Source organism: Sebastes fasciatus, chromosome 11, assembly GCF_043250625.1.
Source record: "Sebastes fasciatus isolate fSebFas1 chromosome 11, fSebFas1.pri, whole genome shotgun sequence".
NCBI classification, from domain to species: domain Eukaryota; kingdom Metazoa; phylum Chordata; class Actinopteri; order Perciformes; family Sebastidae; genus Sebastes; species Sebastes fasciatus.
In genome coordinates this window covers 15,130,954-15,201,781 of record NC_133805.1, presented here as the reverse complement: position 1 = coordinate 15,201,781, position 70,828 = coordinate 15,130,954, and the positions used below count along the sequence as shown (strand labels likewise).

Sequence of the window (70,828 nt, the reverse complement as noted above, 5' to 3'; positions counted from 1 at the left end):
TATGTGGAAAAACCTCCTCAGGCTCACAGGAAATTCACAGTAACAGATGTGGCTTGTTTAAAAGACAAAGAGTTGAGTGGCGGCAGCTGTCATGGCTGAGCAAACAAACAAAGACCAGATACGGAAACTCAAACTTTTTCAAAAGAAAAAGGCTTCACAGAGCTGCACCCAAAGTTAATTGATATCTGGGGAATTCAGCATCAAAACACCACAGCTAAATAACACAGTTATCACTGATGTTGCCAAAAGCAAAACGCAAGGAGCCTGCAGATTTTTAATTGAACTATCCACTGATAGATTCTTAATAATTAGCATTTTGCACGGATCACAGAATTACTAGCTGTAAAGAGCCGCTTGCTACAACACAAGTAGTGATTTTTCCAGCATGATCACAAATGTGTTATATCAGGTTATTAAGATGGTAGTACTATAAGAGTATGACGAGAAAAATGCTTGTCTCAATCTCCGATGTTTGTATCCACAGAGGGCCATATGCTCACAACAGCCAAGACATGCACACATGCTTGGTAACAAGTTTCCACAAGCAGGGGTGTCAAACATATGGCCCGAGGGCCAGAACTAGCCCGCCAAAGGGTCCAATCCAGCCCACTGGATGACTTTGCAAAGTGTGAAAATGTAATTAACTCAAAATTTTCAATAAAATGCACTGCTATTCTTATTTGTCCACCGGGGGTTGTGTTGTCCTAATAAGAGTAGCAGGCCCTATGCTTGAAACACTATTATAAATCCCACGTGCTTACGTACAGACTATGACAACACTGTCAAGCCAGCATGTTTCGGCAACACAACTCGTCACATACTGACGCTTTGTCAGACCTCTCGGCGTCACTTTTCGGTCACAGTAAATATGTGCTTAATGTTGTGTATTAAACAAAAACACTTGCTTGGGTTTAGGCGACAAAACCACTTAGTTAGGTTTAGAAAAAAACAACATGGTTGGACTTGAAATTAATAGTTCATATGATGTCAACACGGGACACGAACGAACAGCTGATTGTAACGTGAAAGTGAAACTTAACACACGGGACACGAACAACGTCTCCTGGATGAAAGCTCGGTGTTGTTGGGCCAATCCGCCTCCCCTCCCGCCCGCTCTTAGTGTCACTCCCAGCGCTCTTTCTTGGAGCATTTACTGTTGCTGCAGATGTGTTTACATTGTAAAGGGTGCCTTGTGCGTTGGTATCACACGTGACAAAGCGTCGGTCATTTACGCTCTGGAATCAGAACGGGAATGGTCAAGCGTAGGCTACTGTTCATGCAGGAGCCGCCGGTGGAAATGAAAAGGCCACAGAGTGTCGCATTTTCCAAGAGAAATGGAAATTCCTATTTCTTCACAGAGGTAAATGGGAAGCCAGTGTGCTTGGCGTGTTCACAGCACCTTTCAGTGTGCAAAGAACTTACCAGACTTACACAAGACCTACAAGAATTTGCAAGGACAATGAGAACAGAGAAAATACATACGGACTAATAGAAGATGATGATTCAGTCCAGTCTGGTAGCTAAAGATTGACATATAATGAATAGACATCCCCAGAATGTGAAGATTTTCCAGCACAATCAGAATTTTTTTACATAAACAGTGCAGCTGTGAGCTTTCTTTATCCGATCTGGGGTCAGTTGGAGAGAAAACATGGTCTAGTGCGATAGCCAGCAGCACTAAAGAGCAGCTGAGTCGCTCTGTGTTGCAGCTGGAGGGGGGATTAAGTGGAAGTTGAAGATGCTGTGAAGATGCAACATCTCACAAGAGAGAAGCAGCAGGTTTTTGCCAAAATGGAGCTCAGTTTAGTCCTCCTCCTCCTCCTCTACCTCCAAGCTGTGAAGAATGAGCCCTATCACACAGCCAGGCTTTATCACCAAATGTGTTAATCCATGCCGGCCTCCCCCACGTTGGCTCTTCCTCCCCATCACACCTCCGCAAACAATGCAGAGTGGAAGAGCTTGTAGTTTGATCCACATGTTGGAAGACTCCTCAAAGAAGGAGACATGCAGCAATATCCCCACATAACTCTGTGCGTCAGACCTCTTCGGGTTTATTCATCAGCCTCCCCGGGGTATTTGTAGGACTCCTTGATCTTACCGATGCTGAGCTTCAGATGATTGCACCACTGGACTCTAATATCCAGTGGTGCAATCATCTGGCAAGCATCAGTGATTCATCTCAGAATAGTGGAGTCATCTGAGACTATGGGGAGGTGCAAGGACCCAAAGTTGAATCTGAAATCAGAGAGGTAGAGAGTGGAATACATTTTAATGAGTCTGAGAACAGTTTGAGTGTTTCTACCTTCTGTCAGTTGATTGTGTGCTTACAGGCCTCAAAGTCGCCAAACAAACCTTTGTGCGTACTTTTTAAAATCCTTAATAATCAAATAGGAGCTTTAAATATGTAATAGTGTGCTATGTGAGCTCTGTTGCCAACAAAAGTTTCATGATGAGATTGTCACTCCCAGTGAGTCAGCATTTGTAAGTTATCAAGCCAGCGACGAGCAGAGCGCATCAACGTGGTATCATTATCAGTCTCGGTTCAGCTCCGTCATCGGGCCATAATGGAGCGTGACTCACAGTGACTAGAAGAAACAAGAGCGACAGCAGAAGAAGAAGTGGGTGGATGGGGTGGGGGGGGATATTCACTGGATGACAGAATGGGGTGTGAGATAACACTCAGCAGACGGATATTGGCAAAGAGAAAAACGAAGGGGACACAAAACAAATCATAACACCAAATATGATACCCGTATTTCCTAATTTTATCTATAATTCCCCTCTTTCTCTTTCTGCAGGATGTCTGCGTGTAGCGCTCACAACCTCAAGCTGCAGAGAAAGATCCAGCAGTTGGAGGAGACCAACAAGTGAGTCCTCAAATCAGCCAACAAGGGCTGCAACTAATGATTGTTTTCATTACTGAGGGATCTTTTTGTTACTTTAACTTGTTATTGTTTTTTTTAAAGTAGTGGTAAAATGCCCAACACAATTTTACAAAACCGAAAATGACATCTTCAAATTGAGGTAGACCGATTAATCGGTTTGGGTGATTAATGGCGCCGATAGTACATTTTACAAACTATCATTATCGGCGGAACTGGGCTCTGATAGTGGCCGATGGCTGCACCAGTCACGCGAGGACGTAAATCACCGTTTTGCATGGAGGCTCCATACACAAAGTCAAGGTAGAGGGGGTGATTCATGAACACATATATTGTGGTATCGCCCACCCCTTAATCACAGCCATCCCCAGGTACGGTGGCTATGATCGGACAATCACTGTTAGCGGGAAAGGGTTTAGCAAACAGTCAGATAAGCACTCGAGCCAACTACTGCTGTAAAAAAAACAGTTTCACAAATGCAGCTCAGCTCTTTCAATCGTTGCAATTCCTGTCGTGGACTCCATTGTGGGCACAATCTCAAACACAGGAGATAAACCCACCAAAATACTCTTTGAAGTGGTGCCTTAAATGTGTAGTCTCAGTTTATCTTTTTATTTGCCGTTTCATCTCGCTCTTTGATTTGTTTTCATGTGGCTAAATTGTTTGAATGGGTCATTCACTCTTTTCTGCCTTTGCTGTGCGTTGGAGAACATCTGTCAGTGTCTCATTAATCTTTATTTTGCCCCGGTCCCCTCCCTCCCCAGATACTGACAACGTGGTAAACAAAACTTTTAACCTGTTCAAAAGAATCAGGACTGAGGGGGCTCATCCAATTTCAAAGCCTCACACGGCATTCTCTGACTTTGCTACCTGCCATGCTGTTTTCTTCTTGAGTGCTGCGGTGACTTGAAAGAAAACGTGGGAAGAGGCTGTGCACATGCACTCCTTCCCTGCGTGTAGCTCTTCTTTTTGTTGTTTTATTTGCGAGTGATCACTGAAAAAAATGATACCTATATTTCAAAGAACCTGTGAGCCCTGGTGTGAAAATCTTACACAGTCCCTCCCATTCTGTATTTGCATTGCAGTGATATGCTGGAGCAGCTAAGCCGGCTACAGGCTCTCCTTCCTAACAGCTCCAGCAAAACAACACACAGAGGGACCTGCATCCTGGTGAGATATATATAACATTACCGTGAATTACACCATTGAGAATTTGCTCTGACAGCATAATCTGCTAAAGTAAATAATAGATACAGGTGTAGATGTATAATAGACACTACAGTGCCTGAGCACATCATTAAACCACTCTGTTGACTGTGAATGCCTCTGAGATTTCAGTGTGCATATCTTTTGTGCAAAATGTATGTAAGTTATGCCGAATAACTCCATTTCTACTTTCCCCTGTGCTTTCTGTCATTTCCCTCTGGCCTCTGCCTTCTATGCTTGGCCTGTTTTTGTCCTGATTCATTTATTTATGTGCAGGTTTTGCTCCTCTCCTTCTCCCTGCTCATTTCCTCAAATCTTCAGCCAGATCCCTACAGCCAACAGGGAGAGTACACACAGACCAAAGGTGTGTAGACGTACACACACTCACACTTTCTCTCTCTATAAACACACACAAACACACACTCACTCACTCCTCTCAACCACGTCTCTGCTCCCTCAGTGCCGTCCCGCGCCCTGCAGTCAGTGGTTGAAGTGCGAGACGTCGCTCCTCTTCCTCTCTTCTCCGTCTCAAGGGGCTTTGAGGCACTGTGCAGGCTGATGGAGAAGCTCTGACCCTGGGCAGATCTCCCCGAGGTAGACTTCCCATCCTCCCACAACAAGGGTCACAGGCACCGGGACAACCGCTGATCTCCTCAGGACCCCCCTGAGAGGAAAAACATAGCGAAGGAAAGCAGGCTTGCTTGCAGGCGCAGCATCCAAATGAGCAGTTTTAATTGCTTTTCAACGTGTGTTTCTCACCGCAGAGACTGAGCGAGGTGTTATGGTGTGTTTGCCATCCGCTCCAACACACAAGCAGCTAAAAGATTTAACTGAAATTCACTCACACAGATGGAGATCGGCGTGGAGGTCATCCAAACAGATGTCATATTTCATTTTGCTTTGGAATACGGAGCCTCAGGGACCTGGTGGAGCATGTATAAATATATACTACTGCAAGACGTTTGATCTGTTAAACAACACAAATGTATATTCACTGCTGTATTTTATTATTTACTTTTAATGTATATGTTGATAAAAAGTTCAGCAAATTTGCACTTTCTAACAGTTTAATGCAACGCTGACAGAGCGCAAGAGAATTAAAATGTTTACTCCAGTGAAGTTTGGAAACCGCTGAAGGGATTTGTTCCTCTCAGTAATTCCATGTGTCCAATTTGGAAGATTTACATCCCAGAAATAATGAGGCGATATGTGAACAACAAACATGATTTGACCCCCAAAATAAATTGCTTCATGAGCAAAAGCTGCTGACTTGTCACTTAATTTTAGTGCAAAAGTCTTTGTTGTTATTATATGGAAATTTAATTATCGGCTGGCCATGTCCCTATGTGACGTGTGTTTTCTAGTGGGGTCAAAGAAAAATTATGCAAAACCCGCCTAATGCATTTCAGGGATAATGAAAACACTTCACTCGTTATTATTGTCTCTGGTTTGCTGCTGCAGCGCTTCACATAATGTTCTCATGTCCAGAACACCCAATGTTTTCTACCTCATCTCTGTTCCTGTCCATAACACATCATAATTCAGACAGTTTATCTACTTAGAGGATTGTGTCTTTGCAGCTGTGCATCTACGGAATTTACATCTCAAAACACATAATTTCATCAGCTCGATGCCAACATCAAGGTCACATGTGGATTTCATGAACCGCTGATGTTCGAACTACTGATGTTCAAGCAGCCACTGCTCACTGCAATAAAACATGAACTCAGTTGAGGCCAGTCCCACAAGATGCTCTTTACACACTGCATGTGTTAAAATTTCACTGGAATACAGTTTGCAGACGGCTGTAGCTAACATTGAGGAAAATATGACGTCATGTCCTTCATAATATTTTGGAGGATTTATAGCATGACATGAAGAAGAGTTTATATTCTATGATTACACATGTGTTGGGCTGCCTTTGCTAAGGCAACAGCGGGGTATAGAGCTTCAGAGAGCCGGGGATGAGAGCGGGCGGGTGTCAGCTCCGTGCAAAGCACTGCAACAGAAACGCCGACACATCACCTACAGTATGATAATAATGCACTCTAGTCTGATATTCTGTAGATAAATAGCCTATGGATAAGATATATTTCAATGAAATACAGTTGTAATGACAGATTACAGAAGAGCACAGAGGCCGTTTCCATGCCGTGAGGCAGACACGCGTCTGTCTATTCACAAGAGGAACGCAGTGAGACCCCGCGGATCCAAGCGGGACGTCAGTTGAGTAGGCAGTCCAGGACACATTCACGTACACACTGCTAAAAGAATGTGACCATGTGGCCTGGACCACCTCTGAATGTGGTCTGAAAGAACTGATCTCAATGTGTCCTCAACGCGTCTTGAGTGTGTTCACACCTGTACTTAGAGGTGTCCACTTGTGATCAGATCACTGAGGACGCATGTTAATACGTCTGAACACGGCCTCTGATTGTTATTTGTTCAATCTGTTACAAAAACTGAGGAGATGGACAAAACTTTACAATTTAAAATATGAATGATTTCAACAAACCCAAACTAAAAATGTGAGTACACTATCCACACTGGGAGTGAAAAATTCATTATTGATCAGGGACATATCATGAAAAACTAACTTTTTCAGTGTTTGTATACAGACAATACATTTGGGTGTCTGGAGCACCTACCAACCCACAAACTGTGAAATAAGACAACCCAGTCAGTTTTTTGTGGGCTTGAAAACTACCTTTGCGAAGGTGCACCATATTTTCTCACAAGCCAATTAGAGCAGACTGGGTTTTTTTCAGGAGGGGGTCTTAAAGAGGCAGGCGCTAAAACGGAGCGTTTCAGACGGAGGGTGAATACAGGTATATTCAGACAGACAGCATGACAAAAATAATGTTGTTTTTTTTACATTAAAGCATGTAAACATGTTCCAGTAGAAACCCAAAATACAAGTTTGAACCTGAAAATGAGCATGATACGTCCCCTTTAAGCAGTGACGTTTGCGGTGGTGTGATAGAGAGGTCGCCTATAGATGTGGGAAGAAACTCAGAGTTCAATCATATCAGGGTTGAGCAGAGGTGCTGCTACCTGAAGGTGGAAACAGGTCTCTGGAGGAGAAGATAAGGATATAAGATATATTTTGTCCGTGTCTGGTTTCATGAACGTTTGAGCAATAAGCAGAAAAATATGAAATTGTGCTATCACGAGCGCGCACATTCTGTCTAGGAAAAAACAATGAATTAAAATCATTGTTATTCCTTTTAAAAGGTATAAGCCTACTAGTTACAACTGTGGGTGGATGTATTGGTAAAACTTTTACTGGCTGCTGGATATGTAATGATTCTTTTCTTTCTCTGGGCTGAGAGACTTTCAGTGCTTTGCCCACGCTCGGGTTTCTATTAAGACCTTCGCTTGAATGAAGAGCTTTAATAGAGATGGATTTGTTTGACCCGACATGTCACCTTTCTGAAGCAAGGACACAGGTAGAGATACTGAGTGGCTCTTCGCCTTTCACTGCTACTATATTTCATGCATTGCAGCAATGCGGGGGGAATCATTCAGAGCGTGAAGTCAAATCACTTTGTCTGCTGAGATGCTCCCAAAGAATGACAAGGAGGGAGCTCATTAAATGGCCTTGGTCAGCCAAGAAAACAGAAACTGACTGTAAGTGTTACGGAGCTTACGGTTAAGTGTAGAAATAACAACAATAAAGCACAAAAGCTTTTATCAGGAGCACTCCAGGCCACTCTCACACATAATAATCTCATATAGGCTACATCTTTATCCTCATATGAATAAAATCTGTATTTTTTCCATGACGAACAGATTTGTTTACTTATTCACTCACATGCTTTACCCTCACCTTGACTATAAACGAAAAGAGGCACTCAATGTACTCCTATCCAACTGTTTTTTTAGGTGCCGTAAAAAAAGTTGTGAGAATTAAATTACCTTTTTAAGTGTCTTGGAAAGCTACAGCAGGATGCAAATGAGCAGCTTCACAGAGATCCTCAGGGTCAGACTCCATTTCCATCCATCTCCAACTATTGGTAAAACATTAAAGGGAAACTGTCAACATATTAGAGTTGTTTTCTTTTAAGTTGTTCCTGACATCAGACAAAGAAACAGGACGAGAATAAATTACCTCCAACAATCTTGACTGGACTTTAAATCAGACCCCGATACAACATTTTCAGAGGATCACTTATGATGTCAGACTCCAAGTTGTATTAATACTGACAGTGACCTATAAGAAATGCAAATCAGAAACACACACATCTATATCGCTCGCTCGCTGGCTCCTTCACAAAGACTGAAAGCTGTTTGAAAACTCATTCATCAGTTCCTCTGATGTGCATCGTTTCAGATGCGCATTAACAATCCGAGGAAACCTTTCTGAAAATACCATCCTGTGTTCATTTACATTAATGTCATATGCAGGAATATTAAAGGTGATATTTGGACATAACATCAGAGAGGGGGATTAGCTGGCTCCATCAAAAAGGGGAAAGAAATTACAAAACAATGAATAGCAAGCTCATAGCATACAAATACTCCTACAATTTAAAGTGGCAGTAGGCAGAATATTTTTGGCATTATTGGGCAAAAATTCCATAATAAACTTTAAGCATATTGTAATTCAAGTGTTCTGAGAGAAAACTAGACTTCTGCACCTCCTCATGGCTCTGTTTTCAGGCTTTAAAATATCTAGCATGTGATGGGAAACTTTGGCCAATCACAGGTCATTTCAGAGAGAGAGCGTTCCTATTGGCTGTGCTCCGGCTGGAGGGCGGTGCTTGGTATTTCCTCAACTGATCTCAGGCTGCCGGGTCATAAACTTTCTCATTTTACAGCTAAACAGTACACTACAAGATGTTTCTGGAAACATTTTAGGTGAGAAATAGACATTACAGTAACAGAATATTGATCCATATTTGATCAGCACTGCCTAGTTTGACCGTTTGATCAGAGTTAACGAGTGATTGACAGCTGCTCAGAGACGGCAGACTCCAGCTCGGCTCTGATTGGTTGTTTTCCTTCGGTCTGGGAAATCTTGCAGATGCCATTAGGAGCACCCGAGGACACAGAGGCACATGATTGTTTTTTCAGATTACCTGTCTCGTGCACTACTGTCAGGATATAATGACCATTTTATAAAAAATAATTTTTGTTTTTAAATCATATTTGCTCCATTTCTACCCACTGCTGCTTTAAAGAAAGCAGAAACGCAGCTTAAAATACATGCTTTTCTGAGCTATCTTTAAAAAAAAAAAGGGCCAACAATCCATTCACCTATAAGAGCAAAGACAACTCAGAAACCACACTCCTTTGCAGTATATCAGAGTTCTACATTATTTTATTTTTTTCCATCATGCAACACAAGTCTTTCCCTGTGAACTGGCTTCATCTAAGTTTAAAAACCAGAATTGTAGTTATTGGAGCTTCATTCCTGCCCAGCATCTTCTGTAATAATCATAAGAGTGCACTGTAAACAATTGCTGTTAATTTACAGCAGGATTTCAACAGTATTAACCTGTTATTGCTAAAAACAGTGCTTTACTGTTAATACAAAAGAAAACCTGTTAAGTTACGCTCATAGGTCGTTTTTTAACTGAACTATAATGCTTTCTCAAAAAACAGCACTTTACTGCTGATCAACTGTCTAAAGTATCATCAGTAACAGTTTCATGCAGTATGTTTTTAATTCTGGGACCTGATCTGCACATGTGAGGCTTGTACATTGTACAAGATTGTAAAATCAGTGAATTAACTTTATAGTTCTTCACTCACATGTTGTTCTGGTTTGCATTCTGTGCTTGTAGCAGCTATAGACAGACATTTTGGGAAAAGTGTCAACAAGTCTATTATAGCCTTTTTCCTAACAAGTGCCTTTAATTGTATTTAGTGGGACTATTCCTATGTCTGTAATCTGCTAAGTCTATTCATCTAGGCAAAAAATAATGTTTATTAAAATGTATGTAAAAAATACAACCTAAATAGTGCATTAAAACAAATCAGTAAGATAATGTAAAATAAAGGTGAAAAACAGCTATATAATGTATCTTTAAACAGTAAATTAACTGTAAAATACTGTGATATTAATAAAGTTTAAACTGTATTTTTCATTAACAGTACAAAGTTGTAAATTTCAGCGACAATATAATAATGTTCATTTTACAGTAACATAAAGGCAACCCTGCTGCCAGTTCTTTACTGTTATTTTACTGGGATATTCTTAACAGAGTATGGTTAAAACTGTTTATTGAAGTCTCTCCATGTGCGCACTGAGGCAGTGCGCCACAGCGCGGTGGAGCAGCTCCCCCTCAGCGAGTATAAAAGCTTCAGGATGCTGACAGCACTGACAGATGCTGCTGCTGCATCCCGGTGCCCTTCAGCCTGAACGCTCCTATAGTATAGGCTGACACGGATTATCAGCTTTCATGCAAACTTTTTTTCCCACCTGTAATATGCTTGCAAGTTTAGAAATCACTCGGATGAATCATGCAACTCTGAGGCTTTGAACGCAGGACGAGGACGATGGGGATTTACGCATCCACACCTGCACAACAACACTCTGGAAGTTAGCCGACTGAAGGAGAGGAGGGGAAACTTGTTTTTTTAAAGAAGCCTTTTTTACCTGTGCAGAGTCATGCAGATCAACAGCAGCTCCTCCGGACCCCTGGCCGTCTGTGGAGGAGAGGAGGATGAACGAGAACTCTCCAAACTTGTGAGCCCCGGTGGAGCAGTCTCTAATGTGGCAGCTCTGAACCTCTCTCTGAACTGCTGGCTGCACATCCTCTCCAAGGAGTCCTCTCTGGACCTGCACGCAGACACCGCCAACCTGGCAGTAGGTTTAATAGTTTAGGATTCAACCAATCCTTATAAATCCAGATGGATGGCATGAATAAGTGTCTGTCATTTTGCAGGAATCACCTCAGCATATGCTGAGAGAAAGTGCTTTAAGGATGCATGTTGTATTTTGACTTTAAGGGAAGACACCCCAGGTGAATAGTAGAAAAAAATATATATCTAACAGTTAAAATTATTATTATTTTATCAAATATGTGCGAATTTGCATACATTTCTGAGAAAAAACTAATTTTGAGAAAATTACCTTTTAAGATATGGATTGTAAAATTCCATACATTTTGCAAGACACTACAGGTGAATAGTATAAAAAAAATAGATAGATAGATATAATATTAATAGATCTTAATATTATTAAATAGAATAATAATAGATATCAAAATGAAACTTACTTAAATTAAGACAATCTTTTTGTATTACAAGTTTTCTGAAATGTTATGTTAAATATGCAAATGAGGCATTATCTAATGCTAACTTTTGTTGAATTTAGGAGAAATCTACAGACGGAAATAGACAAAGTTTAGTAAAATAAACACCTAAATGTGTTTTAATGGAAGCAGAAGAAAATGTGTATTATTATATGTATATTAAATATGCAAATGAGGCATTATCTTATCAAATCTGTGCTAACTGGCACACATTTCCAGAACAGAAATCTGAACAGTTGTAAAAGCCAGATTTTCATCATGTTTTAGGGATAAAATGTTCTATAAATCAAACTATGAATGAACAAATCGCTCTGTAAATACCTTCAGAATGTAGATAGGAATGAAACTGGAAAGTTTGGTGGATGTTAAAGCTACTGAAGTGGAGATTTCTGGCTCGGAGTCAGAAAAAACTCATTTTGAGAAAACGACCTTTAAAGATTGTAAAATAACATACATTTTGAAGACACTATGGTGAATATGGTAACAAATTGAACTTAGAGATATCAACATGAAACTTCAGTTGATTACTTACATTAAGACAATTATTTTGTTGTATTACAAGTTTTCTGAAATGTTATGTTTAAATATGCAAATGAGGCATAATCTAATGCTAACGTTTTGTGAATTTAGGAGAAATTATATCTACAAGTAGACAAAGTAGTAAAATAAACACCTATAGTTGTATTTTGAAGGTTTTCTTCCCACTAGACTGAAAGAAGGAATGTTATGGAAGCAAAATAGCCCAAATCTCTAAATTGATCAGTGCATGAAAAACTATGTTTTTGCCTGGAGTGTCTCCTCTTAATCTCCTTGTGTCCAAAATGACAAAATAAAAATGTCTGTATGTGTTTGACAGATACGAGTCGTCATCGCCCTGGTCTACCTGGTGGTGTGTGTTCTGGGGCTTGTGGGTAACCTCCTGGCACTCTTCCTGCTCCGCTCCCGCCGCCGGGGCCACCACCACTCTTCCATCGACTGCTTCGTGATGAGCCTGGCACTTACGGACCTCCAGTTTGTCCTCACCTTGCCCTTCTGGGCCGTGGACACGGTGCTGGACTTCCGCTGGCCCTTCGGCTGGGTCATGTGCAAAATCGTGAGCTCGGTCACCACCATGAACATGTACGCCAGCGTCTTCTTCCTCACCGCCATGAGCGTGACCCGCTACCACTCCCTGGTTACCTCTCTGAAGATGGGCAGCCCTAGGATCGCCACTACTCGTGCCAAATGGGCCAGTTTAACCATTTGGGTGGTGTCACTGGTGGCTACGCTGCCTCATGCTTTCTACTCCACCACAGTCCAGGTTGGTTGAATTCAGACTGAACTGATTTGAGTTGTTTACATGCTTTCTGTTTTGGGTTTGCAACCTCTCATGCAGTTGTTGTTTACAGGTGTCTACAGATGACGAGCTGTGCTTAGTGCGGTTCTCCGACTCCGATTCAGGCCACTGGGATCCTCAAGTCCTGCTTGGACTCTATCAAACCCAGAAAGTCCTCCTGGGATTCATAGTTCCCTTGATTATCATCACCGTGTGCTACCTCCTCCTCCTGAGGTTCATCCTGAGCCGGCGTGTCGTAGGCAGCGCGGTCGGCGGGAATGTCACAGAGAGGTCAGAGTGCGAGAGAGGACGCCACCGCCGCCGCTCCAAAGTCACCCGCTCTGTCACCATCGTAGTTCTGTCCTTCTTCATCTGCTGGCTGCCCAACCAGGCTCTCACCCTGTGGGGGGTGCTAATCAAATTTGACTTGGTGCCCTTCACCAAAGCCTTCTACAACACGCAGGCTTACGCCTTCCCCCTGACTGTGTGCTTAGCTCACGCCAACAGCTGCCTCAACCCGGTGCTCTACTGCCTGATCCGAAAAGAGTACCGAGCTGGACTGAAGGAGCTCCTGCTGAGAGTGTCTCACTCCGTCCACCGTATCCTCACTCTGGCTCTGAGAGGGAGACGAGTGGAGGAAGCGCCACCCAACCTGGTTATGATACACAAAGACATCAATATGTGATTTTATTACTCTGTAAAAGGAAAAGTTTGACATTTTGGTGAATACAATAATTCAATTTGAAGATTGACAGCACCCTCATGTTTAGGATAAACTCCTACTCTGCCTCTGATTGGCTAGTACTCGTTACCTTCGTTGGTTGGATTGGTTAGGTTTAGGCATGAGGAGTGAGATTGGTTGGAGTGGGCCTAATGGTATTACCATTATGGTAAGAATATCGGGGTGAGCCAGTCAGAGGCAGAGTAGGGCGGGTCATGTCTTCGCCATAGCAAGAAAAAATTTATCACTGCTAGGCAACAGGTTGGTTTTAGAACGGATTAAACAAACAAGATGCAACGTCTTAAAAAGGTTCTAGTTTTGCGGCTCATGTTGCCACATTTTCCCAAGCGTGTCGGAGAACTACAATGGCCTTCAGGTAACGTAAAAATGCGAAAGGCTCTCTCTAGTGCCAGGCTGTGTCCCAAATCCTTCACTCATTCACTATTTCACTACCTCCTGCTCACTATCCAGGGAGTTCTGTGTGGAGGACTATATAGTGAGCTCATCGGCAAAATGAAAAAACACTTTCGGACACTACTTGGGTCACTACTAATTTTCTCGGCGCCGTAAATTTACGTCATTGCTGTCGCACAATTAAAACGCAATAGATCAACATCTGCTGGTAGACGGTCCGTAATAAATACTGACATGTATTTTTGTGTGTAATAAATACACAGGTAGGCTATTTTGTCTCTTAGCAAAAAGCTCAGAGTGAATTTAAGTTCCCCTTGGTAAGCAGTGATGCAGCGTATATGTCTATGGCTTTTATTGTGAAAGGTAAGAATTAACGGCCGTTGTGAATTTGGGGGCAATAAGCATATTTTCCCAAATAAATAAATACAAAGTACTTTGTGGCCATTTGTGTTGTGATGCTGCTCTGCTCACATTAAATACGTTAGTTTGGGCCGCAACTCGTGGATTTGTCTCAGTCGCGCTGCTTTCTCGCCTCTCGTCCCTTCTGCCATTGCCCTACAGCGCATGATGGTATATAGTGCTCGATTAATGACCATCGTTGTCCACTACTTTTCACGATGCATTGTGAGATATAATAATTCTCACTATACATTCGGACAGCACTACGAAATGGCGAACGGGTCATGAGTAGTGAGTGATTTCAGACACAGCCCCAGTGATTGGTTTGTCCGTTTTGTGCTACTGTAGGAACATGGCGGAGTAACATGGCGGACTCCGTGAAGAGGATCCGCTCCCTATGTAGATATGAACGGCTCATTCTAAGCTAACAAAAACACAACGATTCTTAGTTTCAGGTGATTATACACTAATAAAAACATGAATATTATAGATCCCTGAAATCCTACACACTGGACCTTTAATTAGTGAGCTTCAGAGGTCCTAGTAGGCGGACTTAATTACCTTTGGACAGATCCGGGCTAGCTGTTTCTCTCTGTTTCCAGTCTTTGTGCTAAACTCAAGAAAGTGCCATTCCTCAAAATGTCAAACTTTTCCATTAATACTAAAGGAAATGTTAATTTATGAGTCAAACTTTTTGTGCCATATTTTATTTGGTGCCATTTTCTAATGATGTTCCTGTATGACACTGTGATCCCTCCTAATTTATTTCAGACCTCAAACTGGACACACTTTGTGAAACATGCCACTTTGTAAGTAATAAAGTACATTATTGAATATAATCAAACCCTCGACTGAGTTACACTGTGGGCTTATTTTGCTCAATCAAGTAAAAATACGATGTGATGTTTTGAATAGTTCAACCAGTAAAGTGTTTTTCAAACACATACACAGGCGACCATGAGGACTATTAAGATTGTTTTCATTAGGATTGATGTGATTAATACGTATTTGTTATTGTCGCTAACTCAATCGGTACACTACAGTAGAATCTAGCATGAACCTGTCGTCTATCGTCATGTCTATCGGTGTCTGCCTGGCTGTACCGCTGTGAATCGCTTTGTGATTACACGTATGTAATGTGACATTAAATAAAACGAGAGGACAAAAGAGTTCAGTGACGTCTCTGGGAAGTTAATCTCGTCTGCAGTCACGACAGCCGCAAAAAACGCGAAGATGAGGGAAAATGTGTCAACCGCACAAAAGCTGCTCCACATTTTTGCCCTTTTGGAACCTTTAAAATCTGAACATGGATAACATCTTCAGCTGACATGCAAATACCACAAACACACACATACACATACACACACTCCACCACTGTCTCTCCATTGTGTGCCACTAAGGCAGTAATTACCTCTCCAGTCAGAAGCACACATTTATTTAGCAGGTCTCTGTGTGATGGAGGCTGTGATGCTGCTAAAAAGCCAGCGGGTCACCAAGGGAACCCGCATCTTCCAGCGGTGAATGGGAAACAATCAAACGTGTGATTTCAGAACAAACATTTGTCTGAAAAATTCGTGCCGGCCCCTTTTGTTCAGATTGCTGCCCAATCAAAAGAAAGTCTTGTGTTATTGTTGCTTCCGATTTAATGTTTGCTCCCTTGAACTTGACAGTTTTCTCATCAAATTCTACACAATGGACAGAGCAGAAAGAGCACATCACATCCTCACAGCCCTTTCCATTTCCGAGCCGGTTCACAGAAAACAAGCGACATCCGACAGGAACAAGCGTCGCAATCTTATGAATGCCCATCTATTCATCTTCAAGTGCAGGAAGTCATTTCACAGAGTCCCACTGAAGAAAACCATATTGTCATCTCCACACATCCACGTATGGCCTGTATGGATTGCTGGCTTAAAGCAATTACAGGCTCAAGATGTTTATTATTGATAGGAGACAGTCCAAGATGATGAGCATGAATGATATATGGGCACAGAAATGAGTCAATCACTCAGAGGTGATGTGTCAAGCATGCAGTAGAGACGTGATCTTTACATCTCAGGAAGCAAAGCTGTTTGGAAAACAGCACAAATGCAATAACAACAGAGTTGCTATTTGTATGTGCTGGGAATTATGCTGTAAATCTCTTAGAGAGAACCTGTGAACAAGCAGCAAGTCAATTAGTAGAGAGCTCACGTAACCGTACACAAGCTGAAATACATGCTGAAGGCCGGTTTTGCATTTAACAGCTCAACGCTATGTCACGGTCTTCATCATGAAGAGTTTGCAACCACGTCCTCAAGAAGGTGAAATGCCTCATGGTCACTCTTTATCGTCACTCTTTATTGCCTCATTGTGTTTCATCACAAGCAGAAAGAACAAGAACACGCCACTCTCGAGGGAATAATCTCCATCAGGAACTGTGGCGATGAATCTGAATGCAGCCGTTAGAGCTGTTTCAGAGCTTGTGACTCACTCGTATTACAATTAAAATGCAATTGTTTTCAAAGAGCACAGACGAGGTCATGTTCCTCTTTCAAGGCGGCCAAAATGTCCGAGAGATAATATTCCGAAATGACAATTTCATTAAAATGAGTGAAAATGTTCACTCAACCTTGACTGACTGCTGCCAACTGATTGTGCTCGAGGGGACTTTATGTGCTGAATGGGGAACATCTGCAGTTAAGACCGGAAACAGCCATCTTCACGTCATTCTACACTGTCCTTTAATGAGATTAAACGACTCCACACTCCTGATTCACTGCATGATATCGCCTGTAGCCATGTTGGAGCTTAAACTCATCCCAGCCAAGACGGTCTTTGACACTCTGCAGCAGGTTGGTCTGACCTCTTTTGCTCCATTCATTGGGCCTCATTTACCAATGTCTTCCAAAGTTTGTTCTTGAGAAAAGTTCCTCAGAAAGGTCTACATCAAATTTACAATGTGTTCTAAAACCGCAGAATTGTTCGTATCTCTGTTCTTATGATGATCCCATTGTCCTCGTAAATTGAGCCAGTTGATCCTAATTAACATTGGTAATTGGAATCTGCAGGGCCGTGTGCACACATAAATTAAAAAGTTGAGAGAATTAAAGTAGTAGTGTGTAGGATTTGGAGGTCTCGAGCAGTGAGTTTGCAGATTTAGACACATCAGTAGTAACACACGAAATAAAAAGATGCATAAGTTGTAGAGGCGCCAGATTCATTTCAGAAGTGGGTAGGTGAGTAATTCATTCTCCGCTTCGATCTCCAACAGCTGACTCAACCACACACTCACACAAATTAATCTACTCTTATACCAACGACGTTTTATGTCAACATGCGGATTGCACTTCAACCCGGCCTTGGACATTTGCACACAGCTTGTGCATCTGCAAGTTGTTTTCTTCATCTACCATTGTTCGCAATGCGGGACAGGGGCGTAAAGTGGGCTGGCCAATGGCCCCCTGGACCCCTACTTCCAGCACCCTTGATGCTATTACTCGTTTAGTGTTGAAGTGTTTATTTTAAAAGACCATAATGCTTTGCAAAAAAAAAAATGTTTTAAATTATAAATGATAAAAATATTATTGTTAATTAAATAGTATATTATACAACTACAGAATTGAACAAAATGCAATAACCAATTATTTTGCACAAACCTGTCAACACTCATATGTGCTCTTGGGTGTGCGTAGGTTCGGTTCTTACCACAGTGGGCTACCTCCAGGTCTGAGAAGTGAAGCCAATGAGGAAGTGCCTTAAACTTGCATTATTTCTAATAGCCAGCAGGGGGCGACTCCTCTGGTTGCAAAAAGGAGTCAGATTGTATAGAAGTCTATGAGAAAATGAGCCTACTTCTCACTTGATTTATTACCTCAGTAAACATTGTAGACATGAGTCTATGGTCTCAATTGCTAGTTTCAAGTCTTCTTCAATACAGCATGATGTTCATTTAGTAAATTATGGTCCCATTTAGAGTCAAATAGACCATAAAGCAGGGCATGCTTTAGGGCGTGGCTACCTTGTGATCGACAGGTCGCTACCACGGCGTTGTCTGGTTTTCAGTTCATGAAGGTTAATTATAACATTTTGGTCGCCTAAAAATGTCTTATTCAGCGTTCGGTTGTACTTAGCTCCCCTCTCTCGTGTCACTTCTGGTTGCAAAAGACCAAGATGGCAACGACCATAGACTATGGGCTTCAAAAAGGTCGTCCACAAACCAAAGGGTCACCACGTCCGCTTCTGATATACAGTCTATGGTTCTTACCGAAGAACAAATCCCAAATAAGAAAACACTTGTGAATAACTTCTTTAGAACAGTTGGTAAATGTTCTCACTCTGTCCTTAAAGCGTCCCGGTAACTTCCAGGGAAACTCTCACTCAAAATGAAGCTGCCACCATCGTGCTTCACAGCAGGGTTCATGTTTAATGGTTAATGAGCTGCGCCTACTTTCCTCCAGACGTAGCACTTTGAATTACAACTGCAGAGTTTGAGTCTGACAAAAACATCTTTGATGCACCGTCTTCTCTCTTTGTGCCGACCCCAAGGCATGCCGTCACTGTGACTCCTTATGTCCATTCCACCATGTAAGTCAGACTTGTGACGCGTTAGACCGACTGTTGTCCTTCCAGCCAGCAGGGCTCTGATGTGGACTCTCTGACCAAGGTCCTGAGCAGCTGAGGGAAGAGTCTGTCTGGCACTATACAGACGTAGGCAAAGTTGTTGGTAACGTTCCGTTAAAGAGAGAAAAACCCACAATGGTCACTGAAATAACTTGAAACTGACAAAAGTAATAATAAATAAAAATTTACTGAAAATTAACTAATGAAAATCAGATATTGTTTTTGAATTGTGGTTCAACAGAATCATTTTAAAAAACAAACTAATGAAACTGGCCAGGACAAAAATGATGGTACCCCTAGAAAAGATGTAAAATAATGTGACCATAGGGACATATTGAACTAAGGTGTGTCCTGTAATTAGCATCACAGGTATCTTCAAACTTGTAATCAGTCAGTCTGCCTATTTAAAGGGTGAAAAGTAGTCACTGTGCTGTTTGGCATCATGGTGTGTACCACACTGAACATGGACCACAGAAAGCTAAGGAGAGAGTTGTCTCAGGAGATCAGAAAGAACATTATAGACCTTCATGTTAAAGGTAAAGGCTATAAGACCATCTCCAAGCAGCTTGATGTTCCTGTGACTACAGCTGGACATATTATTCAGAAGTTTAAGGTCCATGGGACTGTAGCCAACCTCCCTGGACGTGGCCGCAAGGGGAAAATTGATGACATATTGAAGAGACGGATAATACGAATGGTAACCAAAGAGCCCAGAACAACTTCCAAAGAGATTAGAGGTGAACTCCAAGGTCAAGGTACATCAGTGTCAGATCGCACCATCCGTCACTGTTTGAGCCAAAGTGGACTTAATGGAAGACAACCGAGGAGGACACCAAATCATAAAAAAGCGAGACTGGAATTTTCCAAAATGCATATTGACAAGCCACAAAGCTTCTGGGAGAATGTCCTTTGGACAGATGAGACAAAACTGGAGCTTTTTGGCAAGTCACATCAGCTCTATGTTCACAGACGAAGAGATGAAGCATCCAAAGAAAAGAACACTGTACCTAATGTGAAACATGGAGGAGGCTCGGTTATGTTATGGGGCTGCTTTGTTGCATCTGGCACAGGGTGTCTTGAATCTGTGCAGGGTACAATGAAATCTGAAGACTATCAAGGCATTCTGGAGCGAAATGTGCTGCCCAGTGTCAGAAAGCTTGGTCTCAGTTGCAGGTCATGGGTCCTCAAACAGGATAATGACCCAAAACACAGCTAAAAACACCCTAGAATGGCTAAGAACAAAACATTGGACTATTCTGAAGTGGCCTTCTATGAGCCCTGATCTAAATCCTATTGAACATCTGTGGAAGGAGCTGAAACATGCAGTCTGGAGAAGGCACCCTTCAAACCTGAGACAGCTGGAGCAGTTTGCTCACGAGGAGTGGGCCAAAATACCTGTCGACAGGTGCAGAAGTCTCATTGAGAGTTACAGAAATCACTTGATTGCAGTGATTGCCTCAAAAGGTTGCGCAACAAAATATTAAGTTAAGAGTACCATCATTTTTGTCTAGGCCAGTTTCATTAGTTTGTTTTTTTAAATGATTCTGCTGAACCATAATTCAAAAACAATATCTGATTTTCATTAGTTAATTTTCAGTGAATTTTTATTTATTATTACTTTTGTCAGTTTCAAGTTATTTCAGTGACCATTGTGGGTTTTTCTCTCTTTAACGGAACGTTACCAACAACTTTGCCTACGTCTGTATAAAGTTTCCAGTTTCTAATGAGGGAGCCTGTGAACATGAAGACTTCAGAAACCGTTTGATGCCGTTCTTCATTACGGTGACTTCACACTCGTCTGTCTCTGAATGTCATACAGCTCCTCAGAGTATATGGCTCTGAATGGCACTGTCATCTGTTAGAGCTTTCAGGGAGAGACAGTATGCTTTATTATCTATTTCGAGTCGTTTGAACTGATCAGGTCGATCAAGTTTTATATCTCCTGTTCTGCCACATCCCAAAATGAGGCTGTGGAGGCCATGAATTCATCGTCACGTTGGTGGAACCAGCCTGGGATGACATATGCTTTGCGACATGGTATGTTATCTTGCTGGAAGTATCCATTAGAAGATGGGTAGCCATACAGCGACACATGGTCAGCAACAATACTCGGGTAGGCTGTGGCATTTAAACTACGCTCAGTTGGTATTAAGGGGCCCAATGTGTGCCAAGAAAAAGGTATTCCCAACACCACTGCATCATTATCAGCCTGAATTGTGATGCAAGGCAAGATGGATCCGTGGATTCATGTTGATGTTGTTTACGCCAAATTCTGCCCCTGACATCTGCATGTTGCAGCAGAAATCGATATTCATCAGACCAGGCGACGTTTTTCCAATCTTTTACAGTCCAGTTTTGGTGAGCCTGTGCTCACTGAAGCCTCAGTTTGCTGCTCTTAGATGACAGGAGTGGATCCCGCTGTGGTCTCCTGCTGCTGCAGCCCATCCACTTCAAGGTTCAACGTGCTGAGCATTCAGATAAGCTCTTCTTACGCGCCGTTATTTTAGTTACTGTCACCTTCCTAGCAGGCTTGAACAAGTCTGCCCATTCTCCCTTAACCCTCATCCTACCAACATATTGAACATACTAGGACTAGGGACTGAATAAACTACTGTAAGAGGCAACAATCCTAGCAAAATGTTAACTTATTGATCCTCAAAACATTATTAGTTATGTTATGTGTCATCTGAAGAAAAAAAAAAGTAATATTTTAGGAAAGTTAGTTAATTTGCATATTGTGTAAAATGAAAATAGACAGAGCACATGAGGAAATCGAAGACAGATGAAGCAGACACAGAGAGCAACTAACCCCCTGATACTGTGTGATGCTTTAAATTAGGACTCATGGCAAACATTTTATCCATCTATTCTATTTTATCTATTAAAACTGCATTGGCTGTAATTGGGTTCTTTTGACTGGGATCCCCAATACATTGGTATTTCAAATTATCATTTTAAAAGCACTAGTTGAAATAAAAAAACAATGATATGAAGTCATTAAGAACAAATTGATTGACAAAGTGAAGAAAAATTGGAATGATAGAATAAAGCATGTGTGAGATATTATGAAAAGTAAACCTCTGTGGTCTGTGGGGACCCCAGTCGGTAGGATGAGTGTTAAGTAAGAGATAATGTACAGCGAGCCGGTCATTGTTGTGAAATAAACCCCGACAGGACGAGGGGTTTATTTCACAACAATGACCCGCTGCCTGTACATTATCCCACTTATTACATAGCTACTACATCAGAACTGCGCCCATAGCAACGGTCTACTATAAAGAAATAACAAGCCGTGATTGACCATTCAACAAAGCTGTGTAATGAGACTCGGTTATACTCACAAACGAAGGTGTACAGAAAACAGCTGGTAGTAGTTCTGTTTATACTTTCTGCTCCGCTTGTCCCAATTTGCATATGAATTCTTGAGTTATGGCCAAAAATGTGTTTTGTGAGGTCACAGTGACCACGACCTTTCATTAGTTTTCATTTAATTTCATTTATTTGGATCCCCATTAGCTGTAGCCGAGGCAGCAGCTATTCTTCATTCTTCAGTTCATCCTCGAGTCCAAGTGGACGTTTGAACCAAATGTGATGAAATTTCCTCAAGGCGTTCCTGCGATATCGCTTTCACAAGAATGGGACGTACAGACGGACAACCCGAAGACATAATGCCACCGGGCCGCGGCTATCACCGGCGCAGAGGCATAAAAAGAGGCTGAGTACATTCAAAAGGCAGAGTGAGAACATTGAGCTCATTAGCACTATGGAACAGGCTCAATTAAAAACAAGTTGATGTATAGATATAGACGGTAAGAGTGACTGTGTAACTGTGTGATGACCCACTCACAGAGCAGGCAGATGGACTTGATGTGTTTTGCAGCTGTTGTGTTTTCTGACTGCTTTTATATGTTGCTTACAAATCTGAGGAGACAAAGTGCCTTAATGGACTGAAGCATATTCAGCAGCAGACACGCAGCGGCATGTTTACTGCACTAATCATCTACAAACACCTGTGGCCCATTGTGTAGTAGTCGTAGCATCGGATAGGACTGTCTTTGCTTTAAAAAAGAGAACTTTTGGTCTTTCGGTCCTCTTCCCGTTGACATTGGCTCCTAGGAGACGGGAGGTTTGATTATCATATCCAGTCACAATGCTGTGACGCATAAAGACATTTTATAACCAGCAAAGTGTACCTTTAGAGATGCTAATGAGGTTTCATGGCAAATAAACGCATGCTGTCTCCATGTCCTTTGAAACGTTGGCTCACATTTCCTACTAGGTCACTGCTGTTTGACAGCACACAAGCGCAAATACACAGGAGGTTCTACCAGGAACGGATTGTGTTTATTGCCAAAACTCAAGTGTGTATGTATAAAACAGTAAACATACTTTTTCCGTCGGAGTACAATGCCCCTTTTTTTCCTGAGATAAAAACATTTTCCTAGAAACGTACGGTGTGATTATGGTCCATTTATAGCCAGCAGACGCTCCATTTATGTAGACAATCAGGCGGAGTTAAACATCTCGGCAGAGAAACATAAATTGTTTGTACAATGAGAGAAGCACAGGTTTGACAATACAATTTCCTCCAGCTGTATGAGGCTACTAGTCAATCAGACTCAGAGATGCTCACTTGTTATCTCTTCCCGTGAAGGATCGAACCAAGGTGGTGTCTTTAAAGGCCAGATCTGCAGGGATGAGATGTGGAGCGCGTGGTTATAAATAAAGCTTTTATTAATAAGGTGCAACAACCTTACACACCTTATTAAAGCTTTATTTATAACTGTGTGCTCCAGATCTCTTCTCGTTGTCTTCCTAACGCCATGTATTGGGTCATCCTTTTACCCTGGACACAATCACTTAGCTAATTTTGCTTTATGAAGGAGGTCAACTTTTGAGCTTTTAGCCGAGGAGTCATTTTCACATCGCTGTTCATCGTGGCTGCAAAAGATATGGGATTAACAAAACCAGTACAGTACTAGAAGAGTCTTTGCTCCAGAGGGTGTAAGATGAGGAATAAACCTCTGTCTGAAACTGATCAAACCGAACACCTCCAGTTGTAAAGTTTATTTCTGGATGCGGGTTTGTGTTGTGAAGTTGATGTGAGAGGCTATTTCTCTTCATTAGTCTCCACTGGGGAGTCCGCTCTCTCCCTCTTTACCGAGACCACCTCCTCCTTAACACTCCCGTCGTCTGTTAGTGCCGTTGTGTCTCTTTTCCTCTCCTCCTTAATTGGGTCCTTTTTCAACGTCTTCTTCGATCTGACTGCTCGTGGTGGTTTGACATCAGAGGTGGACTCAGAGGTGGCTTTGGAGCTCTCGCAGACAGTCGGACCCTCCCACTTTGGGATGTCCAATCCCAGCAGCTCCATCACCTGTTTCATGACATCGTCCACGTAACTACTGATACGCAGGTGCGCATGTTTGTCCTACAAGAGAGAAAATTACGACCGTGAAATGGTGATACTTAGTGTAAAATTACTACTTTTGTGGATGGAGTCTGGTTGCTTTGAAGACAGCGATATTGCAGCCTCAGTTCCCCGTCTCAAAAATATAATTTTGCCTTTGATTTGCGTACAGTATTTCCAGTGTCATTTCATGTTTCCACACATATGTGTCAGGTGGCGGTGCATGAATGAGACTCACGTGTTTCGTGGCCTGCAGGTTGACGATGGCCAGTTTCCCTCCTTTGCGCTTGGTGAGAAGTGGAAGGTCTCCACTGGGTTTGATCTGCAGGGACGTGCCGAGCGTCAGTGCCAGGTCTGCTCGTCTGTATGCAGAGAGTGGAGAAATAACGTCACACACATTCTGCTTATTTGCCTGTTATTAAGGGGGGATTTATTGTTGTGCTTTAAGGGATTAGCTGAGTTTCCAATGCTGGTAGAAATGTTTGGTAGGTCCACATTTAGTCCCAGTTTGTGCCTCCTGTGTATTGCCATTACATCTGAGTCACAGCGGTGAGCATCCTTTTCTCTGAAAAATAATTAGCTGGCAACATTTGAAAAACCCAGAAGATTGTTTAACAACACTTACGGCTGCTCTGAAGGTATTCGCAGAACTCACAAAGACTTTACATGAATTTACCCAATTCTCAAGTCGAGACTGTATTTCTAATCCAGTTAGCCTGACATGACTTGGATCCTAGTTCTTGTTGTAAAATACAATCTAAAAATTAGAAAGAAACATCAATATAGTACTGGGCCGGTTTGCAGCCGAGTGTGAAGTGGTCCGGATGAGAGTCAGTAAGTCTGAGGCCGTGGTGCTCCGCCGGATTACCCCCTCCGGATGGGGAGTGAGTCACTGCCTCAAGCGAGGGAGTTAAAGTATCTCGGGGTCTTGAACATGAGTGAGGAAAAATTGGAGCGGGAGATGGACAGGCGGTTGAGCCTGAGGAAGTCGAAGCTCTTGATTTACCGGTCCATCTACGTTCCAACCCTCACCTGTGGTCAAGAGCATTGAGTAGTGAACGAAAGAATGAGATCGTGGATACAAGCTGCGGAAATTAGTTTCCTTCGTAGGGTGGCTGGGCTCAGCCTTAGGAGATAGGGTGAGGAGCTCAGACATCCGGAGGGAGCTCGGAGTAGAGCCGCTGCTCCTTCATGTCGAAAGGGGCCAGATGAGGTGGTTTGGGCATCTGATCAGGATGCCTCCTGGTTGCATCCCTTTGAAGGTTTTCCAGGCACGTCCAACTGGTAAGAGGCCCCGGGGTGGACCCAGGACTACGCTGGAGAGATTATATATCTCGTCTGCCTGGGAACGCCTCGGGGTCCCCCAGGAGGAGCTGGAAAACGTTGCTGGGGAGAGGGACGTCTTGAAATCCCTGCTAAGCCTGCTGTCCCCCTATGATCCGGCCCCGGCTAATCGGTGGAAAATGGAAAGATGTATTGGTAATAAAATGTTTTACTTTTGGTTCACCTTGTACGAGCATTCCCAGCTGCCATATTTGTGTGGATTAGGAAAAAGCAGCACGAATTGGGAAATCTTTTTTTTTTATCTTACAAAAGAAGGAATATTCATTCATGCAGATGATTAGAAACGTCTTTGAGGATCTTAAAAATACCTTCAGAACACCCATGAGTGTTGTAAAATGATTTCAAAGATTGCTGGGTGATTATTTTTTTAGAGAAACGGGTGCTTAGTGCTCAAATGTAATGGTAATGCATGAGAGGTACAAACTGTTATCTGCTGCTTTCAGTCACACACATCTAGCTAAGCCATCTCCACTGCGATATGTCATTATGAAAGGAAGAGCAGCTCCACAGCAGCAGGCTCCTATTCAAGTAATGAGACCAGGCGAAATACAAGTTACCTGAATGTAACATGCATAAACACACAGCTAGCTTCTCTTTGTAATGTAAAAGGGCAATTATGCTTCTCCTATGGGTCTCTGAGTACATCAAGGTGAAATACAAAACATCCAATCCATCCCGCTGTTTGGTAGATAAAAGCTTTTCTTTGCTGAAGCTTTGAATGAAAACATTGACAGTCGGGAGGCAAATGGTAACATTAAAGCAAACTGTGAAGCATTTGCATGTCTGGACACTGACAGCAAGGCCACACAGAAAGCTAAGGCAAATAGATCCAACAAATTATTTCACATTTTTTCATTTCAGAGGACACTTTTGAACTGTGACTTGAAACAGGGATGGCAAAGGAAATCAGGATAATTACGAGTATGTGATGTGTGTGCTGAATCCAAACCAAAATGGAGCAGAAGCGGTCTCACCTGCTGGCATCCTCTGCTTTGTTCAGGTCTCCGTCAGGAAGAGCATCCTCCCAGTCCAGTATGGTGCTTATCAGCTTTCCTCTGTTTTAAGCAAAAGAATACACACTCATACTAATAAATATAGATAATTTATTATTTCAAAACGCAGTGAAAGCGATTGTTACCTGCAGGCTCTGAGTCCCCTGGATCGCACCACATCACAGTAACGTCCTGTCGGTTTCAGTCCCATCACACCGATCACTTTGTCTCTGACATACTGCCTGGAAAACCAAAACCAACTCTTACAGATTACGGCTCTGTCCGACCAGATCAGTTTTAGTTAAGTTACAGTTATGAAGAAAACAATCCCAAGATCTACTTATACACAAAACCATGATAATATAGACTTGATGGCTACTTTATTAGATAGACCAGACAACTCCAGGCATCTTTCGTAAGACATGGACTCAACATGATTCTGGAAATGCGCTTCAGGGATAACAGTGACTCAACGGCTTCATATATCTGCTGCAAACATACATGTACGCCTCTGTTCATCCCTAAGTAATCTACTTGGATGAGATATGAAGACTGTGCAGGTAGAGAGAATACAATACAATAAATCTTTATTGTCCACCAGGACACCAAACACAAGAAACAACAACATACCAAAAGCAGTTAATGAGAACAAATGCATAGACAGGTCATTTTACACATTAACACAGTTCACGTCAGTGTCTGTGGCTTGGATCTACTCGGTCACCTTGTTGAGTTAAAGTCTAGATTAAATGAAAAATCCATTGTTAACCCTTTTAGATCACATCCCCGGTCATATTGTTTATCTATTTAACAATATATGCAAAAAAGATACAAAAAAAATCTATTTATTTGTATTTTTTAATATCAAAATCCAATCATCTTTTCTTCCTATAAAACAAAATGTGACGCTTACGTAACTTAGATTCAGACAATAATATCATGACATCCATCCCTCAATCAATATGCAAATTTGGGTGACATCGGTAGCTCTGTATCTCGCTACATTCAAAGCCCGCCCACTTTTTAGAGGTCCAATCAAATGCAGAGGATTTTAGTTAAGTCTCTCTTGTAAGGTTGTGTCTAGAGGGTAAACACCAAGTTGAGAAAATGTGCAAAAACTCTTGCGAGACTCGCTGCCCGACGGCCTATCCTAACGTCAACCATTCAAGGTCAATGCCTCACGATAAGAATCTCGTGGTAGTTTTGCAACTTGGGGGGCACCTTCTAGACACGACTCTCTTGAAACTGAACACGGCTCAAATATTCAGTTTCACTGAAGAATACTCACAGTACAGAAGCTTAAGACGCTCTAACTTCAATTTCACTGGGACTTTAAGAACATTGATGGCACTTGGGACGTCTTAAACACATTTCTAGTTGCCAGAGGGACAATATAGCGCCTCCCTGAGCTCAAGAGCTCAAACTGAAAAGAGGATGTCAGTTATTTATCTGCCAGGACAGCCCTCGCTTTCTTCCTTGTCCTTACTGTAAAATGTTGAGTCAAGGGCTTTTGGGGTTTGCATTCAACATGTGTATATGTTTTTCAATAACAGGTGTACAAAACGAAGTTGTGATTTATCAAACGTAAATCTCTTTGAAATGGCTGGTTTACCTATTCAAGGTGTGTATGCAGAAAGGGCAGTAAAAATGGTCAGGAATGGTCTTTTACGCACAAGTTCTCACGATTCATAGATAAGGCCTATTGTGAATTGGGTCCTAACTGTTTGTCATTTTTAAAAAGTTTTGTACACTAGTTCTAAAATCTGCTGACTGACTCTGAGGCAACTTAATTTCCTAGAAGAAAATAAAGTCGCTGTGAGCATCTCTTAAAAACTGTATTTTCAGAGAAGCTCACCCGGGAGTCCAGCACTGTAGTGAGGTAGTTCAAGTTTTCTACATGCTGGGCATCAAGTGAAACTGTCTCTGTGTTCGGATGTTGTTTTGCGTTGCACATAATTAATTATTTTGTCTTGGCCACATTGATTTCTAGCTGGCTAATGCGACACCATGTTGAAGGGCTTTGGTTCAGGCAGATAGGCAGCTTCACCCAGCGGGTCTCTTGTCTGTAGAAGGCCAACAAAGGCCATCGGCATACTTAAACAATCTTAAAAGGTTTGTCATTTATCACAGGGGGAAGAACACAGCCTTGTGGGCAGCCTGTGCTCACAGTGAGCACATCTGATATGTTCTCACTTACACAGACCCTCTGTGGGCAGCAGGAAACAAAGTCTCTGATCCAGAGAACTAAACCTGTATTGATGTTGAGATCAATGAGTCTTTCCAGGAGAACATGTGTCTTTATTAAGTTAAAAGTTGAGCTAAAGTCTACAAATACAACTCTGGCATATCTCCTTAGGCTTACTTGTGACTATAGGGACACCAGGCTGCTACAGCTTAACCATACAGACCTCTACACACATTAGACTGATCAGTTATTCACTTGACGTTATGGTTTTTATGAAGGAGACGTCTGGTTACCAGGGCTCATTCACATGTTGGCAATCTCTCATCGTAAATGTTAATCTGGATAATATATATATCAAAAATATGAATCAGAATTGCCCAACAATAGTTGAAAACATTATATTTCAATAAATTGAATTCAGTCGGTAAAACCCAGTAAGGTTAACATGAGCTAAATCAAATGTAACAGTAACGTTAAATGTTGGTATCTGGCAGAGAGAGAAGTCATTATTATGAGATACTAAGTGAACATATTGAGATAATAAGAGAAAATATTGAGATACTAAGTCATTATTTTGAGATATTAAATGAAAATATTGAGAAAGTTTTTTATTATTTAGAGATACTAAGTCATTATTTTGAGATATTAAATGAAAATATTGAGATACTAAATGAAAATATTGAGAAAGTTTCTTATTATTTAGAGATACTAAGTCATTATTTTGAGATACATAGTGAAAATATTGAGAAAGTTTCTTATTTTGAGATACTAAGTGAAAATATTGAGACACTACGTCAGAATATTGACAAAGTTTCTCATTATTTTGACAAAGTTTCTCATTATTTTGAGAAAGTTTCTCATTATAATGACTTACAAAACTTTTTTTCATCACAGTGGCGGAAATGGGCTTCCATACACTGATACACTACAAAGAACTAAATGGGTTTTATTTCTATTAGCAAAACAACAGTGGGAGGTGGGCAAGTAATGTAATCAGTGTATACCTGAACACTGGGTAACACCGACTTGCAGCCTAACAGCCTAGTTGCAGCTGTTTTTTTTGGCACAGTCCTAATTATTGAGAATTTCCACGATTTGGGCTTTGTTCATGTGTCTCGGAGGAACTGAAACAACCTTGCAAAAACTCCTTTTAGTTGAGAAGCACAGTCTTTAAAAAGACAGGCTTTTAGGGGCCAGTCGTCTTGTTAGGCTGGATAACTATTGATGTCTCTACAGGGAGACAAAATGAAGTCCGCGATGTGTTCCTGGAATCCTTTTTGAGATAATGAGCGCTCTGCAAAAAGGAAGCATTATCCTGCCGGACGTTTCCAAAAAACTCTTGACGTACAAATACACCAGCAGCTTTTATTACCTTTCATGGATTCATACCTCCTGTCTGCATGCTTTCTATATATATTATGTTGCAGCCACATGATTTGCTGTTTGTTTTCACAGGCGTACTAAATACAATGGTCTCAAAATGAAAGTCGGTAGCTTGTAAAGATGAGACTCATCAGAGTTTCAAGATCAAAATGTGGGTGTTTGGTGTGTGTGTGTGTGTGTGTGTGTGTGCTCATACCTGCCACACTTCTCACACTCCTCCACAAACATGTTTCCATGGAGCTCTGATAACACATCCCTGACAGAGCAAGAGGGAGAGAAGACAGAAAAAAACAGTAATATTACAAAAATGATATTCACTTGTCTCCAAAGTTAACGTCAGAACTCTTCAACACAACTTTTTTCGCAGTCCCTCTTTGATTCGTATTTATTTCTGTTCCATCTGGCATCTCCGCAGATTAGTGCCAACCAGTTTGCTTTACCAGTACGGGCTGCGTGTATCGATGATTTCCTCAGAGAACTACCAATTCGCTGTCTGAAAAAAAAACAACCTGACTGATGGAGGGTAGAGGAGGAAATGGCTTCCAGGGAAAGCCGGTCTTCCAATACGCGTAAAGGCTGGGTTTATGTGCTGAATGAAAAATTGGATTCTTGGCCTTGGGTTGAGTCCAATATGTTTAGATAGTCCAGAGTCAGACCAAACATTTTCCATTACTCTGAGCATTATTTGAAGTTTACTTGAGCGGTATTTAAAGAGCTCCTCATTTCTGGCGCTGTTACGGCGGTTATCACAAAGCAGCAGCTTCATATTTAAAAACAATGAGTCACAACCCAACATGTAACAAATTGTCGTGAAACAATATGGTTATCTCATAATGCTGTATATATATATATATATATTTGTGTTTGCATACTACAAATGAATAAAGTTCCTCCACAATAAGGAATTCACTGCATTTTCTGAACAAGTTAACTTTTCCTATAAATAAATGCATCACGTCTCACCTCTCACTTATTCATTCCCTCTCCTCTCCACTCTCTCTGCTTCAACTGCTAATCATTCTGCACAGCACAGAGATGTAATCTGACATGCAGGCACGGCGTTGCGGGCGGGCCTAACAGACATGGGCCCACCCACCGGTACAACTGGCCCATCCTAATCCTTAATAATAATAATAATAATAATAATAATAATAATAATAATTTGAATGTCAATGTTATGAATGATGCTTCAAATTATTCGGTACAGCCCTATAGTATATTAAAAATACTGATGATATAGGAGGACTGTTGTTTTAGCTTTTGGGGATATTTGAGGAGTTATGTGGTCCGTGAGTTTTTGTTGAATAGGTAAGTGGTCCTTGGTCTGGAAAGTTTAGAGAAAAACAGTTCTACACAATCCACAGCAAAAAATAACTGTTAGATATACTAGGCGTTTCATTTTCGCACGATTTGAGCAATATACCTGCGTGTGCTGCCTGTAATACAAACGGTCGTGGATAAATAAATAATACACCATCTCAGCAATGGAAATGTTTTAAGATTCAAAATGTGTCATGATCAGCCAGACGCACTACAGTCGCCTTCTGGTATGATATCAGTCATTTCTGTTTTAGCGAGACTACCAGGTGGAAACCATCAAAGGGGCAAACCGTATTAACTTCTGTAATTAAAAGGCTAAGCCAAAATTAATTTGTCCCCGTCCAAAATTGAAATCCTGACACCGAGCCTGCAAACATGATCTGAAATATTATATATATATTACAACATGGAGAATATGTTCGTCTACATTTGCAGCAGTTATAAAGTATTTGATAGGATGATACATCTTTAAAGCTGCAATAATTCATGTTTTAATACTAACAATAGGTCAACTCACTACATGTAAATGTAGGGAAAGTGGTCACTCGTAGTGACAAACCCACAGAGAATTATCCCCCAACTCTGCAGTTACCCTCAACTGGGCATCTTCCTGCTCATTGTTTTGGTTTTACAGCCCGCAACTTTAATTTTTTGGTTCACTCTCACCGCTCTCATCAACCTTGTTTCCAGCAGCAGCAGCAGGCAGCTGTTTTCAGAAAACAAATGCTCTTATAAACTGACTATACGCTACCTGATATTAATAACTATGATTTGAGTCAGCTACTCAGTGTGTAAAACACTTGATGGGTGTACATCATACTACAGGACAGGAGGCAGGGCGGAGTTACCTGGGGAAGCCTGATCGGACATGTAGTCCGTCCACATTCTGGCTGACGAGATACTTGAGGTAGCCGGCCCTCTGCAGTCCCAGGAGGGCCATGTGAGTCAAGCTGGGTCGGGCATCTTCAAATGTGGTGTCAAAGCGAGGCGACTCACCCTGTTGTTCTAACGTCCACACACCCTTTGGACCCCTGAAAGAGAATAGTGATGAGGAGATGATGAAATCATGATTATCCTGGCCAAAATAATTGGGATTCATGATATTATCCTGGTAATCATCAAAATATGCTTAAAGGTATAATATGTAACCATTGTCGGTTGCTGTTTGTAAACGCACAGCATTAAAAGTTGGCCACACCTCCACAGCTCAACGAGCGAGTGAGGGAGAGAGCAGCGATGGAGTGTAGAGTGAATGAAGAGAGGGAGCGCCGTTAGTGAGAACAAAGCAGCGAATCAGAGAAATAAAACTTTATTTTCTGATTGTGAAATATGGCTGCTTTGTATCTGACAGAGCTAAAGGGAGCTGAAAGGCTGTTTGCAGAAGCCAAAAAGAGTTCCGAACACAGCATAATAACAAGAAAATACAGAGGGCAGGGTACATACAGACACAACCACACTTCTAGTGGGTCATAAGTGATGATTGAGAGGGATTATTATACATTGTGTTGTTTAGGTGATTCTTGCATATTATTAGGGCAGTCCCGAATACCATTTTTGGGCTTCGAAGCTTCGGTGATTGCCATGGCAACGGTCGAAGCTTCGGTCAGCCCTACATATTATACCTTTAAAACTCTTAAAAAGACACATAAACACACTGCAATTACTTTACCATACATTTTGTTAAGAAGCATATGTTCATTGCTAAGGAGGACACATCTTTTTTAGTGAACATCTTAAATAAGGTAATCATTAATCAACAGTCCCCGTGCTTAAATAAAGGATACATTTTTGCCTGTGTCTGTACTTTCTTACAGGATAGTTTTACTGTATTTTCTACACTATGCAGCATTTCCCCTAAAAACTATGTATAGACTCAACGATGTACAGACTCATACAAAAATAATCCCTCTTAATCATCACTTCAGACCCACAACAAGTGCGTTGTGCGGTCTGTATCTGCAGAGACTCTGCAGCCCTCTGCATGAATTTTCTCTTTTCTTCTTGTTTTGTTTTCTTTTTATTTTACCGTGTTAGTTTCTGGGCCTTTGGGCACTGGGTGTGTATAATCAGGATTAGACAGGTTGTAATCCGGTGGGTGGACAGGAGGCAATACGTGTAGAACAACTAGTGCGTGGGTATGTATTCATGGTTGAGTGAGTATTAGGAATCTCATAGGAGGAGCTCTGCAAAAGAGTTCTGCAAAGTTTGTGTACAGAACTGACAACGAGCTGTCAAATGCTGCTGCCCACTGGACATATGAAAGACCGATAAAAAACAATGTACAAAGATTCTCCCACGAAGAGAAAATATAAAATCTGTATCCGATTCATGCTTCTTTGATCAACCATTCAAGTTTGGGGTGTCTGAATGAACGCAGCGGTCCTGTCAGTAATGCTGCTGTCTAACATCCTGACAGTTGCCAAGTTATTTCGAGGATACACAGCTTATCTTTATGCATCAGATGAGGGAACGCATCCTGTGAATCCTCAAATGCAGCCACAGTAGCCTCATCTCTCAACAGCAACATGATTCCTTGCCCGCTCAGCCCTGACCAGTTCAAAGGCGGACTAGCATTAACGGAGAGGCCTGTGCGTCACTTATTACATGCTTATCACCATGAGAAAGATGCTGCAGGACATGAAAGCCACGGCGGATCTGTGAGGCTGGTATAATCACATTTTGCTGCCGTCAATAATATCCACCTGAGGGGCTTAATTTCTAACTCTCAGCTGGAGAACATGTGAGTGTGTGTGTGTGTGTGTATGTGTGTGGCAGCAGTGTGAATATAATTTGTGTTAGAGGATCTGATGTGTACATAGAAACCTTGGCTTTAATGATATTGCCTTCCAAGGTCGGTTCTACCTGACTGACAGGCGGACCAATGAAATATTAATTAGTCAGGTCTCCCCGGCGAACGTCTCCAGGCATGCATATATGAACTGTCCCTCGGAGATATCTGTCATTCACACCAGAATGAACAATTAATTAGTACAAAGCTCTCTATCTGATGTGCCGCAGCTCAGATATTAGGGCAAAATACGTGTTTGCACAGTATCAATGGAAATTATTGCACTATAATGGATGAACACAGATTGAGCCGGGATTTATTTAAGTGTGTGTGATATTGTTTTTTACAGAGAGCTGGATCTGACAAATAATGAGCAGGTACCGCCCTCATCTGCTCATACAGTGGTACTACAAGACAAAGCAGGAGGCAAAGTCGAGAGGTCCAAATTATGTCTACCAGAAATGGAGAAAAAAAATAATTTCTGGCTTTGATTCACTGATTATGCAGCTTACTCATTAACAGTATTTGTATTAGATGCAGTGGCATAAAGTTGGTAGTTGTCCCCAAGTTATCCCCCTGAGACGCAATGTCATATAACAACTAATTCAGATCAATCAATCAAAATGAATACATCATGATATGCTAGGAAAAGCAGATTAGTGCTAATGAGAGACAGACAGTAACGTCCCCATTATGTTATTTAAATGATCATAATCCATCTTTGCAAGGCTGCCAAAACTATGAAATGGCACAATGCAGTTAAGAGTCCCTTTCTTCTTTCAACTGTTCCTCTGGCCTCAGCGCTCACAGCAACAGGACTATCACCAGAATGGCTGCTATAACCAGCAATTTTCTGCACTTGGCCTGTCAAACAGCCTTTTATAAATTGTCCATTTCCTCAGATTGCCCTGTTGATTCACCTCCTCCATGAAAATCAAACAACTTTGAGATTTTAGATTCGCACAAAATACTCCATATTGAATTATTTAAGACATTAATAATAAGCTGCATGATTGGAATACTAAAGGGAATACTAAAGGGAATATTAAAAGGGACAGTTTGGGTGTTTTGAAGTGGAGTTGTATGAGGTACTTATCCACAGTCAGTGTATTACCTACAGTAGATGACTGTCGGCACGCACCCAGTTGGGAGAAACAGACAGGAGTTACCACACAGGAGCAAAGCAACATATTGCTGTGAACGGGACCGACAGCAAAACATATTTTAGATACCTAAAAAAAAATCAATATATCAGTTTTAATGTACGCTATATTTAGAATATGTTCCGATGGGCAACTGACCTGAATATGAAACATATCTACACTGTTTTTGTCATCTGAGCCTGCTGGCTTTGGAGGGAGCATAAATAAGTTTCACTTTCAGTCCTGTTCCCCGTCGGAAAGGATTAGGAAAGCGGTGTCTGATGGCAAGATAAAGAGGTGAAAATATTCTAAATATAGTGTACGCTTGAACTGATATTGATTCTTTTAGGTGTTTAAAATACATTTTGCTGCTGGCCCTGTCCACAGCAGTACATTACTTTGCTCCCGTGCGGTAACTCCTTTCTGTTTCTCCAAACTGGGGGCGTGCTGACCGTCATCTACTGTAGGTAATACACTGACTATGGATAAGTACCTCATACAACCAGACTTCAAAACACCCTAACTATCCCTTTAAGTTAATTTAAAATCAATTAAAACATCCTAAAAGGATATATTTTACGTAGTGGTGAACATACTTTGCATAGATTTTGCACTGGCTGGCTTTCACAGTAAAAAGAATATGGAAGCTAAATGCACATCAGCACATGGGCATTATAACAGAAAAAAAAATTAACATACACAAAATAAATGTCTAGAAGACACTATATGGATACACATAAGTACTGCTGGTATCCCAAACCATTCCTGTAACACATCAATTAAGAGCATTTTTTGAAAAGGAAATTTGACTTAACTTGAAACAGAGTGTGAGTTCAGTGTTACATTAATGCTCCTCATGTTCATGAACAGGAAACGTGGTTGAGAGAGAAAAGCCGTGTGTATTTGATTTGTGAGAAAGGGTGGTAGAAGAAAAGAGCTATGGTGACTTTGTTTGTGCCTCACCTGAAGTCGGGGATGCCTGATGAGGTGCTGATTCCTGCTCCAGAGTGGACAACCAAGAACTGAGACTCTTTTATCAACTGAGCGAGCGTCTCCACCTTCGCCTTTACCTCCTCAGGACCGTCAAACACCTGCCACAGAACAGGAAACATCAGGTTCAAAAACAGCTGCCCGACACTGACACAATCAAATATCACAAATATCAAGACTAATTAGGAATGACGAGGGGCTGAGAAGGGATGCTTTCATATCGTATTTTATCAACACAGAGGCGAGTGATTTGGTCAAATGTGGGTGTGATGACCATGCAGGAAGAAAGATTCCCTCTTAATTTCACACCGTCTAAACTGAAGCCAAAAATAGACCAAAACATTCGTAACATTCATGCAGCTTGTCAATAAAGAAAAAATAAATGTTCACAATGTTACAAACACTCAACAAACAGAAAATATTTTGTCTTATGTTGCAGTTTTAATGTAGTGCCCTTTGCTGAAAGCAAACTAGTTAAAGGTCCCATGGTGTAAAAAGTGATATTTTCAGGTCTTTTATATTATAGAGCAGGTTTAAGTGCTATATAAATACTGTTAAACTATCAAAATGCTCAATATACGGAGAAGTACACACAGCCCCTATTCAGAAATTGCGCGTTTTAAACAAGCCGTTAGAAATTCTGTCCATTTGTGATGTCACAAATATTCAATATTTAGACCATTACACAGTTTTAAACGTAAACATTGTAAATGTGTCCCAGTTTATATCCTGTTGCGGTGTATGTAAATAACATCAGCTCACAGGAAGTAAACATGGACCCAAGCTGTTGCCTAGCAACAAAATTCCGTTGCAATTCCATTGAAATGCACTAAAACGGAGCGTTTCAGACAGATGGTAAATACAGGTATATTCAGGCAGACAGTATGAGGAAAATAAAGTTTTTTTTAACATTACAGCATGTTCTAGTAGAAACCCAAAATACAAGTAAGAACCTGAAAATGAGCACAATATGGGACCTTTAAGAAACTTGCATTGGATTTTCTACATGTGGGACTTGTGTGTATTTGAAGTTGGATAACTTTTGCTGGTCTGCACCTCACACATTCTCCCCTTCTGTCATTTCCTGTATATGATTATTTGTATTGTCACCTGTGTAATATTATTGTACCTGAGCAGAGCTTACAGCTTTTAGGACATAATTGTAACATCAATACGTGAGAGGGTGACATTAGGTTATATTCACTTTCATCAGTGTACTATTTTGATGTATTGGTACCTTTCCATTTTATGCATCATACATTTCAGAGTAAAATGATGAACTTAGTGCCCCTTTACTTCTCTCCTTTATCTGATTGCTGAAGTTACTGTTTTTAGCCTTTAGTTTGTGCCTCTCATGTAATCTAATTATCAAGTCTTACATAGTCATAGACAGTAATTACACACCAAACTGAGGACAATGGCTTCTTTGCAGACATGATTTAACACATACAACATGTGCTCATAATATGACACACTGCTAGTTAAACTACCACCTGGACCAGCATTTGCACTATCTGTTTATATTTTGTTTATAGCTTATATTGTATATTGTACATTGGTAGAATTTCAATTTGTTTTTATTCTTATTTAATTCTAACGCTTTTATCTAGTCTTTTATTATTTTACTGGTTATTTGCACCAACAAAACCAAAGCAAATTCCAAGTGTATACCTCTTACACCTGGCAATAAACACGATTCTGAGCTGCACCACTGCTCACACCTGGACCACCTACACCACTGCTCACACCTGGACCAGCTGTTCACACACCTGAGCTAATGATGTAAAATTAACTTTCTTAACAAAGACTAATAACGTTAATGCTTAAACCTTACTTCAGTGTTTCCTGCTGTATATCTCTATGCTTTCTCTTGTCATGGAGTAGTTTTATACTGAAGTATTGCTATTTAAATACATTTTAACATCCTGCAGACATGATCATCCTCAGCTAGCCTGCTAGCAGTAGAAGCTAACTACCTAACAGTAGCTCATCTTTACCTCTGGAAGTCCACAAACACCTTTGTCTGCGTACGGTGAGAGTCCAGCAGCATAGTTCACAGACATGACTGTTGACGGTATCGTGTCTTTATGTATTTTAGAGTTGTTCCTGTATCATAAAGACATAAAGACATAAAGAGTAATAATCTCTCAGGCGGTTCTTTAATTGTGTTGTTTGGCTGACGTCATCTCGGAGCGACGACGTGTGCTGCGTCCATGAATATGGGAAAATTGTTAATGCACGACATCTCCTCGCCCACCTGGGTTATCTTTGTTCCAAGAAAAAAATTATTAACTATATATATATATATATATATATATATTTATTTATATATGTATAAATATATATTTACATATAAATAATATATATAACATATATATACATGTTATATATATGTTATATATATAAATATATATATATAAATATAAATAAAAGTATATAAGAAAAGAATAATAGTAAAAGAAAAAATATATATGTATATTTATAAATATATATAAATATATAAAAAAGAATATATATATATATAAATATATAAAAAGAAATATATATATACATATATATATATATATATGTATATATATATGTATATATTTATATATATATATATATATTCTTTTTTATATATTTATATATATATATATATATATATACATATATATATATAAATATATATGTATATATATATACGTATATATAAATATATATATATAAAAAAGAATATATATATATATAAATATATACATATATATATATAAATATATAAATATATATATATATATATATGTATATATATATATACATATATATATATATATATATATATACATATACTAGTCACATCGCTGTAGACCTTCAAATAAAAGTTAAAGGTTCCCAATAGACTGCTGGATGTCTTCTTGTCTTCATAAACAAGCATTTGTTTATTTCAGCTAAAATATCCCATTGCTGGATTTCACAGATCTTGCACTGTAAAAATTGGATATAGTATGACTAAAACACAAATTTAGAGGTATTACCTTTGTAGGGACCTGCCATTTCTGGTGGCAGACACAGTGAACTGTCTCCCAGAATCATGGAGGTATGCTCTCATTGGCTACAGTAACATTTCACCCAGAGGTGTGAAAATCACACAGAACAAAACCAGAGGAATGTCCTTTCTTTCGACTCTTTCTTCTCATCTGCTCATCTCTCCTGACGTGTGAGAGGTGAGCTGCTGCTCTCTCTCTGCTCTTCATCTCCTCAACCCAGGCTGACCTGGTTGAGGTGAACGGCTCTCAAGTCCAGAACTTGCAAAACAGTTCTGGTTCTGATCAATGGCCTGTTAGGAAACAGCCATTGCAACCAAGGAACCAAACGGCAGACGACGCGAGTGCTCTGCCCTTTCCACCAGCTAACTTCAAGCTATCAAGCAAAGAAGTTAGCACCAAACTAACAGCAAAGACGACATCTTTGACTTGGAACCACAACTTCAACACATGGAATCACAAAACCGGTTCTTCCATGGATTGGTAACGTACTGGGCCTTAGCATTAGCAATCGCACAGGGCTGAGCAAGACTGTCCAACTTTGATTTCTAGAAAGTACTTGTATTGATTTGGTTTAATGTTATTCATTGAGTTTGACTGTGTTGATTTATCTGTATTTGATTTTTGGGTAACTGGCTTCGCCACATCTGATGTGTTTAGTTTATGCTTCACATAGACAAGGTCTTGCATGCAAACTAACCATCTTTTCTAACCCACTGCATATCTAACACACATTAAGATCACATACAGAAACTGTGAATTAGTTAAACATAAACATACAGCTTCAGATAATCTTAACCCCACAGCACCCCCCTCTCTGTCCTTCTTCTCAGAAGAACAAAGAGGTCATGTGGTGACATGCTGATGGCCATCTTTGATTCCGCCATCTTTGATTCCGCCATCTTTGTAGTTTTACAGTGCCCGCCATCTTGTTTGTAAGCCATACAGACATTTTGAGACAAGAACCCATCTTGTTCCCCCCCCCCTCTCTCTCTCTCTCTCTCGCACACACACACACACACACACACTTTGTTTGGTTTGTTTAGTTTAGTTATTTAGTTAGATTAATATTGTGTTTTGAACCTTTATTAACTTGTAAATAAATGTTTGTGGAATATACATGCTGGTCTCTTTAATGTTGCACAAGAGTGAATACTGCCAACCTCTGCTATGTCAAGAACTCCGATATCCTTCAACCTTTACTATCTATTTTGGTTATAGTTATTAATTTAATTATTAATCAACATTCCAAATTGATAGTTTAGCATATATAATGAGACTATATTAACGTTTTGGTCATTGGTCCCTGATTCCAGGGTGGTGCCCCGTTTATTATTAATGTTTATTGATAATCTTTATTAATATTAATAATTATATTATTATTTATTAATTAATTTGCTAATAACCAAAACCTACCAAAGTAGAACCCCTACATAGTGGTGCCCCGTGTGAGGCATATTATTCTTGTTGGCAAATGTTCATAATTGTGCAATATTAATTTTCAGCATAATTTTTGGTCAAAAACAAAAATTTCATATTCCACTTCTAAACAAACCAAAAGTGTTTACATTCTACACCACTAGTCTTCCACAGGAGTAGAAGTCCAGCTGTACTTTTAAACAAGTATATTGTGGTTAGAATTGTTATTTGAGAGATTTTGAGTATTAACACTTTAAGCCTTTAAGGTGTTAATTTTAATAATTTGCTTTTGCTGCTAATTCAAGTTGACCTACGCTGTAGACCTTGAAAGAATTTTGGTTCAGCATTTGAATACCACGTATTCAATGCAATCTGGTCTAGTTGTCATATTTTGCCGTTAATCTAAGTGTTCCTTTAATGACACAGCGTGCCACCGGCCCTGTGTAACATAGAGAGCTTGTACCCTGCTGTGTAACTGCCAAGCATTCCACAGCCTGAGTTAAGATAAGAGCCACAGTGTGCTACCAGCCCTGTGATATAAGTTTGCACCTAGCTGTTACTTCCACATGTTCCAGCTTGAGTCACCTTTAAGAAACATCATCACAACTGTTACTGCCCTGCATCTCAGTTAGTGCATGTTGTGTGTAAGCAAGCTTCTTTTATAAACCTTTGTTTACTTTACTGGCCTTTTGTTGATGCCCACTAGAGTCACTAGTTGGTCCCCTCCTCCACAGGAGCTACTCCACAGGGAGCTACCCCCCATAGCGTAGGCCAGTGTATTGTTGTTTTGCTAGTGTACCTCCCAAACTACACCACAAGGTGTCTGCCAGCGCAACACCATAGCCAACAACATTGTTTTGTTTTCTACTAGACATCCTGTTTAGTTCACCCTCCATTCCAGGTTTAACAATGGATAACCCCTGTGTAGAGCTTTTTATTTCTTCCCTAGCACAGAGCCTAAACCCTGGCTGCCCTGAACTCATCAGCAGGTTGAGTTTCAGTGAGTGCAGGAAAGAAATGGAATCGCTCCTCACAGACAGGTTTGATGCGCAGACTGCATCCAAAGACTCATTGTTAAAATGCTTACTTCTGATTTTTCACAGGCAAACCAGTCTTGCCATTCAGAGTAAAGTAGCCCTGGAAAAAGAGGTAGATAGCCTAAGAACACAAAGTGCTAGTCTCCTCCATGAAGTTCAGACAGCTGATAAGAAAGCCATGCGTTACTTAGAAGACCTGCATTCAGCAGAGTTAGCTCTTTTTCAATATAAAGAAAAATTGTTAGGGCTTAGACTAGAATGTCTTTCCCCACCACAGTCTGTCAGTCACTGTGATTCTGGTTACTCAGATTTGCTCTCCTCACTCGATGAGAGGTTAACTCCCTCTCCACTCAGAAGTGAAAGATTTCCAACCGACTTAAAATCTTTGGGAATGAAGTCAGATCCTCAACCTCCACTGAGAGAAAGAGTGAACAGCTACCTGACTACTTATTGTTCTGAAACTGACAGTGAAGACACATGTAGTTTATCTTCAAGAAGATATCCTGCCTCATGTTCTTCTCAGCCACAGAGAAATGACACCTTCCTCTGTGCTCCTCCCTCCAAAAGTTCAGCCTGCTTCCCACTCTGTCACAAGGGTGATGACAGCTGTCCAGCCTCTGCCTCTCAGCCAGAGAGAACATTAGCATGTGATGCACCAGTGCATTGTAATGCTAATTTAGTCTTGCCTTCAGCAGAAAGGACCCCACAGGGTCCACGCCATGAAGTGCTGGAATTCATAGCTAAGGACATTGAATGTTTTGATCCAGGCAACTGTGATCAACACATTGATGACTATTTTAAGGAATTAGATCACAATCTAATTGACTTAACACACGCCACCCAAAGGGAGAAAGTTAAACTTGTGTGGAAAACCAGCTCTAAAGCTGTGCACAAGTTTATACAGTCACAACCTCCCAGTGTCAGAAATGACTATTGTGAGCTTCACCATGCACTGATAGAAGAATTCTCTTCCACAGCTGACGAGACCTCAGCGATGTGTGCAGCCCTTCAGATTAAACATTCACGTAGTGAGAATCCTAGAGATTACTACAAACGTTTAAGGCATGCATACTTCCAAGGTAAGAATGCGCCAGGCTTAGAAGAAAACTCCTTCTTCAAGTCCTTGTTTCTGCAGAATCTGCATCCCTGCGTACGTACTCACGTGGTACTAAGGACGCATGAGGGTAACCCCTCACTGTGTGAGATAAGGAAGATGACACAGATAGCTTGGGAAACTCTGGTCATTTCCAAAAAGGGGGGTAAATTAACTGAGCCCACCAGCTCAAACACTGACGTGTCAAGCAGATCTGCCACCTCAAAAGACCACCTTCACAACAGGTCGAAGGGGGGTCAGAAGAGGTTGCATAGGGACACCGAGCGTAACCGCCATGTCCCCCATTTGCATAGAGATAGGCATTCACACAACAGAAGTGTTAGAAAGCCATACGCTGAAATTCTGTCCCAGAATTGGCGTGACCGGTCTGACGATGACCACAGCATCTCTGACCACATTTCAGACTCTGAACAAGGTTCAGAACATGGACATAATCTAGCATACAGTGATAGCTACTCTGAGTGCCTCTCTGCCTCTGGCTACCTGGAGCGTTACAGCCCTGAGCCACGAGTTCAGCACGAGAGATCCAGAGCTACCTTCCCACGGTATTAGCTACACCTAGCTAACAGTGAGACTGACGCTAGATAACGGTGCCTTAATTTTCCTTTCCTCTTTTACTAGGGAAAACTAGAGTTTGTTAGCAACAGCAAAAACTCAACTCAGACACCACTGTCCAACTTTACAAGTACACTTGGACCAACTCCTTAGTAGTATCTTGTTTAGAGATCACTAGTGCACACACTAGCTTAGGACACCACATTATGACTGTACAGAACCAGTCATACACCTGTCCGCATTGTTTTAGGTGACACTCCGCCTCTCACCTTAACAACTTAACACCTCTAACATTCCTGTTCTTCACTAACCTTATAAATAACAGAGAAACATAGTTAGGTATTTTATACAATGCTATTGTTTTTGTTTATCTGGTTTTATTTGTAACTTAGGGACTGTTCTTGCTTAGCCAGGATAGATAGTCTTAACCAATGCCCAATTGGTTAATAAACTGCCCAGACGTTACAAAATGGAATGAACTGTTGAATGAACTTTTTCAATCATGGATTTAACAACTTTTCAGTTGTCCCCAGGGATTGGACTGTACAACCTCCAGGTTGTTTCCAAGGATCTGTGAACTGTTCAACCTTCTGTTTTGCTCTTCAAGGATGACACACACCGTAAGACCACAACAGGGGGGATGTAGGGACCTGCCATTTCTGGTGGCAGACACAGTGAACTGTCTCCCAGAATCATGGAGGTATGCTCTCATTGGCTACAGTAACATTTCACCCAGAGGTGTGAAAATCACACAGAACAAAACCAGAGGAATGTCCTTTCTTTCGACTCTTTCTTCTCATCTGCTCATCTCTCCTGACGTGTGAGAGGTGAGCTGCTGCTCTCTCTCTGCTCTTCATCTCCTCAACCCAGGCTGACCTGGTTGAGGTGAACGGCTCTCAAGTCCAGAACTTGCAAAACAGTTCTGGTTCTGATCAATGGCCTGTTAGGAAACAGCCATTGCAACCAAGGAACCAAACGGCAGACGACGCGAGTGCTCTGCCCTTTCCACCAGCTAACTTCAAGCTATCAAGCAAAGAAGTTAGCACCAAACTAACAGCAAAGACGACATCTTTGACTTGGAACCACAACTTCAACACATGGAATCACAAAACCGGTTCTTCCATGGATTGGTAACGTACTGGGCCTTAGCATTAGCAATCGCACAGGGCTGAGCAAGACTGTCCAACTTTGATTTCTAGAAAGTACTTGTATTGATTTGGTTTAATGTTATTCATTGAGTTTGACTGTGTTGATTTATCTGTATTTGATTTTTGGGTAACTGGCTTCGCCACATCTGATGTGTTTAGTTTATGCTTCACATAGACAAGGTCTTGCATGCAAACTAACCATCTTTTCTAACCCACTGCATATCTAACACACATTAAGATCACATACAGAAACTGTGAATTAGTTAAACATAAACATACAGCTTCAGATAATCTTAACCCCACAGCACCCCCCTCTCTGTCCTTCTTCTCAGAAGAACAAAGAGGTCATGTGGTGACATGCTGATGGCCATCTTTGATTCCGCCATCTTTGATTCCGCCATCTTTGTAGTTTTACAGTGCCCGCCATCTTGTTTGTAAGCCATACAGACATTTTGAGACAAGAACCCATCTTGTCCCCCCCCCCCCACCCTCTCTCTCTCTCTCTCTCTCTCTCGCACACACACACACACACACACACACTTTGTTTGGTTTGTTTAGTTTAGTTATTTAGTTAGATTAATATTGTGTTTTGAACCTTTATTAACTTGTAAATAAATGTTTGTGGAATATACATGCTGGTCTCTTTAATGTTGCACAAGAGTGAATACTGCCAACCTCTGCTATGTCAAGAACTCCGATATCCTTCAACCTTTACTATCTATTTTGGTTATAGTTATTAATTTAATTATTAATCAACATTCCAAATTGATAGTTTAGCATATATAATGAGACTATATTAACGTTTTGGTCATTGGTCCCTGATTCCAGGGTGGTGCCCCGTTTATTATTAATGTTTATTGATAATCTTTATTAATATTAATAATTATATTATTATTTATTAATTAATTTGCTAATAACCAAAACCTACCAAAGTAGAACCCCTACACCTTCTAAGTATATTAAATGCCTATCAGGAAGGCCCAGACCGATGTCTTCCCGGCCCAGGTAATAGAGCTCCTAAAAGTAAACAGAGCTGCCCCACTCCTCATGCAACATTTTAAGCTCTTGTACTCTCTTTAAGTCTGTGAAGCTTCAGAGCTTATGGTGGACATTTATATTAAGCAAAAAAAAACAAAATCTACAACAATTTGGTCATGACATCTTCAGAGCGTCAAAAAAAGTATTCAATCAGAGGGCTGTTGCTTTGAGCTGTAAGAAAATACCCAATGTTCCTGTGTGTCCTGAATGCAGCACAGTGTCTTCACCATACTGTATAGATATGCAACACAGCCAAAGAAGAAAGCTGAATGTGTAAATTCATCTTTCAAGTCTAAGAGATAAAAATTACATCCATAAAAGAGAGGGAATATTGTAATGCTACAACATGGGAGTTTGTGTGGGGGGAAATCAATCCTTAAAGACAAGGAAAAGCTCACATACAGATCTATGTGAGCCATTTTTAAAAATAGGCATACCGTTTTAATAATATCAAATGTAAATATATATTTTAAAGTTACTTTTTAGATAGTTAATTTTAACAAACAATTAATTCAAACAATCCAAGCAGTTTTTTTTCCCAATAAATCTTTATTTTTCCGTTTTAAATAGCCGAAAATAAAAAACAAACACAGGTGAATAAAACAATACAGGCGATCATCCATACAGCTACATGTGCATATCAGTTATGGTTCCTGTTGAAGCTGTAAACCAACTCACCTAAAAGAGGAAAAATAGTTGCTTGTCTTAATTATTTTGTCAAATGTAATTCATTATCCTGAGAAATTCAGTATGAAGTCTTAATTTGAGTAAATTAAACAATCAATATTGCTGATGCAAAAATACACACAGGAGACCCATGCACTCTAAAAATTATATGAAAACCTGTATACTCCCCACTGACACAAAGAATAGAAATGAAAATATAACATGATGGCGGCCTTGATCTCGTTCGCTTCCGGGGCTGAAAAACTTTGATAATCCTGACTGATACTGCAACAACACCTTTTGACAGACACTTTTCCTACAGGAGCTTTTTTTTTTTTTGCCAATCAAACCTAATAATCTCATCACATGAATCATTCTCGAGCAAAATATTGCAGGCATAATGTCTAACGAAAGAAAGAGACTAAAATAACAGAAGCCTGCAAAGACAAGAATACAACAAACAGTCAGAAAATGTTTTGGGCGTTCTTTTACACTGCTTTACGTCTTTGGCTCCATCAGGCCTCTCAGAGAGCAAACCTGAGGAGAAATACAATTATGATCAGTAATTAGTTCTGCCCCCCCCCACGCTGAAAAACTTCCCTACACGTCTCTTAAATCTGAGCTACTTCAAATAACATAACCCCACACTCAAAGTGACACAGAAACACATCCAACAGTAACCAGAAGAAAACACAGCAAAAGATCTTGTTACCAAAACTGTTCACGAGGATTTCACCCACTGACTCAGTTTGCCAGCAGGACCTCCAGATTACAGAGTTCTCTGGGATCTCAGTCAAGTCTTTCTTCTCGCCGAGCTGATCGTGATGTAGGTAAACAGCCATCGGTAAAAAGGGACAAAAAGCTTTCCGATGTTGTTCTGGCATGCACGAGAACTTTGAAAACACGGTCCCGTGTCGTCCCCGTCATATCGAAGATTGTGAAACTTGGAAATATCTGATTCAATGGATTGATGTTCAGTGCAATCCGGCTGCTTGAAGTTCTCGATCTTCTGTCAGTCGCTGAGACCAACTACTGGTGAGCAACGTCCAGTTACAATTAGGGAAATAAAGATATGAGAAAGAGGCTGAGCAACGTTTGGAATAGTTTGCACCAGTGCAAATGTTGCTGTTGTTAAAAGTGGTATTAACCCCACGATACTATATACTGTACAGGGGACTGAACAACTCAATAGGATTACGTAAGTAAGGTTTTAGGTGATAATTAGAATGATAATGTCTGCAAAACTGAAGAAACTGGTGATTTTTGTGTGCTGGTGCAAATTTGACCAGGTCTGACCCTTCCACAACGGTGCATCGATTTTCACCTCAGAGGCTCAGGAAATAACGGCTCTTTTTCGTCGGTTTAGAAGTGGGAAGCTTCAAATCTTTCTTGGTTTGTAGACCAAGAATTTCTGGCAACCCAGACGGAGAAAACGGGCAGCGTACGTCAGCTAGATCGTGGTCTAAAGGCATGTCACGACTCCTCGTTGCCCGAGTCGTCTTCATCGTAGCAGCAGTCGCCGTCCTCGCCATCTACGTCATCGTCGTCGTAGTAATAGTCATAGAAGAGGTCGGAGCCTTCGTCGGGGGCCGGGGCACGCGTGCGGATGCAGTACTCGGCCAGTGTGGTGGGCACCTTCACGCCGTCGCGCTCAGCTTCCGCCTTGGTGGCCAATACCTGTTTCCTGAGAGAGATATTAAAGAAAATTTATGATGACTGACACTTGACAATGAGGCTCTTCTGATTTGGTCTACTCTCGTGAGAGACGTTTTGTAAGTGGCGATAATAAAGTGCGAGCATTTACCTGATGATCTCTACATATTCCCGGTCTTTGCCCTTGCTGTCCCTCCATTTGCGGTACATGACGGAGGCGTCCACGTTGGCGGGAGAGAAGGTGTTGGGTTCATTCAGCAGTGAGATCACACTCAGCAGAATGGTCCTGGAAGCGAACGCAAAGGTGAGTGATAAGTCACAGTGTTAAACATAACGCAAGGTATGGGGACATTTTTAAATGTTTATTAATGAACAGTATTCATCAACAATTATAACTTTTATTACAACTGCGTTTCACTATATTGTCATTCATTATCCTCTTATACAGCAGCCTCCACTTATAGGCGCCCACAGGAGGAGTTATAGTTGTTGACAAATACATTAATAAACATTTATATTTGCTTAAAACTTCATTACAGTGCCCTCTCAAAGTAGTGCTATGATGAGTGCTGTCATTCCCATAGATACTATAAATTATACATTTAATTCGCACTTATTTGTACGTTCATTCTAAAAGAGACAACAAAACAAAGCCTTGATAATTTTGGTCACATAAAAAAATGACAATATCCTATTGTTCCACACGCTATAATTTTCTCTATATTAAGAATACAACATGATGTTTAAATGTATTTTTATTACAACATTATTTAAAAAAGATTGGTCTCATTTTGTTTGTGGCTTATTCAGAGAGTAGAAGTGGGTTCAGTTAAGGTACAGCTTCTATTTTTAGCAGCGCCCTTAATAAATTATTGCTTAATACATGATTTGGAAGAGATGGTGCTCTGACAAAGAAGACAAATGTCATGTGATTAAGGGTATGAGTCAGGTCAATCATTGAAAAGGTTGAGAGAAGACAAAGAAGGGAGGCACCCAGAGAGGAGAGACATACTGTATATGAGGAGAGATAACGAGGAACTAACCGGACGTTCTGGGTGGGATTCCACCTCTCTGAAGGCAGCTCTCCACTCTGAGGGTCGTCCACTGGAGGGTGCAATATAGAAATACACACATCTCCATTCTAAAAAACACAGGAAATAATTATTAGATGCATCGTATAACAACTGAAAGACGTTAAATTAAATATGGTGATAAAGGCGTGAAAAGGCGCCACATTTTAATATCATAATCAGGGTGTGATACGTCACCTCGTAGATGTTGGGGTGCCACATCTTGGTGAGGAAGCGGAAGGCCGGTGGGGAGTATGGGTAGTCTATAGGGAACTTGATCCGTGCCTGGGACACATAAGAGGTCATTACATGTGGCTGTGCAGTGAATGTGCTTCGCTTTCACAAGGACTGATATAGGAAATCGTTCATGACCAAAGCAATAACTCTCAACAACACTTCACCTGTCTAATGGAAAACTCTCAGCTTTATAGTTTGTCTCAACCGTACTCCACTGTCTTTGTTGAGTATTCTATAGATATTTATCTCTAGTGTTGATATGTATATTTACACACTAATTTTCCAATCTGGGATCAATAAAGTATATCCATCTACCCCTCTATCTGTATATTAAAGTATATTCTTATATTGAGTATTCTATAGATATTTATCTCTAGTGTTGATGTGTATATTTACATAATAATTTTCCAATCTGGGATCAATAAAGTACATCTATCCATCAATCTGTATATTATAGTATATTCTAATATATTTTTTTAATTGTGTATTCATTAGATATTCTATAGATATTTATCTCTAGTGTTGATATGTATATTTACACCATCATTTTCCAATTTGGGATCAATAAAGTACATCTATCTACCTATCTATCTGTATATTATTGTATATTTTAATATATTCTTATATTGAGTATTCTATTATATTTATCTTTATTATTGATATGTATATTTACACAATAATTTTCCAATTTGGGATAAAGTACATCTATCTATCTATCACTACAATACACCGTATGGCATATTGTACTGACAGACTTGAGTGTCATTGACTTCATATGGTGCTGTCATGCAAATAGTGCAGTAAACTTTGTTTGTCAAGTAGATTATGTTTTTAAGAAACTTTAGGTGTGTATGTTTTAATGTTTTAATGACAAGCCAAAGATGTGCCAATAAAGATAATTTTCTACCCTTGATTGGACAATGAAGTGGTCCTCTTACCTTAAAGTACCCCCCTTCATAATGAGTGTTTGGGGGTCCGAAGATGGCCACTTCCCAGTTGTACATGTCAGCCTCGTCCACCAGTGTGATCTTGAATCCCTCGACAGGCTCCTCCTGAAGGCTCTTCATCTCCAGCATGAGAGCTTTCTGTGAACTGGCTACATGAGAGTGTTGGTGTTGCGCCATACTGAACACTGAGCCTTTCTGAAGTTGTTATTGTCTGGAGGAGTGGACAGCTGACTGGGGGGGGGGTTTGTTTACAACCTGACTAACTGACACTGAGACACCTACTTTGTTCGATGTTCGATGTTCGATGTTCGGAGACAATGAAAACAGGCCAAACCAGCCGGGCTGCGCACAAGTCAAACAAAGGTTCCCTTCACTTGTCTCCAAAATCAGATGAATTATTTACAAAATTGATAAACTGACCTCAGCATTGTGGCTGAGCAGCGCCTCCCAGCTTTAGTTGATGTAACCTGGCAGGACAGCCTCGGTTATAAGACGTTAATCTACTGCTAGCTGCTGCTGCTAATGTAAACTAGCTCTACCTGAACAGACCAGCTGAAGAGACGAGTTTAACCGAGGTGTGAAGAGTTTATAACTCACTACGAGAGCCGGAGGAGTTAAGAAAACACACAACTATTGATCTGAAATGCGAGCAAACACAACACTGGAGCGACACTAGTCAGACGTGGAGTTGATATCGATCCTAACTGAAGACTGAAGTGAAGAAGAAATGTTGCTGAAAGGAGTCTCCTCTAGTGATGTGTCGTTGCGAACGAGTCGGCTTAAAGAGCCGGCTCTTTTTAAGTGACCGATAAGAGCCGGCTCCCAACCGAGAGCCGTTTTTTGTTTTTTTTCTTGAAAGGGACTATTTGTAAGTTTCAGAAATGTTTTTTTACAGCGACACCTGTGGCCGTTAAGTCAACGAAAGTCAGCGTGGGGCTCGCGCTTGCTCGCTCTAAATAGACATAAAAGAGCATCACTCAAAACATTGAGGCGACACACGTCAGCTAAAACTACAATATCACTCTATATTTCAGCTGCTTGGCAGTAATGTTAGCTGACAAGATGAAGGTCTCTCCATGAATCAATGTTGAACCTAGTGTTGGCTTTTCCTGCTGGCTGAAGCAGGAAGAGAAACGTTATCGTCCCCGAGCGCGCCCGCAGGGAGACACCTGCACGCGGTCGGACACCGGCACCCGGTCGGACACGATAACGTTTCTCTTACTGCTTCAGCCCTGCTGATAACATTTCTCTCTGCGGAGCCCCGTCACTTCACAAGACATCTGTTGGTCTGGAAGAGCTGCAGCATTTATTTCTGCACAAACTTCCACTGTACATTCAATAGATATTCTCAGAGCTAAACTAACTCTTCTGCAGTGTGTAGTGAGCGCGCATTCACGTCTAGAGGCGGAGCGAGACAGCGAGAATGCATGCGGTGTGTGAGTGAAGGCAAGCAGGCAGAGGAGCAGAGACAACGGCCACACGCGAGCGCGCATGTGTCCCGACCCGGTACATTTATACGCTTAAAAATTTACAAACAGTCCCTTTAATTAATTCAAGGCAGAATGATAGGATGATCTTCTCCGCGCCACGGGCACTTCATGCACTGAAGGTATGTGTCCACAGGGGTGGACACATACCGTATACTTGATTTGCATAAAGTAGACTAGCCCTCAACTTTATGCAAATGAGGAGCGGGCGTCGTGACGCTCCGTTTCTCAAATCGCGACGCCACGCTACCAGAATGCATTGCGCGGCTGCTTACATAGACAATGAATGGGAAGCGTCGAAAGCACAGAGGCTCTGGACACGTACCAAGAATGATAGGATGATCTTCTCCTTACCACGGGCACTCCATGCACTTACTGTGACTGAATGTTGTGTTAATGACGTTCATACGACCAATTGGGTGATGACAGACAAAGATTTTACCATCAAGCAGGAAGGGGCGGCGCGCTGGCGGTCTACAGGTACAGAGCAGGAGGGAGAGGAGGAAAGAAAGAGAGAGGAGTGCGGTGCGTGAATAGCAGACAAGATGAGTGACAGTCAGAAACAAAGCAGTATGTAAAATGATGATATTCTGGAAATGATAAGGTTTAGCATAATTAAATTTAATAATTTAAGTGATATATGTGCACACATACTAATTATAGGTCAAAACAACGCTAAATTTGGCTGAATTATAAAAGGCAAAAGTGGTAAAATGAAGAGCCGTTTGGGAGCCGAAAGAGCCGGCTCTTCTTTGGTGAGCTGAGCCAAATGATCCGGCTCACTAAAAAGAGACGTTATTCCCATCAGGAGTCTCCTCTCCCCCTCTCTCAAACACAGTGCCCGGTGTTGTCTGGGACTTGTAGTCCACGCTTCATCTGTAAACATGACATTTAACTGTAAACCACACAAAAAGCCACAAAATGATGTTTAAAAAAAACTTGTTTACGTAAATTAAAATTGAATCAAGGGGATTTGGTTGAGCTGGGGGCATTATTTCTTTTAAATATTAATTTAAGAGTGAACTCAGAGGACTACATTTGCCAGCTCTCTGACGTCACGAAAACACGGAGGGTTGTTTGTGTTTCTGAAAAGCAGCGTTGACCTAATTTCACCATACAGTTATTTTGTACAAAATAACACATTTATATGACGTTAAATTGATTTAGAGTGCCCTGTGTGCTGTTAAAACCGCAATTAAACAAATATAATGTATTTATACATTATAGTTTTCTCAACCGACACTCGTGACGTGTAGAATATGCGCCATTTCCGTAGAAAGCCCCTTTAAAGATGCCTGTTTGAATTATATTTGAAACCAGGCAATTTACCGCATTGTTTTTATAGGTGTAAGTGTTTTACAATCCGACATGGATGTTCATTTACTTCATTAATGTTTTTATAAATACACATTAAATATTATACACTGTGTTTTCTTGTTACCTCTTATTTACGCGACGGAGCGCTGGTCGGACCCCGCATTGACAGAGAGCTCGTCGTGATGGATCCGAAACCTCGACGTCGGTCTCGATCCAAGTCCAGAAGCCGGAGCCGGGATCGTTGGAACAGATCCAGAATGAGCAGGTCTCGGTCCCCGGAGGAGAGGAGAGGTCGCAGTCGGTCTTTAGAGGGGAAGAAACCCGCCCGAGGACGAGGACGGTCCGGCAGCGGGAACTCCAGCGATGGATCTCCGGAGCGACGTGGGCCTCAACCTCCACAACACAGAGACCGAGCGGCTTCACGGAGCGGCTCCGAGAGCGACCGGAGGAGAGGACCACACCGAGCCAGGAGCAAGTCCAGGGGAAGATCATCGAGGTAACTGTCTTTGATGTCTGGTGATAGCTGGTTCCTGTGGGGTTTAACGTTTAACAATGAAAGCCTGCAGACTCGCGAACAGTTTCTCTCCCTGAACAAACAATACATCTGTGCAATATTAATACACTGAATGTGAAATACATTTGTCTGTGCAATATATCCGTGATGCAATATACACCTCAAGTGTTTACATTTATTTATTTATTTATTACATCTACCTTACCTGTTTTACAATTACCTCTGTTTACATTACATTTGTTTTTATATTTTATACCTCTAGTGTAATACTTCTGTTTATATTTATTTATTATATCTAATTTACCTGTTTTATTTATTTATGTATTTATTTTTATTTATATTTAAGGTTAAAGGAATACATGCACATACTTGTAAAATGGACATACAGACAGCAACAACAACATATATAAAACAAAAAAACAGTTTTATTTGCTTTATAACTGTGTGTGTGTGTGTTTTCCCTGTTATATGTTTTATCTGCCTCGTTTAGCCTTGTCAAGTATTTGTTTTAAAGCACTGACCAGAAGAAGTGGCAACTGTGAATCTCGTATTTAAGGTCGGTGGTTCGATCCCCGGCTGCTCCGGGTCACATGTTGATGTGTCCTTGAGCAAGACACTTAACCCCAAATTGCTCCTGAAAGCATAGCCATCGGTTAGAGACTGAGAATGTGAATGAGTATTTAGATTAGATCCTGATGGACAAAGTTGGCACCTCAGCAGCCTCTGCCATCAGTGTATGAATTGGTGAATGCTGAGATGTAGTGTAAAGTGCTTTGAGTGGTCGGGAACACTAGAAAAGCGCTATATAAATGCAAGTCCATTTACCAAGTCCATCTTGAACGCAGCATTTTTGTCTGCAAGGAGAAGGGCATCATACTCAGTGATAATCTTGTTAATCTTTCCTGTGCTTATTGCACCCAAACCAGCAACCATTTGTTTTTTGTTTATGTAAGTTCAATTGTAGGTGATTGTCAAGGAGTTTCTGGTGCATCTGGATCTGTGTTTTACAGAGTTTAGGGTTAACCTACCAACTCTAATCCACAAAGCAGCTATTTCCATGCTCCCATTTACAGCCTGCTGACATTCACTCTGTTATTCTTGCTGAAGAGGGTGAAGATGTATTCCCTTTAGTCTCCAATACATGGTTGCTCATCCGGGATCAAAAAATTTACTAAATCACCTTTTCTGTCTCAGTTCTGATTCAGGTGATCCCAAAGTGAGGAGGGGGAGAAAGGAAAAGGAGAACCGGAGAGGAGCATCTCAAGAGAAGAGGAGGAGGGAAAGGTCCCAGTCCAGCTCTGATTCCCGTGATGGAGGCAGCGACAGAGAAAGGAGAAGACGAGGAAGTCCTGACAGAGGGAGTACAGTCAGAGACAGACAGAGAAGCGAGCGAGATAGAGATAGAGAGAGGTGGGAGAGCAACAGCAATAGAGACAGGGAAAGAAAAGGAGACAAAGGCCTGGAGCAGAGGAAGAGGAGCGAAGACAGGGAGCAAGGGAGTAGTGAGCAGAGAAGCAGAGACAGGGAGCAAGGGAGTAGTGAGCAGAGAAGCAGAGACAGGGAGCAAGGGAGTAGTGAGCAGAGAAGCAGAGACAGAGGGAGGCAGCGCTCCAGTTCACCCGAGTCGTCTGACAGCTCGGGGTCTGATCGCGGGGGCCGTGCGGTCAAAGAGAAGGAGGATAAGAAGAACCAGAGGGAGATGATGAAAGCTCTGGAGACACCAGAGGAGAAGAGGGCCAGAAGACTGGCAAAGAAGGAAACAAAGGAGAAGAAAAGGAGAGAAAAGATGGGCTGGAGCGAGGAGTACATGGGATACACCAACGCAGACAACCCCTTTGGTGACAACAACTTATTGGGCACGTTCAAATGGCAGAAGGTCAGTCGGAGAGCAGTTTTCAACTGCGTTTGATAAGTTGTTATTGTAAACTGTATTCTAAATTAGTTTGCAGTCACATCATTTTGGAAAGTTGCCTGTTGTAGACTAGCTCTGAGTATCGTAACTCATCCAAGATTCTTGTTTTTCAGGCATTGGATAAGAAAGGCATCGGCCATCTGGGAGAAAAAGAGCTTAAAGACAGGAACAAATGTATTCAGGAGGAGAACCGCAGAGAGCTGCAGAAGGTATGAGCTGTGGGGTATTTTTTTTTGTGGCAGTATAATGTTACAGAGTTATGAGAAACTTTCACGAATCATCCTAACTTTGTGTGTATATAGGTAAAACAGCTGCGTCTGGAGAGGGAGCGAGAGAAGGCCATGAGAGAGACGGAGCTGGAGATGCTGCAGAGAGAAAAGGAGGCCGAGCATTTCAAGACCTGGGCTGAACAGGAAGACAACTTCCATCTGCATCAGGCCAAACTAAGGTGAGTGTGTGCATCAACAATTACTGTATATCCTTTTTTCTGTTGCAGTTCTGTTTGCTTGCACAATTCCAGTTAAGTTCCAAGCTCCTACACCTGATCCTTAACAGAGTGCTGCAGGGATGATGTATTTTTGTGGGCCAACCAGGAAGTTAGCATCGCCCTGGGTTCCCTCGACAAAAAACCAATGGGATTTTACAATTGGGTTTTGGATTATTGCAGAAAATAAGATCTGTGGCAAACAAACGTTTATGATACTTACACGTTTTGTTCAGCAAGATGATCTCCACAAATGAACACCACTTTTATGTTTTTTTTTAAGTGTAAATGCATTCGCCAGAAGTAAAAGCTAAAGTTAGGCTACAAACAAACCACACAACAGTCGCATATACAACAAGGCTGTAAAGGAGGACGAGTCGGCGTGTTGACATTTAGTAGTCTCATTTAGCCACTTGTTAGCAACCGCCTTTTTTTTGTAAATATGTTTTATTGATTTTATCCCACAAAAAAGAACAGAAACAAAACATGTATGAGTCACACAAATAGATACCATTCATCAGATCTGTTTACAAAGTTAAGTCCCCATTCAACCGCCTTTTTTAAGACACGTAAAAGCTTCAAAATTCACGAGTGGGGTATTTACTGACGTATTTTGTCGTAGAACAAAACGTTAAAATCTCTTAAGCTTGTGTTAACCACAGACCTTATTTCAGGCATCTAACTAAAAAACACATTTAAAAAACCCATTGACTTCCAGATGAGGGAACCGGAAGTGCAAAAATGCTAACTCATTTCCAGGGCTTATTCCTGCACCGCTCTATACATACTGTATATGCACTGTCTCAGTTTGTATTATTGTGTGTCCAGGTCTAAGATCAGAATCCGTGATGGTCGTGCTAAGCCTATTGACCTTTTGGCGAAGTACATCAGTGCAGAAGATGACGATCTCGCCGTGGAGATGCACGAGCCGTATACCTTTCTCAACGGGCTAACGGTCACCGACATGGACGACCTGCTGGAGGACATTAAGGTCTGTGATTATTATGTGTCCAACCTGCTGCGATCACCTCACTGTGAGATGAGACCTCACTCTCTGAATAAATCTAGTTGAGATTTGAAATATTTCAACATTAATAGTGCAAGTTAAAGCCATTATATGTAGACTTTACCTGTGATTCATTCAAATTATTCTGGTGGTAAACATTCATATTTGTGGAAAAGTTAGACAATCCCACTGACAACCGTTGCAGTCTGGTTCTTTCAACACATTTATCTTCGTGTCCCTGAGTCTGATCTGTCTGACGTTAACCTTTTCTTTTAACTGCCTCTGAGGGGCGCCAAATCCCTAAATAATAAAAGTATTTAAGATGTCAGGCTCTGACGGATATTGGTTAAATTTATCTTGTTCATTTAGGCATGAAAACATTTTACTGCATGGAGGAGTTTTTGGCAAACCCCAAAGACATTTTAGCCAGTGCCAAAGGAAATCACACAATGAAATGCATAGATTTCTCTCACATAAGGTAACACAGACTCATTGCCTTAACTGAACGCCGACCAATCATGCTTACTGTCGTCCCCCGAAGGCCCATTCTGAGCCAAAAAAAACCCTGGATATGCAGACACAACACTGATATTGAATGATCACCCTGCCCAAAGTGCAAACTGAGTGTTGTATCATGCAGATTGACCCTAAACATGACATATTAGGCCATGTGTTAACAGTTGCTTCACACCTATTGTTCTTCTGAAGAGCGCCATCTGATTATGGTTACCTGTGTTGTGTTGTTGTGCTGGTAGGTGTACATGGAGTTGGAGCAGGGTAAGAACGTGGACTTCTGGAGGGACATGACGACCATCACCGAGGACGAGATCAGCAAACTGAGGAAACTGGAGGCCTCTGGGAAAGGACCAGGTATGTAATATTCCCTGCTTTCTTTTTACGAGTTAGGTAATTGTATGTGCGACATGCTCAACCACATTCTTTCCCTTTATCTTTAATGCAATCGTTTTAATCCTCAGGTGATCGTCGTGAGGGCATCAACACGGCTGTGAGCATCGATGTCCAGATAGTGTTCAAAGGAAAGACGTACAGCCAGCTGCAGGCGCTGCACCTGAACATCGAGACCAAAATTCGGGCCGGAGGATCCAATCTTGATATCGGTTACTGGGAGAGTCTGCTGCAGCAAGTCAGAGTCTACATGGCCAGAGCGAGGTACGAATATGGGGGAACCCTTATTGTTTCTGCTGTTGCAAGGATTTGAATTAGAAGTTACAAGCATGATTAATCTGGATAGACAGAGTGTGTAAAACTACAATTTAACGTCCCAGGTTGAGAGAGCGACATCAGGACGTGCTGCGTCAGAAGCTGTTCAAGCTGAAACAGGAACAAGGAGTGGAGAGTGAACCGTTGTTCCCCATCATCAAAGAGGAGGCGAGGAGTGACGATGACGAGTAAGTCACCTCGAAACACGATGCACTTCCTTAAGCCGTGGGGCTCGCTCAGTTACTGTGCCTGCTGTCAGGTGACAGCGACCTGAGGTTCAACTTTCACTTGACGCTGTGTTAATTCTCACTTCTGTGTTCTCAAAAAAGGGCTACCGCAACAGGGGAGCCCGGCCAGTCTTCATCCTCCTCCGCGAGAAATAAGAACAGAGAAACCGAAGAGGACGGAGAGGAGGCGGGTCCGTCGACATCCACGGCAGGAAACCAAGACGGGGACGGAGAGGAAAAGGGCGACAAGAAGGACGAAGAGAAGGAGGGCGAGGTGGTGGAGGCCGTGCTGACGGAGGAGGATTTGATCCAGCAGAGCCAGGCGGAGTACGACTCCGGGCGCTACAGTCCCGTGATGCTGACGACCTCCGAGCTGCCGCTGGACACGCACACGATAACGCCGGAGGAGGACACGCAAAGGCTGCAGCTAGCACGCACACAGCTACAAGTCACCGGTATGAGATCATTAACGCACTAAAAGCTTCCAAATCAAGAGTCACAAAAAAGAAAACAAGTACAGTAAATTAAAGTAAACAAACTATTCAGTATTTTGTTACATGGAACAGTAAAAGAATAGTAAGGCACAGACATGATGCAGTGGGGAAACAACACCACCAGTCTTCTGTGGGGTTGCTTGAACTGTTCAAGTATGTGATGTATCATGTATTCTTACTCACCGTTGCTTCTATGACTTTTCTATCAGGTGATGCCGGCGAGAGCGCCGAGGACGCCTTCGTACGTCGCGCCAAAGAGGGCATGGGCAACGACGAGGCCCAGTTCAGCGTGGAGTTACCCGTCACGGGGAAGATGTACCTGTGGGCGGACAAATACCGTCCCAGGAAACCCCGCTTCTTCAACAGGGTGCACACCGGCTTCGAGTGGAACAAATATAACCAGACGCATTACGACTTCGACAACCCACCGCCCAAGATCGTCCAGGGTTACAAGTTCAACATCTTCTACCCGGATCTGATCGACAAGCGCTCCACCCCGCAGTACTTCCTGGAGCCCAGTCCCGACAACAAGGACTTTGGGATCTTAAGGTTCCACGCCGGCCCTCCGTACGAGGACATCGCCTTTAAGATTGTGAACAGGGAGTGGGAGTACTCGCACCGGCACGGCTTCCGCTGTCAGTTCGCCAACGGTATCTTCCAGCTGTGGTTCCACTTCAAGAGGTACCGCTACAGGAGATAGAGACCACGCACCAGGATGGATCAGGAGCCCAGTCACTGGGTTTTAAACCGTACACGCTGTATTATATAGGCTGTGCTCAAATCATTCTGTACTGTTGTCTGAAAAAGTAATTTGTAATGTAGTCTGAATATTACACATTAAAGATTTTTTCCCCCTTTTTACTCTTTGCAAGTCACATCTGGTTGATGGTTTTTGTGTTGTGAACACCAATTTAAAACATGTCATTTTAGAGTTTAAAACAGTCAACATCTGAAAGTGGATCGGTCTTCAGACAGAGACTGGATCTAAACACACAAAAGTACATAGATGATTCATAATTGCAGGTATCTTCCACATCTGTTCTTCACATTCTTGGCAAGTCCAGCCTTGTTGAAATCTAGTAAACCCTGTTGGCTATATTTAGATACACTGTGGCAACACAACGACCAGGTAGAAAAGGTTTAATAATACAATAAAACAAAATCCTGGCAGCTAGTGGTTAGAAATGAAATGGCTCAATTTCAGTTAATGTACATTCCCTGTGAAAATCATACCAATCTTTACAAGATATTTCAAATTTATAAAGGGATTTACAACAATTAGTAGGAAGCTAAAACACTTAAATGTACACACAAGTGTAATAAAACACAACAAAGAAGTAAAGCAGAAATTCAAGTGTCTCTCATACTTGTACAAAATTCATATTATACAATCTTTTGGAGTGTCTCTCAAGACAAAGTTTCAACCACTCAGGAGTTTTTTTTTGGCTCCCATAAATTGAGATTCAACTCTCAAACATTACAGCTGAACTGATAAATCTAGTATCTGCCTAGAAACAAGTTTTTGGCCATTACCATTCCTTTCTCAAACTTCAGGGGCGCTGAACGGGAAACTGAACACAGCATTGCGCTCGTCATTTTCAAATTTCGGACTCGTCATAAGTACACTGCAACGTTTGAAGATCAACTTGTGGGCCGTCGTTCTCCTCAGCCGCACTGAATGCCGCCTCCCCTCCCATTTGGTTGTTATTACGGCTGCTGTTTGATTCCGACCGCAGGCACTTGTCCTCTACCGATGCAGGCCTCAGTGAATTCCGGGATTTCTCTCTAATCATCTTTCCGCAGTTCCAGGGCAGCGGTAGGTGGCCTTTGTAAAAGTTCCAAGCCAAAAGTGCAACAAGAGAAAATACAAGGAGCCCGACTACGGCCTGCAGTCCAGTCACAGAGGCGGCATTTATCTGAGGCCGGGGAAGAATCCCTGATGCCATGCTAACCTGGTACTCAGCCACAGTGGTTGTGTACTTGCCGGCTTTGGAGACCTCCACAGACTGGCAGCGGTAGCGACCAGTGTCAGAGTCTGTGGCGTTGAGGATGAGCAGTCCGTCTCGTAGAAGTTGGCAGCGAGTCGAAGAGGCGATAGGGCTGCCGTCCCGCTCCCAGCTGGTTTTCGACAGGTTGGAGGGAGCAGAACAGCGGAGCTCCACATTTCCCCCGCGCCAGATGGGCTGATTCACGGGATCCACAGGATCTGAAAACAAAACAGACACAGTCCTTCACATGATACGCATTTTCATTTTAACAACCCACAATTAACCTCGATTGTGGTTCTTTCTAGTTGAAGGAGTGGAATGATGCAAACTGCCAGTTTTTGTTCAGAATCACAAACTAGAATAACCGCCGCGCGGCCAACCAGTGCCATGTCTGTCCAAAATGTCTTCACTTCATCATTTTACCCTGTTAGACATTTGTGTTAAATTGTCATAATTAGCATATGAATTCTTGAGTTATGGCCAAAAATGTGTTTTGTGAGGTCACAGTGACTTTTGACCTTTAACCATCAGATTCTAATCAGTTCATCCTTGAGTCCAAGTGGACGGGAAGAAATTCCCTCCAGGCGTTCCTGAGATATCACATTCACGAGAATGGTACGGATGGAAAACCTGAAAACATTATGTCTCTGGCTTCGACTGTCGCCAGCACGGAGGCATAAAAATAAATATGTACTGATCATTTATTGATTATTTAGGTGCTAGTGTGCACGAACTCACCAGGATCTGGGCAGAGAGAGGCATTTCCTACTTTCACACTTTGGATTAGTTTTCTAAAGGAGAAGATACAATGATTGAAATGTATGGATAGAACAGATATCAACACGGCTTGCTCTACTACATGTTGGGACAGCTGCCTACCTTTTTGAACTGGAAAGGAGAACACATTTCCCAACAGCTTTGTCCCAGCCGCAGTATGGGTCTCTGGCTAGAACACAGTCCATACAGGATGAGGACCTCCCACAGGTGGCCAGTGGTAACTGAGCTGCTCCGCTGTCTGAGCCTGCATACAGCTGACCCTGTACACAACGGATCCATCACACACAAACACAGAGCAATGACACTGAATATTATTATTATTATCATTATTATTATGTAGGTGCTTTACCGAAATATACAATGAACACACTTGAATAGTGATTTAAAAGTCAATTACCGTGACATTAGAGAATTTCAGAATCTTGATTGGCTCTGGGGGTTGGAAGAGTTGCACTTCCTCTATGATGAACATCTCTCCATCGTAGTTCGCTGCTTTCAGAATTGTGCCTTCCTCTTTACGTATAAAAACATAGAAACATGCTATATTTACATTTGCTTATCACTGATGCGGTCAAGTTATCAAAAGCAGCATAAATATACAGGAAGTGGCTGCACTGACACCAACCTGTGCCTATGAACATCACGCAGTTCATCTCTCCGTCTGCTGCCTGCACTTGGTCGACTATGATGCGTGTGAATGTAGATCCCCGTCGCACCAGAACAGGCTTGTCATCTATTGGCTGGATAGCTTGGTCCATGAGCTGCTTATCTTTGATAAATTGAAGGGTCCGGTCTGGGAGGTCCAGAGTCTGAGTTATGCCCGCTTTACGAGCCTCATTGTCTATACACTGGCGAGGGAAGAGGGGAAGGAAAGAGAAAAGACAGAACAACGGAGTCAGAGTACAAAAGGAATCCTGCTGGGACACTCGTAAAAAACAAAAAAAAGTTGCCTTTTGAGTTTTGCCTTTGTTTCTAACACGCGTTGAATAGCGGGCAGACTCACAGCTCCGGGCCGAGGGACGGGCACATCTCCGCTGTACATCACCCACTTAACATGGGAGGTTTCTACGGTGACTGGGTTCTTGTACTTCCCCTCTGCAAAAACTTTGCTGATGTCAGACACGCGGTACGCACACACTGCAGACAGGTCTGAAGTGTCCCTGAAACACACACACACACAGAAAATGTGAGCCAAGTGGTGTGCCAAAGACCATTAAAGAGAAAGAGACTCTGCTCCCTCAAACACAAACACACATTTGTTATTTCAAACGTACGACTGTGGTGTGAAGATGGCGTAGAACAAACAGTCCTTCCAGGGCTTCTTCGGGTTACACGAGCGGTAAGTGTCCTGGATAACGTTCGGCAGCTGAGACCTCAGCACTGGACAGTCCATTCTGGCCTTCAGGAAGGATGTCCATGTTCTCTGCAAGGTCCTCTGGCCTCCAATATCCCCCTGTGAGCACAGAAAGACCCCATAATGCCACACTGACAAGTGGAAAAACACAAAGATAAACGGGATGCCCAATCAAGCTGCGGAAAGGGCGGCAAGAGCGCAACTGAGGAAGTGCTGTTTATATGTTACTGTCGTCTTGGGAAATACAGCTGCGACAAATACGTGCATTCAGGACAGGATGAACTCTTTTTCACCTTGCAGACACGGGCCACGCGGGAAACAACCAGTTTGCTGAAGCAGTCCCACTCCACAGCTTTCTCGCTGAAGAACAGGTAAACCTTGTCATCGTCTCCCTCCTCGCTTAGGTCACTCTCTTGCATCAGAGCCATGGAGACAAAGTTGGGCTCTGGCGTAGAAAGAAGGAAAAAACATCAACACTGACTGAGCTACTAAGCAAATCATCAAGGTGAAACACTTCACCTCAGTAGAGACAGTGAAGCCCTCGCATGAACGTAGCATCTTGCAAAAAACACATGACATACTATCACGTCTTACCATTAAGCCAGGAGCTCTTGAACTCAGTGCGTATGACAGGAGAGCTGCGCGACAGGGCGGGTTGAGAACCCAGGAAGTTCGTTGTAGTGGCGGAGTATAGGTTGTTTTCTGGGAAGACACGACGGCAGACACAGAGATACAAATTTAAAAAATGTTGCTATATTAACTGTTCTTCCTCAGTTTCTTATCTGTTGTATAATTGCTACTCACCAACCATGACGGAGGCATAACTCTGGACAGGATCAAATGGACACTTCCCTTTGCCATCCTCTGCTTTCTTCTCAAGAGTCAGCTTTTCATTTGCGTACGACTGCACAGACAAACACAGAGGCGCTGCAACTTTCAAAGTCTTTAAATTCTACAGTTATTTCACATACACACACACTATGATTTTGATGTAAAAAACTTTATACAGCATGGAATATGAATTGAGATAAACAAGCAGCACTGTGGCTCTGAATTCATCTCACCATGTAATCACACTCGGGATCAAATGCATTGGTTCCACACACATACATCCTGTTATCCTCCGTCTGATGCATGACCCTGATATAGTTCTTGCACTCCGTCTGCAAATGCATTTTTAAAAAGCAATGACTACATCTGCTCAATATGCAATACATTTTAAATAGCAAAAGCTAAAAGGGACCCACCTCAGGATCTTTTCCTTTTTTCTGACACTCATCTTCTTGCTGTTGCGTCACTTCCCATTTAACCTAAAAGAATGAAAAACAAATTTAGTTTTTAAATGTTTCTGTTTTTCAAGTTGATGTGTTTTTCTGTTGTGTCTTTTGGCATTTATCATGCCTTTATTTGACAGCTATTTGACAGGTATGACATGCAACAAAGGTGCCCAGCTGGAGTCAAACCAGAGACAGTATGTGATGAGTGATATTCACCTTTACCATCAGGCTACCAGACAGTGGTGGGAGAAGTACTATGATTTTTTTTGCTTTAAAAGGTGCAATATGTAGGATTTGGTAGCATCTAGTGTAGTGGTTGCAGATTGCAACCCACTGAGTACCCCTCCACTCACTCCTCTCTTTCCAAGAATGCGGTAATGTGAGCCGCAGAGTGCAAAACTGTGGTAACACCGTTACCATAATAACACTACTTTAGGAGCAACGGAAGTCACACGGGCGGCTGGCGGTACCACGGTTTTGCACTCAGCGGCTCACATTACCGTAGTTTCACAAACGTGTCGGAGAACTACGGTGGCCTTCAGGTAACATGAAAACGTGAAAGGCTCTCTCTAGAGCCAGTGTTTGGTTCGTCCGTTCTGGGCTACTGTAGAAAGCTGGTGGAGAAACACGGCGGACTCTGTGAAGAGGACCCGCTCCCTATGTAGATATGAAGAGCTCATTCTAAGTTAAACGAAAACACAACGATTCTTCAGGTGATTATACACTAATGAAAACATAGTTCTGAATATTATATTCTATTTCTGCCAGTAGATTCCCCCAAAAGTCCTGCATTCAAAATGTTATTTATGTAAAAGTACATTATCATTAGTCAAAAATATATCAAAAGTAAATGTACTCATATACGTAGCTCTCTCTTCAGAACATTATATTATTGAATTATAATTACTGATGCATTCATAAGTACATTGCTTGTAGTTTTTACTATATATACTACCAGGTAGCAAGGGATCAATAACATCTTATCTTTATCCATAATAAAACATCACTATTTATTTGTTGTTACCTCTAACAATTTATACCCTTCATTGAGGAAACAAAGCAGTTGCTAGGAAAGTAAAATGTACTTGCAAATGTAACTGAAGTGGAGGTATAACAGCTGAAATCAGCAAATAACTTCCAGTAAAGCTCGTTGGTTTTAGTATGTGTTGAGTGAATTTTTAGTGACAGTGTAAAATGTCTTTAATTGTAGTGCAAAGCTGTTTGTCTGCCAAGGCTCGCAGGCAGCCTGGCACGACACACAAGTTTACTCTTTAAGATTTCTTAGCCCCGGGCCAAGAAAGCCGTGATACGAAATGTCAATCTAATGCTAACAGAATTGGCCTTAACTGCATTGTTAACATCGGTGTTCTTACTGAAGCAAGTTTCTTGGAGATGTCGTTGAGGTCAAGAGCATACACCGCTTCCCTGGCACCCAGCAATAGCAGGCCCAGATCTTCTCTCAACAGCATGGTGGAGTAGTTGAACACTCCTTCCTCGTGAAACAGGTGGGCGTTGTCCCCTAGAGACGGAACATGACTGATTAACTCGGCAACCACACGGTTTTCGTAATAAGTAAGCCCAAACTTACTCAAACCATATGATTCATCACGTGATGACACATGGTAAGCCAAGGTTACACAAGACAGACAGCAACACTCACCATGGTAGGGCACAAATCTGCGGGGGATGCAGACCAGCGGTGCGTTTTCTTCCTGCGTCAAGGCCAGGGGCAGCAGCCAAAAGACACAGAGGGGCAGCAGCGGATGCATGGCTCTTTTGTTCAAACTAAAGAGGAATTTAAGCTTTATTGTTTCCTTAATAGTCACTGATACAAGGGTAGAGACAGTGAGCAGCATCTATGACGTGATGAGGTCTGTGCTGACTGAAGGGCACTGGCCCCTTTACTGGCCCCGCTCAGCAGGCTGTCCATGATGAGATGGATGGCACAAACCAAAGAAACAATGCCGAGGAGAGCTGAAAGACACAAGGTTGTATGGATATCACAATCAATTCACCGGACATGAGACCTGGCAGAAAAGAAGCTTCAAATATGTACAGCAAAACAAAACAAGAAAAAGACATGTGAAGAGAAACATTTATAAGGTGTGTTAACAATAAAAGTGAGTGGAAAAAACAAAGCAAAAGAGTAGCCAGAAAGGGCAGAGTGAGCTAAAGTCAACGCGGCAGTAAATCTGTCAGTGCCATAGTGATGTTAATGCAGCGCCGTGAAAGGCATTCAGCAGGGTGCAGGGATGTCAACTTCAGCTCTCCTGCAGCACCAAACACAAGCACACAATGAGAGATTCACAGAGAGAGCCAAAGGCTGGTGCACACGAGAGAGGAGCTCTTGCACCAAAGTCGTTGCAAAAGCCGTTTCACAAACAACGACAGGATGTATGTTGATTTGATTTAATCCTTACCACATAACTGCTGGTAAGGATGTTGTCAAACCAACGGTTTGCCAACAGAGTGACTTGTGTCAGGGCATGCTTTGCTTTTAATTACACTAACAGCTTTTGTTTTCTATGATTTTGTCCAGCAGTGTTACTAAATACAAAATACATATATGGAAATAACTGCAAGTTTGATTGGATTATATTCACCAGAAGTATAAAACATTACATGTCCCTTATAAATTAAACAGAAAATACCGTTTCTTCAACAGTTTGTTGTAATTGTAAGTGTGATATACAAGCACATCATGCCGATCTGATTCAACATGCTAGCACTGAAAAACATAAAAGAAACGCAGCACAGTTCTCTTTAAAGAGGCTTACCGACATTGGATTCATGGTCTTTGCAAAAGGAAAATGGAAAAATCTAATTAATGTTCAACTTGTTTAAAGGGACTGTTTGTAACTTCTTATACGTATAAATCAGTCCGGGTCGGTGTCCCATGCGCGCTCGCGTGTCGCTACGCTGTTCAGACTCATACTCAAACACAAACTACACAGAAGCACCAAAACCGCAAAGTTATATATCTAGTGAAGCACGTCTTGCAAAACAGTGTTGGGCGCGGTCGGAGGACGCGGGGGAGACCGTAGCTTTGGTCTCTGCGGTTCTCTGCTCCGCTGCCTGCCAGCTGTACTCTGCTGCTCTGCCTGCTTGCCTTCAGTCACACACACCGCGCTCGTTCTCACTATTTCGCTCCACACGTGTATGCGCTCACACTACACACTGCAGAAGAGTTAGTTTAGCTCTGAGAATATCTAGTGAATGTACAGTGGACGTTTGTGCAGAAATAAATGCTGCAGCCCCTCCAGACCAACAGAGGTTTACCCGTGTCTTGTGAAGTGACGGGGCTCCGCAGCGAGTAACGTTATCGTCTCCGACCTAAACTCCAGTGTCTCCCCTGTTCCTTCTGACCGGGGTCGGGAGGCTGAGGCAGGAAAAGCACTAGGATCAGCAGTGATTCATGGAGAGACCTTTGTCTGGTCAGCTAACATTACTGCCAAGCAGGTGAAATATAGAGTGATATTGTGGTTTTAGCCGACGTGTGTCGCCTCACTGTTTTGAGCGATGCTTGGTCATGTCTATTTAGAGCGAGCACACGCTGACTTTCGTTGACTTAACGGCCACAGGTGTCGCTGTTACAACCAATTTCTGATTCTTACAAACAGTCCCTTTAAGTTTAGTTGAGAAGAAAAATGTAAAGTTACAAGCTAAAAATTAAACACAAAAATTAAATAAAATGTTCTACTACTTTAAGTTTAGTTGAGAAGAAAAATGTAAAGTTACAAGCTAAAAATTGATTAAAAATCCAATGCAAAAATGAAATGAAATGTTCAACTTGTTTAAGTTTAGTTGACAAGAAAAATGTAAAGTTAACAGCTAAATATTAAATACAAAAAAATGAAATAAAATGTTCTACTTTAAGTTTAGTTGAGAAGAAAAATGTAAAGTTACAAGCTAAAAATTGATTAAAAATCCAATGCAAAAATGAAATGAAATGTTCAACTTGTTTAAGTTTAGTTGACAAGAAAAATGTAAAGTTAACAGCTAAATATTAAATACAAAAAAATGAAATAAAATGTTCTACTTTAAGTTTAGTTGACAAGAAAAATGTAAAGTTACAAGCTAAAAATTGATTAAAAAATGCAATGAAATGCATGCAATCCAAAATAATTCATACATATATATGAAGTGATCAAGTGGCCACCTCTCTCTCATAGTGTGGTAGGTAGATAGGTAAGGTCGCTTGTTTTGAGCTTTTTTAGGGAGAGAGTTGCTTCTTTTGGGCTTGTTTCTATAAACCTGGCTGCTCGTTTCTCTCTCTTGTAACCCTGCTGCTGCTGAGTGGGTGTGTACTGTAGCTGCTTCTTCTTTCCCAGAGAGAGGTGTGCTGTGTTTGACTGATGAGCTGCGGCATGTCAGAGAATGCAGCCCTGATAAAATGTTTGACATATTTGGCCCTTGGGCCAAAAGCACAGCGTCACTCAACACCCATCTGTCTGCAAACACACTCACACACTCACACACATTTACTGTTTATACATTTATGCGCCAAAAAATGCCCCCCCTAGCAACCCCGTCGGCAAGTGTGTAAACGTTCGTCTTGACGTGTTAAAGTGACTCTGAAATCAGTCAAAAATGCAGTTTAGTGCAATTTAAGAGTAAGCTTGTGAGTTTGTTTTAGTTTATTTAGAGTATAATGTTATTTAAAGTTACTTTTACTACATATAATACAGTTTTAAGCTCACATTTCCATAAAAAAAACTAACATAAACGTTATGGCGAAAATGCACGAGCTCAAGCAGTTAGTTAACACACACCTATCAAAGTGAATCACTTACCTGCTCACTGACACGCCCAAGACTGCGGAGGATTCCATTAAAAAATAGTCCCAACACCTGTTTAAGTGTAATTTACTAAACCATTACGTCTTCATTAACTAACAGACTGGTAGTAAAAACGAATTAATACTATTTATAAACGGTTGAGGAGTGTTAAGAAGTCCTCCACGCACAGCCGTTACTAACGTCTCTAACGTCTTTAACGTCTCTAACGCCCGCGGCGGAGACGTTAAACTGAAGATTCAAGTTGTTTAACTTCCTTTAAAGGCTAACAACAGGTTCAACTTCTCTAAACTTCGCAGAAAAGCAGGTCTTTCTCTGTTGGTTTCCTCTCTCTCTCTCTCAAAAGTCTCAAAATCACAGCGGTCCTCCGTTATTGTTAGAGACTAGAGAGTCTCTCAGCGCTCACATCCCCGCGGTGAAGAGGTGTTTGAATGGCTGTTTGCTGCTGCTGCTCCGTTTGGCCCCGCAGGTTGCGTTCAAACTGCCGTTGAGGTGGAGTAACGTGAAGGCGCTGATCTCACGTCTGATTAAGTCTTCATATGATATATATACTGTTATCTGTACGTGGAGGAGGACACAGCTGATCCAGGATGGGCGAGGTTGAAGATAAAAGCATGCTGGAGGGTGTTCTCAAGGGTTGGCACGTCTTTTTGTTTTGTTACTTGAGTTTGAGCAACATGTACTAGCAGGAGTGATGGACTAACGTTACCTAGTGGTGTGTTGTGGGAGCTGTCTGTCCTCCTGCATGGGGTCTGATATTATCATCATGTTCCTTATAATAATGTTGCACCTGCACAGAAATAGCCTTAAATATGTGTGAATAATATCCACACACACAATAATAATAATAATAATAATAATAATAACAATAATAATAATAATAATAATAATATTCACACACAATAATATTCACACATATCATGTTATTATAAGTTATTTTGTCCAGGCAGTTGGAGGTGGGAGAAAAGTGAAAATTCTCTGTTAAATATGTGTGAATAATATTCACACACACAATAATAATAATAATAATAATAACACACAATAATAATAATAATAATAATAATAATAATAATAATAATATTCACACACACAAGTTAGTTTCAGCCAGTGTTTTCATTCATACTACTTAGACATATACTAATACTTATTTATGAAATATAGTAGTGTCATTAGATGTTAGATGTGGTTGACACTTTCATTTTTGTTGTATTTATTTATTTATTTATTTTGCTTATGGTTATTTACATTATTTTATTTATTTATTTAAAAAAAATCTTATAACTTAATCATTCCCTGTGTAGATATGTTATTATACGTTATTTTGTCTAGGCAGTGGGAGGTTGGAGAAAATGCTCTGTGTTAAATACGTGTGAATAATATTCTTTTTCTTAAATAAAAATACTATTAAAAAAAAGATGTGGTTGATACTTTCATTTTTGTTGTATTTATTTATTCATTCATTTATTTTGCTTTTTACTTATTTATATTATTTTATTTAGTTATTTGTATTTATTTATTTACTTAATTTTGCACCATCATTCCCTGTGTAGATATGTTATTATACGTTATTTTGTCCAGGCAGTGGGAGGTTGGAGAAAATTGAAAATGCTCTGTGTTAAATATGTGTGAATAATATTTTTTTCTTAAATAAAAATACTATGTAAAAAAAAAAGATGTGGTTGATATAACATAGCCTTCTGCAGAAATATGCAATC

The 70,828-nt window shown here is 41.4% G+C and overlaps 6 protein-coding genes across 7 annotated transcripts in view; 3 read left to right on the top strand and 3 right to left on the bottom strand.

The window, feature by feature from the left end:
- Positions 1-5,349, top strand: part of LOC141777058 (cyclic AMP-responsive element-binding protein 3-like protein 3-A) — an 8,987-nt gene extending 3,638 nt beyond the window's left edge. The window contains exons 7-10 of the mRNA XM_074650992.1: positions 2,799-2,867; positions 3,968-4,052; positions 4,365-4,452; positions 4,549-5,349. Coding sequence (XP_074507093.1) covers positions 2,799-2,867; positions 3,968-4,052; positions 4,365-4,452; positions 4,549-4,661 — 355 coding nt within the window. The 3' untranslated portion in view covers positions 4,662-5,349. The remainder of the gene's footprint in view (positions 1-2,798; positions 2,868-3,967; positions 4,053-4,364; positions 4,453-4,548) is intronic.
- A 5,051-nt stretch (positions 5,350-10,400) lies between these two features.
- On the top strand, positions 10,401-15,369 carry LOC141777057 (relaxin-3 receptor 1-like). Its single transcript, XM_074650991.1, has 3 exons — positions 10,401-10,902; positions 12,207-12,650; positions 12,739-15,369. The coding sequence occupies exons 1-3, from the start codon at positions 10,705-10,707 to the stop codon at positions 13,348-13,350; spliced, it is 1,254 nt and encodes a 417-aa protein (XP_074507092.1). The 5' UTR covers positions 10,401-10,704; the 3' UTR covers positions 13,351-15,369.
- A 7,754-nt stretch (positions 15,370-23,123) lies between these two features.
- sirt6 (sirtuin 6) lies at positions 23,124-38,568 on the bottom strand. The gene is made up of 8 exons (XM_074650990.1): positions 38,350-38,568; positions 36,326-36,453; positions 32,281-32,463; positions 30,309-30,368; positions 26,691-26,786; positions 26,527-26,607; positions 24,447-24,570; positions 23,124-24,229 (listed from the first exon to the last, which is right to left on the bottom strand). Exons 1-8 carry the CDS (start codon positions 38,413-38,415, stop codon positions 23,912-23,914), a joined length of 1,056 nt encoding a protein of 351 aa, XP_074507091.1. The 5' UTR covers positions 38,416-38,568; the 3' UTR covers positions 23,124-23,911.
- Positions 38,569-46,215: 7,647 nt separating this feature from the next.
- Positions 46,216-51,018, bottom strand: cdc34b (cell division cycle 34 homolog (S. cerevisiae) b). 2 transcript variants are annotated; one of them, XM_074650989.1, is made up of 6 exons: positions 50,542-50,667; positions 50,251-50,408; positions 49,274-49,360; positions 49,049-49,146; positions 48,157-48,291; positions 46,216-48,036 (listed from the first exon to the last, which is right to left on the bottom strand). In XM_074650989.1, the coding sequence occupies exons 2-6, from the start codon at positions 50,386-50,388 to the stop codon at positions 47,826-47,828; spliced, it is 669 nt and encodes a 222-aa protein (XP_074507090.1). In that variant the 5' UTR covers positions 50,389-50,408; positions 50,542-50,667; the 3' UTR covers positions 46,216-47,825. The 2 variants fall into 2 exon arrangements, with proteins under 2 accessions (XP_074507090.1, XP_074507089.1); XM_074650988.1 differs by having other exon boundaries at positions 50,251-51,018.
- Positions 51,019-53,195: 2,177 nt separating this feature from the next.
- cactin lies at positions 53,196-59,782 on the top strand. The gene is made up of 10 exons (XM_074650986.1): positions 53,196-53,559; positions 54,772-55,453; positions 55,603-55,698; positions 55,792-55,937; positions 56,802-56,964; positions 57,735-57,849; positions 57,957-58,149; positions 58,266-58,388; positions 58,530-58,882; positions 59,131-59,782. Exons 1-10 carry the CDS (start codon positions 53,246-53,248, stop codon positions 59,619-59,621), a joined length of 2,676 nt encoding a protein of 891 aa, XP_074507087.1. The 5' UTR covers positions 53,196-53,245; the 3' UTR covers positions 59,622-59,782.
- Positions 59,783-60,045: 263 nt separating this feature from the next.
- LOC141777054 (semaphorin-4E-like) lies at positions 60,046-69,746 on the bottom strand. Its single transcript, XM_074650987.1, has 15 exons — positions 69,111-69,746; positions 65,978-66,291; positions 65,691-65,836; positions 64,288-64,350; positions 64,105-64,203; positions 63,845-63,944; positions 63,635-63,742; positions 63,334-63,485; positions 62,961-63,139; positions 62,690-62,846; positions 62,312-62,534; positions 62,084-62,199; positions 61,789-61,946; positions 61,648-61,700; positions 60,046-61,127 (listed from the first exon to the last, which is right to left on the bottom strand). The coding sequence occupies exons 2-15, from the start codon at positions 66,171-66,173 to the stop codon at positions 60,520-60,522; spliced, it is 2,358 nt and encodes a 785-aa protein (XP_074507088.1). The 5' UTR covers positions 66,174-66,291; positions 69,111-69,746; the 3' UTR covers positions 60,046-60,519.
- Positions 69,747-70,828: the final 1,082 nt, after the last annotated feature.

Coding starts and splice junctions, on each gene's coding strand:
- cactin (XM_074650986.1), top strand. CDS start 53,246: ATGGATCCGAAACCTCGACGTCGGTCTCGATCCAAGTCCAGAAGCCGG. Junction 55,454..55,602: donor GCACGTTCAAATGGCAGAAG/GTCAGTCGGAGA, acceptor CTTGTTTTTCAG/GCATTGGATAAGAAAGGCAT. Junction 56,965..57,734: donor ACCTGCTGGAGGACATTAAG/GTCTGTGATTAT, acceptor TTGTGCTGGTAG/GTGTACATGGAGTTGGAGCA.
- cdc34b (XM_074650988.1), bottom strand. CDS start 50,436: ATGGCGCAACACCAACACTCTCATGTAGCCAGTTCACAGAAAGCTCTC. Junction 48,292..49,048: donor AATCCCACCCAGAACGTCCG/GTTAGTTCCTCG, acceptor GTTCGCTTCCAG/GACCATTCTGCTGAGTGTGA. Junction 48,037..48,156: donor GAATATGTAGAGATCATCAG/GTAAATGCTCGC, acceptor TATCTCTCTCAG/GAAACAGGTATTGGCCACCA.
- LOC141777054 (XM_074650987.1), bottom strand. CDS start 66,173: ATGCTGCTCACTGTCTCTACCCTTGTATCAGTGACTATTAAGGAAACA. Junction 63,486..63,634: donor CAAGAGCTCCTGGCTTAATG/GTAAGACGTGAT, acceptor TTTCTACGCCAG/AGCCCAACTTTGTCTCCATG. Junction 62,847..62,960: donor GCCATCTTCACACCACAGTC/GTACGTTTGAAA, acceptor TGTGTGTTTCAG/GGACACTTCAGACCTGTCTG.
- sirt6 (XM_074650990.1), bottom strand. CDS start 38,415: ATGTCTGTGAACTATGCTGCTGGACTCTCACCGTACGCAGACAAAGGT. Junction 36,454..38,349: donor GTGTTTGTGGACTTCCAGAG/GTAAAGATGAGC, acceptor GTTCTGTGGCAG/GTGTTTGACGGTCCTGAGGA. Junction 32,464..36,325: donor TCAGGCATCCCCGACTTCAG/GTGAGGCACAAA, acceptor ATTCTCTTTCAG/GGGTCCAAAGGGTGTGTGGA.
- LOC141777057 (XM_074650991.1), top strand. CDS start 10,705: ATGCAGATCAACAGCAGCTCCTCCGGACCCCTGGCCGTCTGTGGAGGA. Junction 10,903..12,206: donor CAGACACCGCCAACCTGGCA/GTAGGTTTAATA, acceptor TGTGTTTGACAG/ATACGAGTCGTCATCGCCCT. Junction 12,651..12,738: donor TCTACTCCACCACAGTCCAG/GTTGGTTGAATT, acceptor TGTTGTTTACAG/GTGTCTACAGATGACGAGCT.